The sequence below is a fragment of the Nicotiana tabacum genome, chromosome 13 (assembly GCF_000715075.1).
Source record: "Nicotiana tabacum cultivar K326 chromosome 13, ASM71507v2, whole genome shotgun sequence".
In the NCBI taxonomy this organism is placed as follows: Eukaryota; Viridiplantae; Streptophyta; class Magnoliopsida; order Solanales; family Solanaceae; genus Nicotiana; species Nicotiana tabacum.
In genome coordinates, this window is record NC_134092.1 from 27,229,489 (window position 1) to 27,301,577 (window position 72,089).

The 72,089-nt window shown below is 37.1% G+C and overlaps 3 protein-coding genes, 1 long non-coding RNA gene and 1 pseudogene across 8 annotated transcripts; 1 reads left to right on the plus strand and 4 right to left on the minus strand.

Moving 5' to 3' along the window:
- Positions 1-25,452: 25,452 nt before the first annotated feature.
- Positions 25,453-28,603, minus strand: LOC107762069 (uncharacterized). 2 transcript variants are annotated; one of them, XR_012697968.1, is made up of 4 exons: positions 28,462-28,603; positions 26,331-26,902; positions 26,062-26,250; positions 25,453-25,963 (listed from the first exon to the last, which is right to left on the minus strand). It is a non-coding gene; the product is annotated as an uncharacterized LOC107762069 (long non-coding RNA). The 2 variants fall into 2 exon arrangements; XR_012697967.1 differs by having other exon boundaries at positions 25,453-26,250.
- Positions 28,578-32,991, plus strand: LOC107762077 (uncharacterized). Of its 4 annotated transcripts, none has more exons than XM_016580414.2 (4): positions 28,578-28,711; positions 29,929-30,072; positions 30,182-30,272; positions 32,581-32,991. In XM_016580414.2, the coding sequence occupies exons 2-4, from the start codon at positions 29,959-29,961 to the stop codon at positions 32,709-32,711; spliced, it is 336 nt and encodes a 111-aa protein (XP_016435900.1). In that variant the 5' UTR covers positions 28,578-28,711; positions 29,929-29,958; the 3' UTR covers positions 32,712-32,991. The 4 variants fall into 4 exon arrangements, with proteins under 4 accessions (XP_016435900.1, XP_016435886.1, XP_016435892.1 ...); XM_016580400.2 differs by having other exon boundaries at positions 28,670-28,812; XM_016580406.2 differs by lacking the exon at positions 28,578-28,711 and adding an exon at positions 28,840-28,958.
- LOC142168615 (U6 spliceosomal RNA) lies at positions 32,742-32,850 on the minus strand (annotated as a pseudogene).
- Positions 32,992-53,687: 20,696 nt separating the features above from the next.
- LOC107762103 (bifunctional TH2 protein, mitochondrial-like) lies at positions 53,688-58,622 on the minus strand. The gene is made up of 6 exons (XM_075227844.1): positions 58,303-58,622; positions 57,375-57,483; positions 55,550-55,834; positions 55,053-55,467; positions 54,696-54,962; positions 53,688-54,460 (listed from the first exon to the last, which is right to left on the minus strand). The coding sequence occupies exons 1-6, from the start codon at positions 58,488-58,490 to the stop codon at positions 54,048-54,050; spliced, it is 1,677 nt and encodes a 558-aa protein (XP_075083945.1). The 5' UTR covers positions 58,491-58,622; the 3' UTR covers positions 53,688-54,047.
- A 4,901-nt stretch (positions 58,623-63,523) lies between these two features.
- On the minus strand, positions 63,524-67,041 carry LOC107762114 (hypothetical protein At1g04090-like). Its single transcript, XM_016580442.2, has 2 exons — positions 66,632-67,041; positions 63,524-65,722 (listed from the first exon to the last, which is right to left on the minus strand). The coding sequence occupies exons 1-2, from the start codon at positions 66,732-66,734 to the stop codon at positions 64,119-64,121; spliced, it is 1,707 nt and encodes a 568-aa protein (XP_016435928.2). The 5' UTR covers positions 66,735-67,041; the 3' UTR covers positions 63,524-64,118.
- Between the last annotated feature and the right edge of the window lie 5,048 nt (positions 67,042-72,089).

Sequence of the window (72,089 nt, forward strand, 5' to 3'; positions counted from 1 at the left end):
TTGGGTGGATCTATCTTTTGACATTATTTTATTTCGAAAATTCGATAAAAGTTTTTCCAGCAAGCCACCGACGACACGCCAGAAAATACATTTAGTATAAATATAATGTATTATTGTATGCATTCTCTATTTTTAAGTGTAAACCACAAATTTGCTAGGTAACGTGTGGAATAACCAAGAGAGAGCCTTTTTGGATATATAATCCAAGTCGAGAATAGAGTTACAGGAAAAACCGGTTGCTTCCATTCCTTTACCTTTAAACAGTTAGAGCCTCTTCTCTTATCAGTACATTCAGTCTGTCATTGGCCTTCTATCATGACTCCAAATCTGCATGTCGTGATGGCGCCTATCTCAATACTAGGCAAGCCGACAACCTAAATAAAACCACAATTTCTTTTCAGTTTAAAAACATAATATTTTAATTCAATAGAAAATCTCACAATTTTTGATACAATACACTCCCAAAATCCGGTATCACTGAGTACATGAGCATCTAAATGATAACAAATTCTGACTGATAAAAACACTCTCTAAAAATATAAAACAATACAATAATTGAAAGGAAAGAGAGTCAAGGTCTGCGGACGCCAAACAGCTACGTTGATAGTCTCCAACAGGTAAAACTCTAAAATCTAGCAGCCGCCGTATCCGGTAGTACCTGGATCTATACACGAGGTGCAGAGTGTAGTATGAGTACAACTAACTCAATAAGTAACATGACTAACCTTTGGGCTGAAAGTAGTGAGGAGCTGGACAAGTACAGTCCAGTATAGAAATAACGGTACAAAAATATAGTCATGCTTTCAAGTTCAACAGTCAAACTCAGTACAAGTAAAATAAATCAATTCTGAATGATATGAGGAATATGACATCTCTATATCTACATGCCAATGTACATGCTGTATGTGATGCACCTTAGTGGGAACCTCGTGTACTCACAATCTCAAAATACTCAATCACCCAGTACTGTATATGGCCAATCCAGCCTAGGGAAGATCCATCCCATATATATATATACACATCAACTGACAGTCAGTCACTCAATATTGTATAAGGCCAATCCAGCCCAGGGGAAGATCTATGTATGTATGTGTGTCATGGGCTGCTTTCCATCATCGACCCATGACCCCTTGGACGCGCCCCGTGGCGTCCTGACAAGCCTCCCAACGCCTAGCGCCACGGTCGGCCCCGTGGTCTCGGCAGCGCCAAGTGACAAGCGAGCATGCGCCTCTGTCGCCTCACCAATAATCAATGCCAGCGCCCAGCGGCTGGCCAATGCCATCAGTGTCGCGTGCACTGACAATGCCGCGAGCACAAATCATCACGTTGCCAATAGCGCCGCACACCCAGACAGTGCCCCGCACGCAGACCCAATGCCAAGCACTAGCGCCCAGCCGCTGGCAGATCCAAATAGTGTCGCGCGCGCCCACAGCAATGCGCGCGCAGACCCTGCTGCTCAAGACAAAGTTGATGCCATCGGACTTGCTTCCATAGAAGACTAAGTCCTTTTCATTGTAATTATAGAGTAGTTTTACTTCATTCATTTTCAGTGTGCTTCTACAGCTTTCTTAGGTCAACTCATGTAACTTTGGTTTATTTTTTTTAAGCATTATTAAGGGGGACCAAAGCATTCAAACATTCAAGCATTCAAACAATTCTCTGTACTGGTGTCTCTCCCCCCCGACACCACATTGCATCTTGTAATAGCTTTCATCATCATCAATACAATCATCAGCTTTCATCATCAATTGCTCAATTTTCGCTGCTCAATTGCTCACGACATTGGTTTTCCCATACGGCACTGACAATCTAGTCTAGCGTATGGCGAGGACCTCAGTTGGTGCATAGCAACCGCACTGAAATCGGTTGCTTAGCCTTACGTCGCCCTTCCAAGGAACTTTAGGAAGGCACCGCGTAATAGTTGGTATCAGAGCCTAGGCTCGACATCGGACGAGGGAACTCATTGGCATCATCACCACCATTTCTGACCATGGTGAATTACGGGGATCGCATCACGACCCTAGAAGAGACGGTTGACGCATTACGGCCCATCGTTGATACGTTTCCTGATCTAAAAACCAGCCTAGTGCAAAGGTTGGATGACCTGGACCACAGAATGCGGCAGGCAGAAATTGACATTGCAAACATCAGTCAAGACTCTGAGGAAGACTAGGAAACGGCTGTCGTCAAGGCAACCAAAATTCATGGCCAATTCGAGGACCTCCAACAAGAGCGTGCCGAGGATTTAGCCCATCCGGAACTAGAGGCAGACAGACTGACCGTCATGCAGCAAACCATAGACAACTTGACAGGCCAGCTCAATGTTGTCAATGCTGCCCTTCAAAGCATGCTCAAAGGAGGCGAAAACCACATCAGGGGTGCCATGAACATTGCCCCCATGCCACAAAAGCTGAAAATTCCGGAGCCCAAGCCATACAACGGAGCCCGGGATGCTAAAGAAGTGGAAAATTTCATCTTCGACATCGAACAATACTTCGATGCCATTGGACAGTTGGAGGAATCCAAGAAGGTAGCAACTGCTGCCATGTATCTTCAAGGCGATGCAAAACTCTGGTGGCGAATCAAATACGAAGCCATCAGGGCCGGTGAAGATACTCTCCAGACATGGGCAGAACTGAAGGCCGCCATACGCCTACAGTTCTTCCCCGAAAATGTGGAATACAATGCACGAAGAAAGTTGCATGAACTCCGCCACACCAGGTCGGTGCGGGACTACGTGCATAAATTTTCCGCACTCATGCTAAACATACGGGATATGGGGGACAAAGACAAATTGTTCGCATTCATAGAAGGTTTGAAACCTCATGCTCGTATGGAACTGCAAAGATAACGGGTAGATACCCTACCCAAGGCCATTCAAGCTGCTGAGTGCCTTGGGGATTATCAGTTGGAAACTCAGAAGGATAGGCCTCAGCCGCCTGTCCGAGGGGGATACAACGGGAGCCAACCTAGCAACGGTGGCCCCAACAGAAATGGAGGAGATCGAGGTGCATCCAAATCTAAGACTCCTTCCTCAAGCAGCAACACTGCTTCATCAGTCAACTACAATCAGGGGAGAAAGCCCCCACCAGAATGTCGTCATTGCGGTGGGGAACATTGGAACAATCAATGCCCCAATACACAAATCAATGCTCAACAAACTATTGATGATGACAATTCAGATACCGACGACTCAGACTGCACCGATCCAGTAGGTGCCTTCAACGCATTTGTCGGCTCCATTCATGATACCTTGGCGGGAACCAGTGCTGGCAACCCCAAGAAGAAGGCATTCCCAATTGACAAGAAAGGGAAAGGAAAGGCGGACGAGAGGCCTCCCACATCACAAAAGAGGACCTTAATGTTCGTTGACATGAAAGTAAACGGCAGACCTATTCGGGCATTGATAGACACGGGTGCTAGCCACAACTACCTGGCCTCAACTCAGGTGCAACGCCTCGGTCTAGCAGTGCAAAAATGCAAGGGTCGTGTCAAGGCTATCAACTCTCCATCTCAGCAAGTGAGTGGAATAGCCAAAGAAGCGCCAATCCAACTTGGCCCATACAAGGGAATATTCGACCTATGCATAGCTATCATCGATGACTTCGAACTGATAGTGGGATTGGAATTCCTCAGGCAGACCAACACCATCCCGGTACCATATGCCAACATGCTCCTAATGATGGGATACAACGGGGCCAAACCCCACACCATACCGTGCATATCCAAGAAGATGGCCGCTAGAAATATCACGGCCATGCAGTTTAAGGAGGGAACCAATAGACTTGAACCCTCGGTTCCGGCTACCCTCAACATCATCAAACAGACATCACATCATCGGGGTCCAACAGCTCATGGCGCCCCTCATTGTGTGAAGACTTGTCAAGCATTCCCAAAGGACAAGTCGGATCACTCAGCATAAGCAGGACTCTTGGAGCCGCTACCTGTCCCACAGAGACCTTGGGAAAGCATTTCCCTGAATTTCATCACAGGATTACCCAAGGTCGGAAATCATGCAACCATCATGGTGGTAGTAGACCAGTTTTCCAAGTATGCTACCTTCATCGCAGCCCCACAGAACATGTCGGCAGAAGATACAGCTCGACTCTTCTTCTCTCATGTTGTCAAACATTGGGGTATGCCCAGCAACATCATTAGTGACTGCGACCCACGCTTCACTAGCAAGTTTTGGACCCAACTCTTCAGTTGCCTCGGATCCAAATTGAGTTACAACTCAAGCCATCATCATCAGCAAACATATGATCAAACAGACCGGTTCAATGACATGCTGGAGGAATATCTCCGCCAATTTGCAACCGGGTCACAAACACATTGGGTGAAGCTTCTGGATGCTGCTCAGTTGTGTTTCAATTCACAAAAGTGCGCCCATACAAACAAAAGCGCTTTTGAAATTGTTACCGGACAGCAACCGCTACTCCCACAAAATGTGAATGCACCAAACATGCCATCATCTCATCGAGCTGCCAGTTTCTCTACAGAATGGGAACAAACTTTGAAGATAGTGCGGAGCTATCTTGTCAATGCCCAAGACAGGGCAACGAGGCATGCCGAACAGAACCGTCGCTTTGCCCAACATCAAGCAGGGGACAAAGTGATGGTAAGAACCCCGAGGCGGAACTTGTTTGCAAAGAGGACCTAAGATCCTCGCCTATTGCCAAGCTACATCAGGACTTTTTCCATTGAAAGGCGCATCGGGAAATCCACATACCAGCTGAACACACCAGCCTGGTGGAAAATCCATCTAGTCTTCCATGTCAGCCACCTCAGGCCATTTCAGAAATGCATGGAAGATCATTCAGAAAGACATCTCACAGCACCGAGGGGAACAGACCTCCCAGCCATCAAGAGCCTGACCAATCATCATCATCCGGCAGGTAAGGCTCCAAGGACGTCGCCAACTCAGGTGGGGGTGAAAGTCATGGGCTGTTTTCCATCATCGACCCATGACCCCTTGGACGCACCCCGTGGCATCCCGGCAAGCCTCCCAACGCCTAGCGCCACGGTCGGCCCCGTGGTCTCGGCAGCGCCAAGTGACAAGCGAGCATGCACCTCTGTCGCCCCACCAATAATCAATGCCAGCGCCCAGCGGCTGGCCAATGCCATCAGTGCCGCATGCACCGACAATGCCGCGAGCACAAATCATCATGTTGCCAATAGCGTCGCACACCCAGACAGTGCCCCGCGCGCAGACCCAATGCCAAGCACCAGCGCCCAGCCACTGGCAGATCCAAATAGTGTTACGCGCGCCCACAGCAATGCGCGCGCAGACCCTGCTGCTCAAGACAAAGTTGCTGCTATCGGACTTGCTTCCATAGAAGACTAAGTCCTTTTCATTGTAATTATAGAGTAGTTTTACTTCATTCATTTTCAGTGTGCTTCTACAGCTTTCTTAGGTCAACTCATGTAACTTTGGTTTATTTTTTTTAAGCATTATTAAGGGGGACCAAAGCATTCAAACATTCAAGCATTCAAACAATTCTCTGTACTGGTGTCTCTCCCCCCCGACACCGCATTGCATCTTGTAATAGCTTTCATCATCATCAATACAATCATCAGCTTCCATCCTCAGTTGCTCATTTTCCGCTACTCAATTGCTCACGACATTGGTTTTCCCGTACGGCACTGAAAATCTAGTCTAGCGTACGGCGAGGACCTCAGTTGGCGCATAGCAACCGCACTGACATCGGTTGCTTAGCCTTACGTCGCCCTTCCAAGGAACTTCAGGTGTGTGTGTGTGTGTGTGTGTGTGTGTGTATATATATATATATATATATATATATATATATACACACACACACACTCGGGAACCTCGTGTACTCACAATCTCAAAATACTCAATCACTCAGTATTATATATGGCCAATCCAGCCCAGGAAAGATCCATCCCATATATATATATATATATATATATATATATATATATATATATATATATATATATATATATATATATATATATATATACACACACACACATCGGAAAAGAAATACAGAAATAACTAGTCAATGTGGGAGGCCAGCCAAAAAAAATATAAATGCTTCGGGCAAGATTCATGCCCAGGGAAGATCCATTGTAAGATAAGTAAATAAATAAGGCAAATCCATGCCCCGGGAAGTCCATCCCAAATATAAACACCAATTGCGCTTACTGTGGCGGGTGCAGACTCCGGAGGGGCTCCCTCAGCCCAAGCGTTATATATAGTCGATATGGCCTACTGCGGCGTGCAATTCGATCTCATAATAATAAAGACTATAAGGCCTGCTGTGGCATGCAATACTGATCCATATAATAATAATATATATAAAGCCAACATGGCCTGCTGAGGCGTGCAGCTCGATCCCATAAATATCCTCACAATGGGTGAACATGAATGAGTATAAAATGTACATTTTAAAAATAATTAATTCAACAGCAACACGACTCTAAGGGTCCCAAAATATCGACACGTAGCCTAAACATGATTTTTAACCCGAGCCTCAGCTCAATTTCTCTAACACGTATAGGATATGTGAATAATGACATGATTCTTGATTATGCAAATCTACGAAATTTATTTAAGTCACAATTTCTATGGTGCACGCCCACATGCCTATCACCTAGCATATGCGTCACCTCCAAACAATTCATATAGCACGAAATTCAGGGATTCATTTCCTCAGAACCAAGTTTAGAAGTGTTACTTACCTCAAACCGTGTAATTCTTTATTCCAATATGCCTTTGCCTCGCGAATCGGTCTCCGAAAGCCTCGAATCTAGTCACAATTAATTCGATACAGTCACACAAATTATAGAAATCAATTCCATATGAAAATACTAATTTTCCAACAAAAATCCAAAATTCAATTCAAAAATCGTCAGTGGGGCCCATGTCTCGGAACCCGGTAAAAGTTACAAAATATGAACACCAATTCACCCACGAGTCCAACCATACTAAATTTACCAAATTCTGATATCAACTCGACCTTGAAATCCTCAAATTTTATTTTCAAATCCCTAGGCCCAAATCCTCGAATTACACCTCAAAAGCACATAATCTAGTCGGAATAATTGATGATAATTCAATATTATTGACTAACAATAATCACAAGTGACTTACCTCAAGTTTTCCCATGAATTCTCTCTGAAAAATCGCTCCAAACCGTGTGTTTGAACTCCAAAATGACAAAAATGTCGGACCCTTCTGTTTTTGTAGCCTGTCCGGAGGTTTTGCTTCTACGGTTATTTTAACTGCATCTGTGGTTCCGCTTTTGCGGTGAAGCTACTGCTTCTGTGACTGCCTTCGCTTTTGCGGACAAGAGTCCGCTTCTGCGGTACAACCCCTCCTTAGCCCAGGCCGTATCTGCAACCATTATGTCGCTTCTGTGATCGCGCTTCTACAAGGCTTCGTTCTCTTATGTGGACCTCACACTTCTGCGATGCTAGGCTCGCTTCTGCGAGCTCGCACCTGCGAGCAAACTTCTGCAGGTGTGATTGCATCAGTAGGCAACAAGTTTCAACTTGTTCTAAGTCCAAATTTGTTTCGTTAACCATCCGAGACTCACCCGAGGCTCCCGAGACCTCAACCAAACATACCAACAAGTTCTAAAACATCATACGAACTTAGTCGAGGCCTCAAATCACATCAAACAACGCTAAAACCACAAATCGCACCCCAATTCAAGCTTAATGAAACTAAGAAATTCCAACTTCTATATTCGATGCCGAAACCTATCAAATCAAGTCTGATTGACCTCAAATTTTGCACACAAGTTATAAATAATATAATAGACCTATTCTATTTTTCAGAATTGGATTCTGACCCCTATATCAAAAAGTCAACTCCCCGGTCAAACTTCCAACTCAAATTTCCTATTTTCACCATTTCAAGACTAATTTAACCACGGACTTCCAAATAATTTTCAGGACACGCTCCTAAGTCCAAAATCACCATACGGAGCTATTGGAATCATCAAATTTTTATTCTGGAGTCGTTTACACATAAGTCAATATCCGGTAAACTATTTCAACTTAAGCTTTATATCTTGAAACTAAGTGTTCCAATTCATTCTAAAACTTCCCCGACAAGTCACATAATAACTGTAAAGTACAAAATGAGCAGTAAATGGGGGAACGGGGTTGTAATACTCAAAATAACCGGCCGGGTCGTTATATTCTCCCCTTCTTAAACAAACATTCGTCCTCGAACGAGTTTAGAAATATACTTGGAGTCTCAAACAGGTGTGGATATTTGCTCAACATCTCCCGCTCAGTCTCCCATGTAGCTTCTCGGACTGGTTAGCCTCTCCACTGTATTTTCACTGAAGCTATGTTCTTTGATCTCAACTTTCGAACTTGCTGGTCCAAAATAGCCACCGGCTCCACGTCATAAGTCAAATTACCATCCAACTGAACCGTACTGAAATCCAAAATATGAGACGGATCTCTGACATACTTCCGGAGCATAGATATATGAAACACTGGATGAACACTCACTAGACTAGGCGGCAATGCAAGTTCATAAGCCACATCTCCAATCTTCTTAAGTATTTCAAAAGGCCCAATATACTTAGGACTCAACTTGCCCTTCTTCCCAAACCTCATAACACCCTTCATAGGAGAAACTTGGAGTAGTACCTTCTCTCCTACCATATAAGCAACATCGCGAACCTTTCGATCGGCATAACTCTTCTGTCTAGACTGCGCCGTGCGAAGTCAATCCTGAATCAATTTAACCTTTCCCAAAGCATCCTAAACTAAATCAGTACCCAATAGCCTAGCCTCAACCCAGCTCAAGCCAACCTACCGGAGACCGACACCGTCTCCCATATAAAGCTTCATACGAAGCCATCTTAATGCTCGATTGGTAGCTGTTATTGTAAGCAAACTCTGCCAATGGCAGAAACTGATCCCAAGAACCCCCAAAATCTATAACACAAGCACGTAGCATATCTTCCAATATCCTAATAGTGTGCTCGTATTGTCCGTCTGTCTGAGGGTGAAATATTGTACGCAACTGAACCTGTGTGCCCAATCCTCACTGCACTGCTCTCCAAAACTGTGATGCAAACTGCGTGCCACGATCTGAAATGATGGACACTGGCACACCGTGTAGGCGAACAATCTCGCAGATATAAATCTCAGCTAACCGCTCTGAAGAATAAGTAGTACCAACTGGAATAAAATGCGCGGACTTGGTCAACCGATCCACGATCACCCAAATAGCATCGAACTTTCTCAAAGTCCGTAAAAGTCCAACTACGAAGTCCATGGTAATATGTTCCCACTTCCACTCCGGAATTTCAAGTCTCTGAAGCAATCCGCCCGGTCTGTGATGCTCGTACTTCACTTTCTGACAATGTAAATACTAAGTTACAAACCCCACTATATCTTTCTTCATTCTTCTCCACCAGTAGTGTTGTCTCAAGTCCTGATACATCTTTGCGGCACCCGGATGAATGGAGCACCGCAAACTGGGAGCTTCTTCAAGAATCAACTAACGCAGCCCATCTACATTTGGAACACAAATCCGACCTTGCATCCTCAACACCCCATCATCTCCAATAGTAACATCTTTGGTACCACTGTGCTGAACTGTGTCCTTTAGGACAAGCAAATGTGGATCATCATACTAGCGCTCTCTGATGCGGTCATATAAGGAAAACCGAGAAACCACACAAGCTAGAACCCGACTGGGCTTCGAAATATCTAATCTCACAAACTGGTTAGCCAAGGCTTGAACATCATCTGCAAGAGGCCTCTCACCAACATGAATGAATGCAAGGCTACTTATACTCACTGCCTTTCTACTCAAGGCATCGTCCACCACATTGGCCTTTTCGGGATGATACAGAATAGTAATATCATAGTCCTTTAGCAGCTCCAACCATCTTCGCTGCCTCAAATTTAGATCTTTCTATTTGAATAAGTGTTGAAGACTCCGATGATCCGTAAATACTTCACAAGACATACCGTAGAGATAGTGCCTCCAAATCTTTAATGCATGAACAATGGCTGCCAATTCTAAATCATGAACATGGTAGTTCTTTTTATATGGCTTCAACTGGCATGAAGCATAAGTAATCACTCTACCCTCTTCCATTAATACATACCCAATACGATTCGAGAAGCATCACAATACACTGTATAAGAGCCTGAAGCTAAAGGCAAAACTAGAACTCAAAGCAGTCTTGAGCTTCTGAAAGCTCTCTTCACACTCATCCGACCACCTGAATGGAGCACCTTTCTTGGTCAATTTAGTCAAGGGCGATGCAATAGACGAGAATCCTTCCACAAAGCGACGATAATAACCGGCCAAGCCGAGAAAACTCCAAATCTCAGTAGTTGAAGATGGCATGGGCCAACTCTAAACTGCCTCTATCTTCCCTCTCCCGAGTCCGCATACCTTCCAATATTCTAGCAATTGACACCACCTGTTGGTATGTGATGTCCATCTCTAGCTCTCAGGCCATATTGTATCTGATACTAGGATGAAGACCCTCAATAAATCTGTGAACCCGCTCTCGAACATTAGCAACTAAGTTGTGCATGCCTAGCCAAATCACTGAATCAGACCGCATACTCTGACACAGTCATAGAACCCTATCGCAACTGCTCAAACTCTGCGTGCCATGCATCCCTAAGACTCTGAGGAACATACTCCCTTAAGAACATATCCGAAAATTGAGTCCAAATGAGTGAAGATGCCTCAGCAGGACTATCCAACTCATATGCCCGCCACCACTGGTAGGCTGCTCCTCTAAACTAGAATGCAGTGAAAGAAACCCCACTGGAATCCAAAATACCCATAGTACGAAGGATACGGTGACATTCCTCCAGAAAACCCTGAGAATCCTCTGAAGCTAAACCGCTAAAAGTGGGAGGGTGGTACTTCTTATACCTCTCGAGCCTGAGCTGCTCCCCCTCTGAAACTGTTGTCCTAATATCAGGCCGAACTTGGACAACTGGTTGCACTGGTATAACCTCTAGGGCATGGTCAACTTGGGCACATGGCTCTGGAGTATAGGCGGCGGGAGTCTGCGCTCCTCCCCCAGCCTGAGACGTGGCAGGAGCAAGTGGAATTAATCCTGCCTGAGCTAAAGTGCCAAACATGCTCAAAAACTGGGCAAGAGTTTCCAGAAGTACAGGAGTAGTAACAGGCATCTCAGGTGCCTGCTCTCCAACTGGAGCTACTGGTGGCTCTGGTGTAGCAGTTCGTGCAGGTGCTCTGGCTGCAACACGTGGTCTTCCTCGGCCTCTGGCTCGGCCTCTGCCCCGACCTCGGCCTCTTGCGGCTCCAACAGGAGGCGCGGGTGTTTGATCATCAGATCCAGTCGTGCGTGTCCTCACCATCTGTGAGAGAATAGAAAGACAATTGTTTAAAATTTTGAAATCAACAAATACGCACGATAAGGAATCAAAGAAGTGAATATTTTCTAACAGTTCCATAGCCTCTCGAAGATAAGTACAGACGTCTCCGTACCGATCCGCAAGACTCTACTAAACCTGCTTGTGACTCATAACACCTATGAACCTAGTGCTCTGATACCAACTTGTCACGACCCCAAATTCCCTCCGTAGGAGGTCGTGATGGCACCTAGTCTCTAAGACTGGGTAAGCCTATCAATGCGGAATAATCATAAATATCTGAAAATAAATAAACTACAATTCAAATGATTACAACTCCCAAAACCCGGTAGAAATAAGTCACGAACTTCTAAGAATTTATTCTCAATGTCTCTATATGTCAAGGTCTAAATAAAATATAAGGAAGCAACATAAAATGATAGAAGGGGACTTTGGAGTTTGCGGACGCTGGCAGATATACCTCGAAGTCTCCGTGCGCAGGTAACTTACTGACGTCTAGGCTGGTAAAATGTACCTGGATCTGCACAAAAAGATGTACAGAAGTGTAGTATGAGTACACCACAGCGGTACCCAGTAAGTGCCAAGCCTAACCTCGGTAGAGTAGTGACGAGGTCAGGTGAGGCCCTACTGGAATATAATAATGGCATGGTAAAATATTTATCAATGTAGTAAAATAAAATGACATTGAAAATGAATCAAATAGTATGTCACATTTAATGACACCAAATAATTGCAAATAATATCTCGTGGAATCAAAACAGAATTTCCTTCAACTTTATGAAAATCACAACAATTAATCGAAAGCAACTATGGCCATAAATCAATATCAACAAGGGCACTACCGAGGTACCGCCTCGTAGTCCCAAATTATAAATAATTTCACAATATCTCATTTTCTTATACCACCGCGGGAGCCTTCACAATTTATTTAAAGAAAGTATTTTTTTTCGAAATAGCATCCCGTGTTTTAGCCACCCTTATCATACCGCATGACTTCTAGTAGTCACCCCTACTAGCTACACATATCAAGCCACCCTTATCTCACCGCATGCGTTTCAACACCTAGACCTTATACCACCGCATGCATATCAATATTACAATATATCACAATTTGTACCTTAAGTGCCCAATATTTCAATTTTCCACAAAACAATCAACAACAATATTTTTCAACAATAAAGAGCTCACGGCTCATGCTAGAATAATCCAAAAAAACAATCTTACAAAAATATTTAGGAATAAATAATTTAGGAAAATAATATATCAAATTTTTAATACGTTGCTTCAATATCAAATTTAAAAATATCAAATATTTCATATTAATAATATTTAATTTAAAGAAAATCAACCTTCAAATAATGTACAGTATAAAAGAAATCAAGTTTCAAATAAACAGGTAAAATAATTAGCAGGAAAAAGGTAAACAAATCTAAAATATATATCACAGATCAATGATGAAGAATATAACAAGATAAAATAATTTAATAACTGCGCAACAATAATCTACACAATTTAAAAATATAATCTTTCACATTTAGCCCGTGTACACACTCGTCACCTCGTGTACACGACTTTTAACACATTTCAATAATCACATTAATATCAATTCTAGGAAAAATTTCCCCCACACAAGGTTAGACAAGTCAATTTCCTCGACTTGCTCCAATTTAACCAAGTATTATGCTTTTTCCTCGATTTTCCTACTCCGATCGACTCGTATCTAGTCATAATCAATTCGATACAGTCAACAAAAATTATAATAATCAATTTCATAAGAAAATATTACAGTTTTCAATAAAATCCGAAATTAGCTCAAAATTTTCCCGTAGGGCCCACATCACGGAATCCGGCGAAAGTTACGAAATATGAACGCTCATTCAACCACGAGTCTAACCATACCAAAATGACTAAATTCCAATAACTATTCGACCCTCAAATCCACAAATCTATCCAAGAGGATTTTTAAATTTTTCCAACTTAAATCACCAATTAAATGTTAAAAACAGTGATGGATTCGGGTAATGTAACCAAGATTGAGTTAAGAACACTTACCCCAATGTTTTTCCTTGACGATATATTAAAAATCGCCTCTGCTCAAGCTCCAAGTTGTTAAAAATGGCGAATGGGACGAAACCCCCATGTTTTTATAACTTACGGATTTGTCCAGGCTGACCTCGATCGTGGAGTCTGATCCTGAACCTCGATCATGGGGAGTCCGATCATGGCCCTCGACCCTGGGGCTCGATCACAGCCGTCGATCCAGGCTATCGATCATAGCTTCGATCCTTATGACTTTCGATCACTGGCCTTGGTCATAACCCTCGATACTGGGACTTCGATCAGTAGCCTTCGATCATGGATCTCGAGCCTGCCTTAGATCCTCGGCTCAATTTCTGGGGGCTCGATTGCACAACAGAAGAGAATTTGCAGCAGCTTTTGCAGCAGCTGTTTAAGTCCCATTTTTGATCCATTAACCATCCGAAACTCACCCGAGGCCCTCGGAACCTCAACCCAATACACCAACAAGTCCTAAAACATCATACGAACTTATTTGAAACCTCAAATCACATCAAACAATGCTAAAATCACGAATCGCACATAGATTCAAGCCTAATGAACTTTGAAACTTTCAATTTCTACAGACAACACCGGAACTTATCAAATCAAGTCCGATTGACATCAAATTTTGCACGCAAGTCATAAATGATATAACGGAGCTATAAAAATTTTCAGAATCGGATTTTGACACCGATATCAAAAAGTCAACCCCTCGGTCAAACTTCCCAAAAATTCAACTTTCGGCATTTCAAGCCTAATTCCACTACGGACTTCCAAATAAAATTTTGATCATGCTCCTAAGTCCAAAATCACCCTACGGAGCTGTTGGAATCATCAAAATTCATTTCCGGGGTCATTTGCATGTAATTCGACATCCGGTCACTATTTGAACTTAAACTTTAAGTTTTTTGTCAAAATTCCATATCTCGAGCTAGGGACCGCGGAATTTGATTCTGGGCATACGCCCAAGTTCCAAATCACGATACGGACCTATCGGAACTGTCAAAACACTGATCCGATTCCGTTTGCTCAAAATATTTACCAAAGTCAACTCAGTTGAGTTTTAAAGCTCTAATTCATATTTTAATCCATTTTTCACATAAAAACTTTCCGAAAAATTATACGGATTGCGCACACAAGTCGAGGAATGATAAATAGTGCTTTTTGAGGTCTTAGAACACAGAATTAATTATTAAATTTAAAAATGACATTTTGGGTCATCACAGTAATGATTTCTTACTCGAATTTGGTTTTATTGCGTTAATCTATAGTTGTTTTCTCCATTTAGTTTCGGATTTTTGGGGTTGAAATTGGGAAAAATTGGAAGAACTTCTTCAATAAAGATTTCGAGTTTTGAAAGGGGATTGGTGGTCGGATTTGAGTATTTCTTATATGGTTGGACTCGTGAGTGAATGGGTGTTCATATTTTGTGATTTTTACCCGATTCCGAGATGTGGGGCCGGGTTGACTTTTTAGGGCAAATTTCAGAATTTTTGTTAAAATATTGATTTCATTAATTGGATGAGTCTATTATCATTATATTCATGATATGCAATTGTGTTTGGTTAGATTTGGACCATTTAGAGTCGGATAATTGAGGAAAGGGCATTCTTACGGACTGTTTGAGCTTGGTTCGAGGTAAGTATCTTGCCTAACCTTGTGTGGGGGATTTACCCCTTAGGATTTGAGTCTTCTATATTGATTGTAGCCCGTGTGCTGCACAAACTTATTTGTGGAAATTTGGCCTTTTAGGGTTCTTAGGTCCTTGTATTCATTGAATATGCAGTTGTTCTTGTTATGATTATATATCTTAATTACTAAATTCACATCTACCTGCTTAATTAGAATAAATTGCTTCATGATCCATTATTATCGTTACTTGATTCATATGTGCCTTAATTGAAATTGTTATCTCTTTTATAGCCATGCTATCTTTTCATAACTGCTTATCTTTATTTGGAATTTATATTATTTCATCCTATAATTATTCAGTCTTAATTAAGGTTATGATTATTTTTCCACTGTCATCCTTAATTGAATTGTTGAATATCCTTCGTAATTTCTTCAACCTTAAAATAAGTAGATATCCTATATCTTAGCCGGCTTGTTTTGTTTAGCATTATTGGATTCATGTTAGCTTCCATGTTGTTGAAGTGTATATTGTGGGATTCACTGCTACACCTTAGTTTTCCCTTTGTTGAGATGTTCGCTTTACGCCTAGCATTTCAGACTGTGGTTATTCCTTGTGATTTGGTCCCACATTTTCCTGTGATTTAAAAGTTCTTGAGTTGATTTACTTGTCGTATTTTGTACTATTGTCATTGTTGTTGTTGTATTTGTTGTGGTGATGCACGAGGTTTCTGTCGTGCGGTTGTTATTATTATGATGCACGAGGTTTCTGCCGTGCAGTTGTTGTTATGGGGTTGCACGAGGTTTCTGCTATGCTATTGTTACTATTGATAGTTGCACATGCGGCGTGACAAGGTGGGATATATATATATATATATATATATATATATATATATATATATATATATGTGTGTGTGTGTGTGTGTAGGTTGCGCATGTGGCGAGATAAGGTGGGAACATTATTATGCACGTATGGCGAGACAAGGCGGGCATTTACTTTAGTATTGCACACGTGGCGAGACAAGGTGGGCTGTGTCAGGGATTGATTTGTGATGATTTATGGCCTGGGGGTATTCTTGTTGTTGATATTTGTGTAGTGGTATACGTACCTGTGTGAGCTTTATCTTGTGAAAGCTGTGAGAAAATATTCTACGTGTTGTCCGTTCTTCTTCTTCCTTATGCTTATTTGCTGGTATGGACTATGTTAGGACACTTGCACAAGCATACACGTAGTTAAGCACTCTTATCGGATAAGAGGTGTTCTTGATATTGTTGAGCATAGATGCTCACCCTTGTTTACTTGTCTTCTATGTGAGAATGGCTCTATTGGCACGTGAGTCATCAGTGTGGTTATGAGGTGTTATGAGGGCACAGGATGCCAAGTGTCAGGGTTCAGGTATTGAGACCCGTGAGTTGTAAATTATCCGACGTTCGGTACCTTGTGTAGTTGTTGACTAAACCCTGATGTAAAAGCGGTTGTAATTACTGAGTTATTACTTGTCCTTATTGTATTAGTGATTCCGGATTTAGGTTGTGTTCCATTCACTTTGTCTGCGTCATTTTCATGATATTCCGATGATACTTGTTGTTTTCTTGCTTTAATGCCATTACTGTATTGTGAGTCATATTGCATAGTTTTTATGTAGACATCATACTTCTGTTATTCATGTACTTATATCTGTTTGGTTTATTAGACCAGTGGGTGTCTTGACTGTTCCTCGTCATTACTCCACCGAGGTTAGTCTTGATACTTACTGGGCACCGCTGTGGTGTGCTCATGCTACTTTTCTGCACATTTTTGTGCAGATCCAGGTACTTGTTCGTTAGCTAGCTGTGTGGACTGTTGCTGTAGAGACTCAAGATAAATCTGCTGCTGCGTTCGCAGGCTTCGGAGTCACCTTCCAGTTTTCGTTTTGCACTGTTTATTTTTATTTCTGGACAGTTGTATTTAAAAGTTTTCTAGCAAACACTCTGTAGAGCTTATGACGTGTACTACCGATTTTGAGAATTTTAAGAGATTATATTTAAATAATATTGTTGTTTTAATTATTGTTAGGCTTACCTAGTCCCCAAGATTAGGTGCCATCACGATACCCAACGGAGGAAAAATTGGGTCGTGACAGATATGAGTTCAACCATACAAAAATTATCGAATTCCGACATCAGATTGCCTTTCAAATCTTCATTTTTACATTTTTGGAAGATTTTACAAAAATTCCAATTTCTTCCATCTAAATACGAAATAAATGATGAATATAAACATGAATTTATGAAATATAATTACTTTCGGATATAGAATACTTACCCAAGTCGAAGTCGTGAAAATACCCCTTTGGAATCACCCAAATCCGAGACTCAAAACTCAAAAATGAGTAAAAGTGGCTAACACCCGATTTTATGTATTCTGTCCAACATTTTCGCATCTACGGACTAAATTTCTGCATCTGCAAACTCGCATTTACGAGACAAAGCTTGCATTTGCAGAACAGGGCAGCCAAGCAGAGGACCGCATCTATGGACCTTCACGTCGCAGAAGCGCGAAAGAAGCCGCAGAAGCGAGAAAGATCGCATCTGCGATCATGGCACCGCGGAAGCGGGCATCGCACCTTCATCCCAAAGCGAAGCTTCTCCTCTGGCCTCAAAGTCGCAGAAGCGATTACGCACCTGCGGGCAAAATTATGCAGGTGCGACGCACCAGAACCAGACCTGTGTTCTTGAACAAAAATGGTCTGAAACTCACCCGAGCCTCTCGGGACCTCGTCCGAATATTCCAACAAGTCTCGTAACATAATATGGACTTACTCGGGGTCTCAAATCACGTAAAATAATGTTGAAATTACAATTCACACCTCGATTCGGACTTATGAGTTTCAAACTTTTGACTTTACAAAACCCGTGCCGAAACGTATTAAATAAATCCGGAATAATTTTAAATTTGGTGCACAAATTATAAATGACATAACAGAGCTATTCCAATTCTCGGAATCTCAATCTGTGTCCGATATCGATAAATTCAAATTCACGGTCAATCTTTGGAATCTTTAAGCTTTCAAACATCTAATTTTTCAATAAATGGCAATAACTCAAACTAGGCACCTCCGAATTCGATTACGGGTATATGCCCAAGTCCCAAATCACGATACGGACCTACCGGAACTGTCAAAATACTCGGGGTCTCAAATCACGTAAAATAATGTTGAAATTACAATTCACACCTCGATTCGGACTTATGAGTTTCAAACTTTTGACTTTACAAAACCCGTGCCGAAACGTATTAAATAAATCCGGAATAATTTTAAATTTGGTGCAAAATTATAAATGACATAACAGAGCTATTCCAATTCTCGGAATCTCAATCTGTGTCCGATATCGATAAATTCAAATTCACGGTCAATCTTTGGAATCTTTAAGCTTTCAAACTTCTAATTTTTTAATAAATGGCAATAACTCAAACTAGGCACCTCCGAATTCGATTACGGGTATATGCCCAAGTCCCAAATCACGATACGGACCTACCGGAACTGTCAAAATACTGATCCGGGTCTATTTGCTTAAAACGTTGGCCGAAGTTAACTCAAATGAGTTTTGAAGCTCCATTTCACATTTTAATCAATTTTTCACATAAAAGTTTTCTAGAAAAATTTACGGACTGCACGCAAATCGAGGAATGCTGAAAGGTGCTATCCGAGGTCTCAGAACACATAAATGAATGTTTAAAATTAAAGATGACATATTGGGTCATCACAGGATCTCTATAATTTTTTTATATTAAGTTATTTATTATAAAATATTCATTCGATATTAGTCATTTTCAGATTTTACATATCCACTTAAATCTGTCATTTTTTAGGAACTATATGACCAACCTTTTCATTTCAAATCTCCAAAAGAAAGATTCCGAAAATTTTCAAAAATATTGTGTTAATTTGAAAACTCTTAAAAGAATCATGAAAAAAAACATGCAACAAATATCCACTCACTTTAGATGATATTATGACACAAAAATGAGTATAATTGTCGTATGATATTCCAAAGGCTGTGCTCTTTAAATTTAAGAGGAAATATATGTGTTCGAACAAGAAATGTTGATCCATTTTTTTACCATTTAAAATAGATTTCTCATTGAAAAAAGTTAATTATTTTTCAAATATTTAAAATTATAGAGTTGGCCAATATTAGAATAATTTAAATATTAATTTCACTTGAATAATAACACTTCAATACCATATATACTTTCAACTCTAATTCTAAGTCATTCTTTGAAGTAAATATGTCATGGATGGCCCATCTTTCAATCGTAAATTCTCTCAGTCACTTTCTTTAATATCACTTTTGAATTTATTTTTGGATTTTCGTTGCATTTTGGTTTTTAAGATGATTTGAAATTCAATAATTAATAGTAGTGTGCTTATATGTTTTAAGTTCCATCCTTCAACAATATTTATATTTTTGTTTTAAGTTCCATCCTTCAACAATATTTATATTTTCAAGTTTTTATATGTTCTAGCTGAAATGAAAAGGAAGCAAGAGAACTTGTGAAATTATAAAGCTGATGTTTTTAGTTAAACTGTTGACTTATAATTGAGAACTTCTACGAAGCGATTTCTTTCTTTATTGAATTAGTTATACACGATCAACATTTATAATCATTTTTAGTAACTTAAAATTTTATTTTATAATTAGATATAATTTTTAAATAAATCATAATCATTGAGATAAGATACAGACACAACGCGCGTAACTTGAGGCTAGTTGTAAAAAAAAAGCCTAAAGATATAATTGGTAGAAAGCCATTTATAACTATGTTTTATGCAATTCAAAAATAAATACAACACAATAAAATATCATAAATAATATTTTTAGAACAATAAACATGCAAAACTTTTATGTAAAATTTTCTTCAGACAATTTTTTTTTTGACACTATGGAGAGTTAACTTATTTTTTTTGTGAAGAAAATCGAAGTTACTTTTAAAAAATCTCAATTTAAATGAGAACTAACTAAAAATACACAAGAATTAAAATGCGACAGTCGTGAGAATTGGTTGAAAAATAAATTCTAAATCTAATCTAAAAGTGCATGAATTCTATATTTTCACCATATTCTAGAATAGTGGTAACTAATTCATTCAGAATTCATCAATTACAAGTAATTCCATTACAAACATAAATTCTTATTTTATAAATAGAAAAAATCTGGATGCAGAATTCCGATGCGCTTAGTTATATTCTTGGACAAAAAATGAAAGACCCCTCAAAAAGAAGAAAACTTATATTAGTAAAAATGTAGCGGCAAGATTCTAATTTCGTATCTTGCTTGTATTTTCTATAATGAACTTAAGAACATGAGTTTTCCAAAAAAAAAAAAAAAAAACAATAGAGCTCTTAATTCTTCAAGAAATTACGTGTTCATGCTAAAAGTAAAAAAAAAAAGATAATTTACGAAATTTAATTAGTGAAATTATAAAACTAAAATAAATTTTAAGTCGAATATATTGATTGAGATGATTGAACAGTTCTACGGATAACATTTCTTCTTCTATTGAGTTAGTTAAATAAGATCAGCAATAATTATTTTCAAGAGCTTATGCTTTTTCTTTAATTTTTATTTTACAACTCGAATATAATTTTTAATATAATATATACGTTTTAGTATAGTATATGTATACCTTTTAAAATATATACTCATTGAATTGAGGTATAGGCGTAATGTGTAATGTTTAACATATATATACTCATCGAGTTGGAGTCCGAAAACAAAGTAATAACTAATTGAACCCAAGCCACCAAAATATGTGGTAAAAAAAGAGGCGAACCAATTTATGTATAGTGCATGAAATAAATGCGCTATACACGGACAGGGAAACGACCAAATTTAACATCTGTATGTTAGCATAGGAAATAGCGCATAAAATAAATGCGCTACATTTACATGAATGCAAGCATATCCGCTGCCTCACCCTGGTCACCCGGAAAACCCTTCGCAACACCCTCCACGGGTGCCTCACCGCCCCCTCCACTTTGGCCACCTTGTCCTCTCTGGCCACACCTAGCACATCTACACGGGCTGAGGGCACGTCTGGGCCATGATGGTAATCCTCTGGCGGAATGTACGCAAGATCAAAACCTAATCGTGCATCGGCTCGTTGAGCAACCAATGTCGCAACAGCAACTGCAGAAACCTGACGACCGCAATGGTGCAATAGTAGTGCTTCTCCGTCGCCTACATGCTGCTGCATCTCTAGGTGTAATGATCCAACTTGTCATTTTAAGAATTTACGTTCCGTTCGGTGGCTTAAGGTCTCGAGCAGCTTTGAAATGTGTATTATGACTTGCGAGGGTGGTCAAGTTTGATTTTCGGATGATTCAGGATTTAATTGAAAGAACAATTCTTGTTTTGGAAGCTTAAGTTGAAATAATTGATCAGATGGTGAATTATGTGTAAACGACCCCGAAATAGAGTTTTGATGATTCCAATAGCTCTGTATGATAATTTTGGACTTTGGAGCGTGTCCGAAATTTTTTTTGAAAGTCCGTAGTGAAACTTTGCTGGAAATGGGGAAAGTTAAATTTTTGGAAAGTTAGACCGAGGAGTTGACTTTTTTATATCAGAGTCGGAATCCAGTTCTGAAAATTTTTACAGATCCGTTATGTCATTTATGACTTGTGTGCAAAATTTGAGGTCAATCGAAATTGATTTGATAGGTTTCGGCATCGAATGTAGAAGTTGGAAATTCTTAAGTTCCTTAAGATTGAATTGGGATATGATTCATGGTTTTAGCGTTGTTTTATGTGATTTAAGGTTTTAACTAAGTTCTTATGATGTTTTAGGACTTGTTGGTGTATTGGGTTGAAGTCCCTAGGGCCTCGGGTGAGTTTCAAAGTGGTTTCGGATCATTTTTAACTGCTAGTTGTTTTGACAGCAATGTGCGAAGTTTCTGATGCACAGAGCTGACTTTGGAAGCTCATATCTCCAAATCTATAAGGAATCTTAAATTATCAAAATATGAAAGTTGTAGCCCTTTGATTCTAGTTTCCAGAATGATAAACTATTCATTATTCAAAAATTTGTACAAAAAGTTATGATTGATTGACTCAAGCTGGTACTACAGATTTTGGCTACAGCAGTGTGCATCGCCAGAAATTTTTGTTGCACAGGGCTGACTTTGGGAGCTTATATCTCGCAATCTATAAGGAGTTGGGCAATAAAAAAAAACATAAAAGTTGTAGCCCTTTGCATCTAGTTTGCATAAATATAAACCGTTTGACAGTTGGGGTTGAGTACAAGAAGTTATGGTTGATAAACTACAGGCTATCGAGGAAGAGTTTTGGAGGAGTTTGATGTTTTCAACATAAGCATGTAATGATCCAAAGGTCTATTTTTACTTCTAGAGATCGAAATATAATTTCGAGACTTCCTGAATTTTGATAATGAATTATAGGAGTGATCTGGAAAGTTTGGTCTAATTTCATCAAGTCACGATTGGATTTTTAGCGTGAAATATGAGTTAATTGTTTAACGAGCGAAATTGGTATCGCATTGAGCAAATGAGCTCTGAATTGAGTTTCGATTGAACAACTAGGTTCGTATTATTATTTGTGACTCATAGGAACAAGAATCGTCAAATTCCGAATTCGTATGATGGAGTTAGAGCCTTTTTAGTGAAAATAATAACTGTTAGTGCAAGCAAATTCTGATGTGGACTTTTAGTAACGAAAAATGGACTTTTAGTGACGGAAAATGGACTTTTAGTGATGGATGGGCAGAAACTTAAGGACCAAAAATGGTCATTTTCTTTATTTCATTTTGAATTTTTGGAGCACGGTTCTTGGGCGATTTTGAGGATTTCTTTACGACTTCGACTTGGGTAAGTGTCATATATCCAAAAGTGATTATATTTCATAAATCCATGGTTATATTCATCATTTATTTCGAATTTAAATGGAAGAAATAAAGATTTTTGCAAAACTTTTCAAGAACAAAAATTTTAGATTTGGAGGTCGAGTTGTTATCGGAATTTGATAAAATTGGTATCGGTGGACTCGTAATTGAATGGGTTATCGGATTTTGTGAGTTTCGTCGTATTCCGAGACATGGGCCCCACGGGCAATTTTTGAGTTAAATTTCGAATTTTTTTGAAAAATTAGTATTTTCATATGAAATTAATTCTTATAATTAGTATTGATTGAATTGAATTAATTTGGACATATTTGAGCTGTCCGGAGGTCAATTCAGGCAAGAAGGCAATTTTAGAATATTGGCCTAACTTCAAAAAGGTAAATATCTTGCCTAACCTTATGGGGGGAACTTCCCCTAGGCATTGAGTCTTATGTGGAAATTGTGTGATGGAAAACCATGTACGCGAGGTGACGAGTGCGTACTTGGTTTATATGTACAAACTATATCGGTTAAAAATTTGTACACACACTTGTGTATTAAAATTGAAAAATTATGAAAATTTAGTAAATCCTTGATTTATCATACCTCATTCTTTGTTTGTTGAGTTTGTATTTATATAATAATTTAGTGTGATAGCGACTTGGAATTTTATGAGAATTTTGTGTGTTTGTTGATTTGATATTTCTTGAAAATAATTATATTATAGATTTTTTCGTATGCAAATAATTTATTAAATAAGTTTAAATTGAGGTACTAATATATTTTTCAAAAATTTGGACTAAAGAAGGTGTTGTGTCATGATGAGTTAATTTTCCTTCCCTCTTGTTGTTTTAAGTTTTTATATACATTATGTGGAGCCTTGGGCTATTTTTGAGAAATTTATTGATTTTACTATATCATTGGAATTGGCTGTGATTGTTGGGTAAATTGTGATAGGAATTGATTGTGTTTTATTGTCGTGATAATATTCCGTGTAAATTATTGTGTGATTTGAGTTATTATTATGAGTATATAAGGGTGGCATTTCACTGTTGATATTATGTGGGTATAAGGGCGGCATTTCACCGTGGTTATGTGTGTTGGGATATTGTCTGGATGGAGTGATAAGGGTAGCTATTATACTGAGCGATAAGGGTGGTTATAAGAGCGATAAGGGTGGCTATTGATATTTTCAGGGCGGAGGGATAAGGGAGGCTATTATAGGAGTGATAAGGGTAGCTATAGGAGAGATAAGGGTGGCTATTATCAGGGATGATATGTGATGATGTGGAGTTATTGTGTTGGTAATTTTTATGTGATGATTTGGGGTTATTGCGTTGGAAATTTTCATGTGATATTGTGATTTTTCTTGTGTTTATTTTTATATCTTGTGCAACTTGTCTTGTTGTTTCGGTAAACTTGATAATAGTCTGATCTATGTTGAAATTGAGAGCCTGTGGCTATTGCTAGGCGGATTATGTTATATGGGATCGGGTTGCACGCTGCAACAGGTATGATTAATGTTATATGGGATCGGGTTGCACGCCGCAACAGATATGAAATGTGGGCACGAGGTGTCGGGAAAAATATGATGATAATATTGGCACGTGAGTTGTCCGTGCGATTGTGATAGAGATATTGGCACGAGATGCCGTGGAAATATGAAAGTGGGTTGAGACCCGTATTTTATGATTATGAAATGAGGTGTCACATGGTGACTTTTATTTGATAGAATTATATTCGAAAGATATTTATTTGAAAGAATTATATTCGAAAGATATTTATTTGAAAGAATTATATTCGAAAGATATTTATTTGAAAGAATTATATTCGAAAGTTATTTATTTGAAAGAATTATATTTGAAAGATATTTATTTGAAGAAAGTATATTCGAAATATATTTATTGGAAAGAATTATATTCTAAAGATTTTTATTTGAAAAACTTATAGGTGAAAGATGTATATTTTGAAGAACTTGATTATTGGTTGTACTTGTGTTCATTACCTGTTTGAGTAATATTTATGGAGTCTTTGTTGCCTTGCTATTTATATCACTAGTTGATTATTGTTGCTATCACTGCTATTTATTTTTTTATTATTTTGTATACTATATTTCACAGGTTATTAGACTAGTGAGTGTTTTGACTGTACCTCGTCACTACTCCACCGAGGTTAGTCTTGATACTTACTGGGTACCGACTGTGGTGTACTCATACTACACTTCTGCACCTTGGAGTCTTTCTATTTTATTGTACTGTTTATTATTAATCAAACAGTATTGAGTATTCGATCCTTGAGATCATTTCATATATTCAGTTAGAGTTCATGACTCAGTACTACCAGTTTCGGGAGATTGTTTGTAATTATTTCAGCTGTTGGTTTCGATTATCTTTTTTTTTTTTAATATCGTTTAAAAATTTTTTTTAGCTTGAATTGTAATTATAATCGGCTTACTTAGTCTTAGAGACAAAGTGCCATCACGACGCCTGTGGTGGGATTTTGGATCATGACACTAGGCACATCTGGTGAATACGGTGTAAGCCCACAACCTACATACAATGTAACATATTAATTAAAGAAATTAAGTAAATCACATATAATATGTAAGTAGATCAAATAACGTCCTAGTGCCTCGTGCCTCCCGACATATGGAACATATCAGTGACTCTGCCGATGATCAGGATTATCAATCTGAGTGCGAGTAACACGATGATACCAAGCCATGTGCTTGTCATCGTCAACATCGTCATGTGGATGGTCTGGCGGAAACATGAAAAGCCTCAGACCCCATCCCTCTATCCGAGCCTCGAGCCAAGCCAAGTACTCCTGTTCAACTTGACTACGATCATCCCGCCCGTAATGAGTGGCTTGCCAACTGGGATGAGCAGGTATATGTTGTGGTCGGCCAAACTATCGTAAGACTTGCCCCGTCGGATGATGCTCTACTATATCGAGGCAGATTAGTGGGACCTCAGAAAATCACACAGCTCGACCTCGTGAGCAGTACTCTGGCAAGCTGGCAATGATCTCGTTGCTATATGGCCTCCATACGAAATTTTGAGTAAACGCAAGATAAGTAAGTAAACACAAGACAAATAAAATATTAACAAATGTACTAAGTCGGATATTTACGTGATCACCATCCAGGAGATCCAATATATCCCTATAGAGCGGGAGGTGATGTCGAGCCTCAACGTCGCGGGCACAACCTCTCCTATCGACCCACCTCCTCGCATGGGGTAGTAGCGGTGGTGGTAGTGCATCCAGATCTACTGGTCGAGGAGGGGGTTGCATCTGCAAGTATCTCTCTCAAGCCCAAACCTAATATTCATTGTGGACGTAAAACTTAGTATTTTTAATACATATATGATATTCATAAAACGAATTGACAATGTTATTACCTGTTGAAGCGGAAGGAATCCAGCAACGTCCCTCACGCTGCCCATCGACACCCTGCATAGCTGCCTATACAGGTACGCTAGAACGGCACCGCCCCAACTGTACAACGGTAAGTCGTCTAGCTGCTCCAGATGTGCCAGGAAATGTAAGTTCACGAGGTTTCCCGATGTGTTCGGGAAAAGAATCCCACCAAATATCATCAATAACAATAGCCTAGACTGCTGCTCAATACCCTTATCCGGGGTCTGATTCGTGATGTGCTCATGTAGCGCCTCCAGATGTTGCCTAACAGGCAATAACTGTAACCGACTAATCCCACTAATAGCAGTCTCCTCAGCCGGACGAAATTCGGTAAGCCTCTCCAGCAGCTGTAGATACTCGGGCCTCCTAAACTCCCTAATCACAGGCGGGGAATGGACTGCAAGACCGTCAACTAGCAATCCAAACATAACCTCCACATCTTGTAGCGTGATGGTGGCCTCGCCAATAGGCAAATGAAATGTGTGTGTCTCTGGCCTCCAGCGATCGATCAAAGCGGTGATTTACGGCTAGTTGAACTGTAACCGACCGATCTCTACAACTCGATAAAAACCAGTCCGAGTCAGGAACTCGATAATACGATGATGTAGTGGGTGCTTCTTGATAAGCTCCCAAAAATTGTCAATGCATCATGGGTGGAAATTCTGACTAAGTAAATCTCCATCCCATATACGCGAAGACCTATGGCCCGCCTGTAGCGTAAGTAGCTCACGTGAAATGGGTCCAGGATGAACAGTCGGTCAATCCATGACGATGTTTGTACATTGAATAATATTAATTAAACGTATTAAGTTATCTTATTCTTTTCATAATGAAAAGATTTATTTATTACTGTTGTTTGAGATTATAAGGAGTGTTAATTTAAGCGTATGGAGTATTATTTATCCTTTATTTAATTTATAATGATTTATACGTTAGTTTTTTAAATTTGACGTCAAAAATTCGAGAGAGTAACTTTTGTACTCACAACTATCCAAATATTTATTCGTCAGTCAAACAAATATAAAATATTTTATTTGTTTAACTTATTGTGATATCTTGAAATATTTTATTAATTAATTTGATATAAAATATTATTTATCCTTTATTTAATTCATAATGGTATATAAGTTAGTTTATAGATTTTACAAAAAAAAAAAAGTCGGCAGAGTCTCCTTTATACTGACAACTATTCAAATTTGTATTTATCATTTAAAGAATCCTAAAATATTTTATTTGTTTAACTTATCGGGATATCTTAAAATATTTTTATTAACTAATTTTATATGAAGTATTATATATCGTTTATTTAATTCATAATAGTTTATCCATTAGTGTTTCTGGATTTAACAGTAAAAATTCGGCAAAGTCTCCTTTATATTGACAACTACTCAAATTTTTATTCGTCAGTCAAAGAATCCTAAAATATTTTACTTGTTTAACTTATCAGAATATCTTGAAATTTTTTATTAATTAATTTGATACGAAGTATTATTTATTATTTATTTAATTCATAACGATTTATATGTTAGTTTTCTGGATTTCACGACAAAAAATAGGTATAGTCTCCTTTATACTGACAGCTATTCAATTTTTTATTCAACAGTCATAGAATCCTAAAATATGTTATTTGTTTAACTTATCGTATTTTGATTGATTAGCACATGATCATACTTTTAGTTCAACAATCGAAATACAACAAAGGGCTAAGTTTATGACGGCCAAACAATTATTGTTCAATATTTAACATACAATTGTTTAAATTCAATTACATAAATAAGTTCAATATTATTAATTAAACAATAAAATTCAGAAATTTCTCCAATTATAAAATATTCAACAAAATCAATAAATACCATAAATTCTAGCAAAATTTCAAAAATAGAAAAAATGAAAAATATCCCAAATTGCACAGAATTACAAATCACCTTCTATTTTTTTTTTTAACTAAAAAAAAACAGAAAAATAATCCTAAATTTTTAATTTCTGGAATTTAAAAAAATAGTGAAAAAAATCGAGTTCCACTAGAGATCCAAAATTACGTGGGCATTAATTAATATAAATGTAATACACATAATGCATACAATTTATACAAAAAAAGGTTCTGCCAAATACCTATATTTTGAAGTTTTTTTGAAAACTTTAAATGTGAATGTAGACCTCCTTTTCTTGCAATTCCACCTCGAGTCTTATTTTATGCCACAAATATACTTTGAAGTTTGTGTTTTTTGGGGAACGAAAATAGCCTTGTGGGTTCTATTGTCGAAAATTATTTAGAAAAGGTAGAAGGGACCGTTAGGCTGAGGAAGAAGAAGAGGGTATTTATAGAGGTATATGGCATAGCGCATGCGCTATAATAATTGAGGTATATGGCATAACGCATTAATTTAATTCGCTATATCTATCTTTTCCCCCTTTACCTGCAACCACTGTTCATTCTGACGCCATTGCATACCTACTTTTGAGGTAAGCTATCCCCTTTCTTTGCTTCTCTCTTCACGGTGCATAGTTTCAACTTTCAATCAGTTCACCAAATTGAGGAAACTTTTTGTTAGTTCTCTAAATCAAGAATTGATTTTTCTCCATATTTGTGGTCGTACTGCTAATATCACGTATATGATTAACTAACCCTGAATCTTTTTCTGTTTTCTCTTATTGTTTAACGCAAATTCCGAACCCCATATGCTGATTTTTTTGAAACTAAGGGATTTTTAGTTGTTAGGTACCAAATTGTTGGTAAAGAATTGATTTTTGTTCATATTAATGGCCACAGTGCTAAAATCACGTATGTGATGAGAAAAGCTGAGTCGTTTCTGTTTTCTTTTCTTGTTTAACCCGAATTTCAAAAGCCCATATGCTGAAATACAATGAACTTTGTGTACCATGTCTCTAAAAATTTAAACTTTTATATATTTCACTACTTCCTTTTTTGACAGATTTTAAAATTTAGAAGATTTTGTTGGCCTTGTGAATCAAGAACTGATTTTTTCCTTTTAGATAAGGTAGTCATAGGGCTGTATTCAGGGCGGGTGATGAACGAAGCTCAAAACTTATCTCTTTTCTTTAATCCTTACCTTTTCATCTCACTTTCCAAACTCCATGTGCTGATTTTTGAAAAAGAAACCAATGGATATAGAAGTAAACATGATCCGTGTAGAAATGTGTGACTGTCTCATGTTAAAAGCTTAAACAGTTAGAGATGTGACGCTTGTATTTGCTCAATCTTGTCATTTTATGTGATGGGATTTTACTGGAGGCAAAGTTTGGGATGTTAAGTTGACTTATGTATTATGTTAGTGATTGTAAAACTAACTGGTAATGATTGAAAATTTAGTTTGATGAAGAGAAGACACATCAAAGTTTAAAATGTTGAAAACACTGACTTCTTGAAAGTTGTGAAAGTTATATATAAAATGATTGGTTCAAATATTGTGGAACATCTCAATAAAAAGAGTATCACATAAATTAGAAAGAACGGAGTATTTATTTTAGTCTATCTTTGAACCCCTGCCTACTTTGATACCATGTCAATATGTGTACCGTCATCTAAACGGCAAGACACCTTTTGTTTATTTAAATTAGGTCTTTGCAACAAAAGAAAGCTAGCTGCAAATGGAATTTTGCCCAGACTGTTCAATGTTACTGCAATATGAGTTGCCTCATATGGAACGTCCAGCCAGATTCTTTTGCCCTTCGTGCCCTTTCGTTTGTAACATAGAGAGCCGGGTAAGATAACCAGAAAAATTTGTCATAATTGATACTACTTGATAGCTTTTAGTTCCTTTGATTATCCGTTCAGTTAGTTTACTTTTTTTTAATTACACCTTTTTTATAGCTTAAGCTGAAGAAAAAGCAACCTTTAGTAAAGAAACAAATGGATCCAGTGATTTCGACAGATGACATGGAGAATGCATCAACAGCCGAAGGTCTTAGTACTTTCTATACCTATAGCTTCTTGATATTTTCATGATTTGCTGCCACTGCTTTCGCTTTTATGTTTCTAAGACTTAGTTGTTCGATGAGTTAGTATTGTCCTCTGACTAATAGAATATGTCTTGACCAGCTTTTCCTCATCTAAAATTAATAACCAAATTATTGTTGATTATTTCTGAAAAACCTTCGGAGTACTAATAGTTAGAGAAGAAAGATGTGCATATATAATATGCATGGTTGATGATGTAAGTGACTTTTGATTTCTTATAGCTATTTTCTAAAACATGCCAAAAAGTGAATTTATGTTCTTATAAATTGTTGTCCAATGAGTTTAATGGGCTTTAGAACTATAACTGGCTCTTGACTGCTTATATTACAAGGATAAAGCAAAGCTTAAAGTATCAGTAAATATTGGCCCCCCTTCTAAGCACTTGTAATGGCTTGAATGTTCTGATAAGATTATATATTACTGGAGTAATAACTAATAACTATATTATCATTTGACAGCTGATATTTGTTGGTTGTGTGGTTAAATATCTGTGAAGCACACTTTTGATTCTTGCAATCCCATTCTTTTTCTATCAATTTGTGGTTTAGCTGATTGGTCAAAAAAATTTCTTCATCTTCTATTAACTCTGTCATGTTGTCAATTTGCTGTCCATAATTCTAGAAGACTTTGAATATAAATGATGTTGTTTTGGATTTTTGGTTCCAGGTTGTTGAGTCAAATAAATTGATTAGATTCAATTGCTTGCCTCATTGGCCATATATTTGATGCTTTCTTTTACAGAGATTTATTCTCTCAATTAGTTTGTAGTTGATTCTTACGTATGTGTGTACATATACATCGATTGAGGTAAGTTTGATAAAATCACTTTGACAGTTTAAAATTAAAGAATGTCAGTATGAAATTGTGATAGTAATACTTGGTTCTATGTAATATCATAAGGTTTTCTGGTTAAAGGAATCCACCTTAATGCTTGGGTTGACTCCTTTGTGTCCCTTTTTTGCCTTCCTCTATATACAGATGCAACTTTGGCAACACTATGGCGTTGCCTTTATTCTTTCAATATTTGTCATGCTGCATATTGTATAAGAATACAGATGGTGCGCCAAAGTTTATTTTCCAACATAAAGTTCACCCTTGAATGGAATAGCTGTCTACTTAGTGGTTATTTTATGTCATATTGGCAGACTACACACAACTTTTACAAGTTGCTAGGGGGCAGGGCTTATATCAGTCTTCTCATTTTAGCTCGATTTGCTAAGTCTTTAAGATAAAGTCATTGTGCTTGCAATACTAATTTTTGGACAATCTAATTCACACTTTTCTTGATAGGTTATAGCTTCAATTTCTTTTCTCCTTGGTTCATTTTTGTTGTTCTTCCCTATTTTGTCCCTTTCTGTATTTGTCGATGAAGATGTTGTATGAACAAGAGGGTTCACCTAATTAATGCTTTGATGAGTTGGTCTGAAGAAAAATGAAATATGTAATTTTATGAAAGGCCAGGTACTTGCGAGCCAATAGTATCAGATTTTTTATCTTGTCTTTAGTTCACATGAGGGGTACTAATTAACAGCTATGAGTTAGAAAATTTAAGATCCGAAAGTAGTGCTCTTTCTTTCCCATGTTGTTTGACTTAATTTCTGTTGAGTATTCTCCAGAGATCTCTTTGCTAAAATGGCAAATATTACCATCTTGACAAAGTCAAACTAATATTTAATAACACCCTCTATCCAAATTAACTATGATCCTTTGTCTAGGTTGTCTCAAAGTTGTGTTCACTTCCTGACTCTAATTGTTTCTTTATGGTTTTTGACACTTCTGTTATTCTACTATCAAAAGAGCAACATGCACCTATAAGAAAGTATAGAGTCTTCAAATTACAGAACATTCAAATTTTTTTCTTTTAATCTTTGAAGATCAACGCAAACCAAATAAAATGAGATATAAAGAGAACATTCTGAATTGGTAGTTTTGTATTTGTAATGTTCACGATCTTGTGCATGTAAAAGAAGATTCTTAGTGTTTTTTGTTTCTCAGAAAGAGAAGCTTCTTTTTTGTATATATGCGCGTGCGTGTGTGTGTGTGTTCAGTCTTTGTGTGATTCACTTTCTAATTGAACAAGTCCAAGAGATCTTTTGAATGGTAGTAGCAAGTGTTGTGATGCTTGAACTTTAGCACTACAGTTGTCTGAAAAACATGTGCTTTGCTATTTTTGTTTTAGACACCGCACAACAATGTAGGGCTGATATGAATTGTTTTCTCTTGTCTTTTGCTGTATTATTCGTTCTTGGCAGTGCCGTGTCCAGCGTGTGGTTACAGGGAAGCAGCATATTATCAAGTGCAAATAAGGTCAGCAGATGAGCCCATGACTACTTTCTACAAATGCAAGAATAAGATGTGTGGCAACAATTGGCGAGAAGACTAAAATAGTTTGGGAAAACTGTATCCTTCTATAGTTTGCTGGGATAATTTCTCGATTTGTGCGTATCATCCTTCGTGCAAGGGCCATGCTAATCTTCTCTGCACCATTCCAATTTTGTCGGATGTACTAAATTAGCTTGTATTGTAGATTACAGGAATTTTTGTTCTAACTTTAGTAATCTGGCTCTGATTCTCATTGTACTAAATTCAGTTTGAGACAGTCCAATGTGCTTGAGAAGAGGCTTTTAAAGTATCTACTATTCAATGCAGTTTAAATTGCAGTATGCACCAAGTTTCCACTCTGTAATGGATAGTAAAGTTGGCAGTGTCTTCAAAAATGCAAAAAACTACAAGGTCTATAGGGCTTCAAGCATAAGAGGACAGTGCATGCTTCTTCAAAGTGAAGTGCACAGTTCACTGGAATTACATAAATTGCCCCCGACTTGGAATTGTTCTACTTCTGCCTTGTGGTCATATTAATTGGTTCTTAAAGCATCTCAACTGAACGGGGGAGAGTTAGTTTGGGGATAAACTGCCTATTATTTGGGAAATTCTTGATACAAGAATTAATCAAAATAGCCGTAGCAATAGCTGATAGATGTATAATATATGCATACTACATACAAATCTGTATCTTTCTGTGACAGCATTTTTATATAATAGTCATTCATTATAAAAGTCAAGTTTTTCTCGGATTGATTTTGTAAGTTATATTTTACTTCTCTATAACAGTTTTTTTTATCTATAACACCAACAATCATATTTATAGCAAAATATTTTTTGTAAAATTACACCTCTATAACAGCCATGTAGAAGTTTCAAGATTTTACTAACAATAATTTTAAAAATCTGCATACAATCTTTTCCATCAAACAAAGTTTACATCTTGCAAAATACATAAGATTTTGAAGATCTGCACATGATATTCTTTAAGTGAAAACTTTCAGATACCCTTTTGCTAAAAGTTTGGATACAGATCTTCGTCAATTCACACGTTATATTGCTTGTAAGAGAATGAAATCTATGAAACAAGCGACAATTATAATGTTCTTCCATCAATCTTAAAAGAATTTATTAAACTGTGTGTCTTTGAATTTAAAGCTTTGTACGTTTAGTTATGAATTTATTAATAATATATTAGATTTCTTTAATATTTACTTAGAGAAATTTGAGATTTTTGAATAATTTTCTTATCTTTTACTTGTAACACTAAACAAGAAAAAAATTGATTTTTGGATTGTCTATTTAACAGCTAAAAATATTTAAATGTCAAGCGTTGTTATATGTGTATAATGTATAATCATTCACTATAAAAGCTAAAAAATATCGGAACAAATGATGATATTATGAAAAAGTTTGACTGTATATGTATATATATGTATAAATAGTGTATAGTCTATTTTTACCGACTAGAAAAAGTAAACCATATATCCGAGTGACTATTCGTATAAAGATCCCATATTTAATAATGGGTATTGGAGAATTAAGACCATTATAGAGATATCAAGCAAATTAGGCAATTAATTATGTCAATTTAAGCGCTAATACTTGTGGGTAAATTAGCCGGCGTGACTCTGGGCATTTTCCCTATCTTGAAGTGACATTTTTGTTAGTTAGGTTATTTGCATTCTTATCGCCATGTAGAGTTTTAGTTGTTACATATAAAAATTAAATATAATTTGATCGGCATTGGAATTGATATTTGGATTCAATAGTGAAGGTAGCAATCATGGTTGAACAACTTAAAAATCCTAACCAAATTCATGTTTCAAGGTGGTGACAATGACAATAAACAAGTCAGTCAATGGGGGCAGCCACTGTTTATGTGAAAATGTTTGTTATATCACCTATGTCACGACCCAAAGTTAGGGAGTTTGATCGGCATTTGACAGTATTATTAGAGCTGAACGAATTCTTATTCAAGTCTACATACCATATAAGAGACCAATATTTCGACACGCATACTATCATAATACTAGGAGATCCAAATTCAAACTACTTATGAGAAGTTATAATTAATTAAATCTTCCATTATTAGGGGAAAAGTGAACACTAACAAATTTTTTATTTTTTTTTATAGAAAACTCAATGTCATGTATAATGGAAATACTAGTCACAACCGTACATGGACAATGGAACAACTAAGAAGACATTTAATAAACTCGTGAATTCTCATTTCAGCTAATTAGGCACTCTGATGATTAATCTAAGCTTATTCTAATGTTGATGAGTCATTAACCAATAGAAAACTATCATTTGATTTCCTATAGATTACTTCTTTCCTTGTTTTCTTGTTTCTTTCTTTAAATTAATCCATCTTAGTTACTAGTCGTTTTCCGCTAATTGTGACACGTACATCAACAAAAGCACGATTAATTATTTGATTTCCCACTAAACTTCTTGGTAATGAGACAACAAATAAAAACGGAGAGGTAAAAAAATAATCATCATTCTTATCCTAAAGTTTGGCCATAACAATTATGGTTTTACCTTAGATACTTGATAAAAAACAACAAAAATTAGTACTCTTTTTTTTCATGACCTCAACTACATTGAAAAATAATCACCTGACCCATAAAGCTGTCATCTCAATCTATCTATCCATTGTATTCCGGTTTACAAAAATAACCTTATAATATTAAACATAATAATTCATAATAAAATGATATAACCGGATTCTAAATATTAGTCTTATTATCATATTAGTTTTAGGACATAATACTACACGTTAGGAATCCTACATGATTACCTTTAGGAATCCTTTTAGTATAATTACTTTCGGGTTGTCTAATTCATATAAAATTGAACAAGTAAATATTTTTAGTCATGTAATTCTATTACTTTCAGGATATACTTCTTAAAAATTCCTACTACTAATTTATTTCGAAAACGTATTATAATATCCTATTACTAATTTAATTTGAGAATGTATTATATTGTTCAAATTTATTTAGAAAAAGGAGAGCATGTATTATTATAAAAGCATAAATACAATATTAATATACCAAAATAGCCCTAAATTATTAAATAGAAGAACTCATGGGAAGATGACATAACTGCAATAACCTATTTTTTGAACTACAATACCTTATATGCTAAATTTTAATATTTAAGATTTTAAAATAAATAAAATTTAATCTATTAAATTCTTATCAAAAATATGTAGGAAGGTTTAATAAAATCAATTTCATAAGAATCCTCCATATTGGCAATACATTATCACTTCATAATGTCCAATACCAAGAAAATAAAAGTAATATTAAATGCACTGCATAAAGAGTTAAAATTGAGAAGAAAAAAATATCCCCACGATAATATATTTTTATGTTTTATTTCAACTATTTTTCTACTAAAATAATATTTTTTTAATTAATTTTTTTGTAATATTGAAAAATACTCAATTATTAAACAATAACTAAGAAAATATTTAAGAATATAAATGTGTGAGAAAGAGAAAATAATGGTTGGTAAGAGCCAATACCACTAATGATTCTACAAACATAAAGATCTAAAAGTGAAATGTCATATCAATCTTTTACTTTTTAAAAATAAAATTTATGGTGGATAAAATTATAATTAAGATTAAATATTCAAAACAAGAGATGAACTAATATTAAGATCTGAATCAATATAGAATAAATTATTTTTTTTGTTAAAACTAAATAATTAAATCTTTTAATTAATTATTTAGCAAGAGAATCCAATTCAATTATCTTTTAAATTAATCATATGAGTAAAATTCTTATTCAAGTTAAAAAAAATCTTAGGTTACATAAATGTATTCCATAAAAAGAGCGTTAGAACACAAAGTAAAAGGGTTAGTATATTATTAAGAATCAAAATGTCATACAAATGTCTGAGGAAGCACAATCAAACCCAAATCCTAAACAAGAATAAGCTTTCAAAACTATATTATAACGAGTCGACTCTGCTATAACGGGATTAATCTTTGTAGATGCCTTCGGCGAATCAAAATAATATTTTTATGTCATGCATTACTTGTAAATATCATATCAAGAGGCATGACACTGTTAGCAATAATAGCAAGTGGTATACCAACAACGATTTTATTGTGAGGCCACCTACTTTAGATTTGATATACCTCTTCAAACAACTTAAATAATCATCAGTCCATCACAAATATATCAAAACAGAGTAATAGTGCTAAATTTATAAGGAAAACAAAATTGATAATATGGGATGAAGCACTTATGTAACGACCCGGCCAGTCATTTTAAAAGATGTAGTCTCGTTTCCTATTTACTGCTCATTCCGTGCTTTAAAACTGTTATGTAACTTGTCGGGGTAGTCGGTTCGGGTCCGAAAAGATTTTAGAATGAATTGGAACGCTTAGTTCCAAAGTTTAAAACTTAAGTTGAAAAGGTTGGCTAGATGTCGACCTATGTGCAATCGATGCCGGAATAGAATTTTGATAATTCCAACAGCTCCGTATGGTGATTTTGGACTTAGGAGCATCATCGAAATTTTATTTGGAAGTCCGTAGTTAAATTTGGCTTGAAATGGCTAAAATAGGAATTTAAATTTGAAAGTTTGAGCGAAAAGTTGACTTTTTGATATCGGGGTCAGAATCCAGTTCCGAAAATTTTCATAGCTCTGTTATATCATTTATGACTTATGTTCAAAATTTGAGGTCAATCGGACTTGATTTGATAGGTTTCGGGATCGAATGTAAAAGTTGGAAATTCTTAAGTTTCATTAAGCTTGAATTGAGGTATGATTTGTGATTTTAACGTTATTTGATGTGATTTGAGGATTCGACTAAGTCCGTATGATATTTTAGGACTTGTTGGTGTATTTGGTTGAGGACCCGAGGGCCTCGGGTGAGTTTCGGAAGGTTAACGGATCATTTTTCGGACTTGGGAACAACTGAAGGATTTCTGGTGTCCAGCTCTGGTTTCCTTCTTCGCGTTCGCGAGAGAGGTCTCGCGTTCGCGAAGGGAACTGGGGCAGGCGAGAAATTTCTCTTCGCGTTCGCGAAGAAGGGACCGCATTCGCGAAGGGGTGATGGCAGTGTTCATCGCGAACGCGTGACGGAGTTCGCGTTCGCGTAGAAGGGCGAGACCAGGCCGGGGTATTGGGCATTAAAGCTTCGCGTTCACGAAGGAGGAATCGCGTTTGCGAAAGCCAAGTTTGGTAAGTCATCACGTCCGCGAGAGTACCCTCGCGTTCGCGAAGAGGAAAGTTGGGCAGCACATTTTTGTGCTTCGCGAACGCGACGCAAGGGCCGCGTTCGCGAAGAAGAAACCACTGGATAGAATGTTTAAGTTCTGAAAATGGGACTCTATTTTTGACGGATTGGAGCTCGGAAAGAGGCAATTTTTGAGAGATTTTTAGAAAAAACATCGGTGTAAGTGTTCTTAACTCAATTTTGGTTAGATTACCCGAATCCATCACTGTTTTTAACATTTAATTGGTGATTTAAGTTGGAAAAATTTGAAAACCCTCTTGGATAGAATTAAGGATTTGAGGGTCGAATTGTTATCGGAATTTAGTCATTTTGGTATGGTTAGACTCGTGGTTGAATGGACGTTCATATTTCGTAACTTTCGCCGGATTCCGAGACGTGGTCCCCACGGACAATTTTTGAGTTAATTTCAGATTTTTATTGAAAAATGTAGTATTTTCTTATGGAATTGATTCTATAATTTTTGTTGACTGTATCGAATTAACTATGACTAGATTCGAGTCGATCGGAGTTGGAAAATCGAGGAAAAATCATACTACTTAATTAAATTAGAGCAAGCCGAGGTAAGTGACTTGTCTAACCTTGTGTGGGGGAAATTTCCCCTAGGATTGGTATTGATGTGATAATTATAATATGATGAAGTCATGTACACGAGGTGACAACTGTGTACACGGGCTAAATGTGAAAGATTAATTTTTTTTAAATTGTGTAGATCACTGTTGCATATTAATTAAATTATTTTATCTTGTTATATTTTTCATCATTGATTTGATTTATATACCTTAAATTTGCTTAACCTTCTCCTGCTAATTGTTTTTACCCGTTTAGCTGAAACTTATTTATTCTGTGCATTATTTGAAGGTGAAATTTTTTTAATTTAAATATTATTAATATGAAGTATTTGATATTTTAAAATTGGAACTGAGGCAAAGTTTTAAAAAAAAATTTAATATTATTTTTGCTGAGTTATTTATTCCCGAATATTTAGTGAGATTTTGTACTCATTGTGATTGAGCCGTGAGCTCCCTGTTATGAAAAATATTGTTGATGTTGTTTATTTTGGCAAATTAAATTATTTGGGCACTTGAGGTGCAAATTGTGATATTGATACGCAAGCGGTGGTATAAGGTCTGGGTGTTAAAACGCATGTGGTAAGATAAGGGTGGCTTGATACGCGTGGCTAGTAGGGGAACTACTAGAAGTCATGCAGTGTGATAAGGGTGACTAAAACGCGGGATGCTATTTCGAAAAAAAAAATATTTTTCTTTAAAAGTTAAATGTGAAGGCTCCTGCGGTGATATAAGGAAATGAGATATTGTGAATTTATTTATGATTTGGGACTACGAGGCGGTATCTCGGGAGTGCCCTTGTTGATATTTATTTATGGCTGCAGTTGCTTTTGATTATTGTCGTGATTTTCCTAAAATTGTAAATTGTTGTTTTCTTTTCACGAGGTATTATTTGCCCTTATTCTGTGAAATTTAATGGTGACATATTACTTACTTAATTCATTTTCATTGTCATTTTATCGTTATTATATTGGTAAACATTTCACCTTGTCTTTTATTATTCCAGTAGGGCCTAACCTGACCTCGTCACTACTCTACCGAGGTTAGGCTTGGCACTTACTGGGTACCATTTTGGTATACTCATATTACGCTTCTGCACATCTTTTTTTACAGATCCAGGTATATCTTACTAGCCCAGACATCAGTGAGCTACCTGTGTACGGATACTTCGAGGTATATCTGCCAGTCCCCTTCTATCATTATTATGTTGCTTCCTTATTTTTCTTTGGACCCTGATATATAGATACATTGAGGATAAATTATTAGAAGCCTGTGACTTATTTCTACTGGATTTTGGGAGTTATAATTATGTGAGTTTGCAAATTTATTTATTTCATATTTTTATTGTTATTCCGCATTCATAGGCTTACCTAGTTTTAGAGACTAGGTGCCATCACGACATCCACGGAGGGAAATTTGGGGTCGTGACAAGTTGGTATCAGAGCTCTAGGTTCATAGGTGTTATGAGTCACAAGCAGGTTTAGTAGAGACTTGTGGATCGGTACGGAGACGTCTGTATTTATCTTCGGGAGGCTATGGAACTATTAGGAAAATATTCACTTCTTTGATTCCTTATCGTGCGCAATTATTGACTTCAAAGTTCTAAACCATTATTTTATACTCTCTCATAGATGGTGAGAACACGCACAACTGGATCCGATGATCAGACACCCGTGCCCCCTGTTGGAGCCGCAAGAGGCCGGGGTCGGGGCAGAGGCCGTGCCAGAGGCCGAGAAAGACCAGTGGTGCATCCAGAGCACCAGCACGAGCTGCTGCAGCATAGCCATCAGTAGCTCCAGTTGGAGAGCAGGCACTTCAGGAGACTCTTGCCCAGTTTTTTAGCATGTTTGACACTCTATATCAGGAATGATTAATTTCACTTGCTCCTGCCACATCTTAGGCCGGAGGAGGAGCACAGACTCCCGCCGCCCGTACTACAGAGCCACGAGCCCAAGTTGACCATGCCCCAGAGGTTATACCAGTGCAGCCAGTTGTCCCAGTTCGGCCTGAGGTTAGGACAACAATTTTAGAGGGGGAGCAGCTCAGGCTCGAGAGGTACAAGAAGTACCACCCTCCCACTTTCAACGGTTTAGCTTCAGAGGATGCTCAGGGTTTTCTGGAGGAATGTCACCGTATCCTTCGTACTATGGGTATTATGGATTCCAGTGGGGTTTCTTTCACGGCATTCTTGTTTAGAGGAGCAGCCTACCAGTGGTGGCGGGCATATGAGTTGGACAGTCCGACTGAGGCAGCTTCACTCACTTGGACTCAATTTTCAGTTATGTTCTTAAAGGAGTATGCTCCTCAGAGTCTTAGAGATGCAAGGTGCGTAGAGTTTGAGAAGTTGCGCCAGGGTTCTATGACCGTGTCAGAATATGCGATCTGATTCAGTGATTTGGCTAGGCATGCACCAGCCTTAGTTGCTACTGTTCGAGAGCGGGTTCGCAGATTTATTGAGGGTCTCCACCCTAGTATCAGATTCAGTATGGCCCGAGAGCTAGATATGGACATCACATACCAACAAGTGGTGTCAATTACTAGGAGATTAGAAGGTATACGGACTCGGGAGAGGGAAGAGAGGGAAGCTAAGAGACCCCGAGATTCTGGCACATATAATAATTCTCGTGCCCCAGCTGCAGCCCGTCATGGTAGAGGTTATGTGAGCCGTCCTATTCACTCAGCACTTCCAACTTCCAGTGGTATTTCGGCTACTCCCAAACCTCAGGTTCCATATTATGCACCGCCAGTGTCTGTTGTACCTCCTGTATAGGGTGCCTTCAACGGGCAGTCTAGTCAATCAGGCCCGAACCAGTCCCGGCAGCCACGTCCTCCGAGGGCATGTTTTGAGTGTGGTGACACTTGTCATATAATGAGGGATTACCCCAGATTTAGGAGGGGTGCACCTCCACAGATTTCTCAGGCCCCACCCATTCCACAGGGCCCTCAGACTTCCCAAGCTATGATTACTGCACCAGTTGCCGCTCCACCTGTACAGCCAGCCAGAGGTAGAGGTCGGACAGGTAGAGGACGCCCTAGAGGGGGAGGCCTGGCCAGATATTATGCCCTTCCTGCTAGGACAGAGGCCGTTGCATTCGATTATGTTATCACAAGTATTATTCCAGTCTGTCATAGAGATGCATTAGTCTTATTTGATCTAGGTTCCACTTATTCTTATGTGTCATCTTATTTTGCCCCGTATTTGGGCATATCCTGTGATTCCTTGAGTTCTTTTGTTTATGTATCTACACCCGTGGGTGAAACTATTATTGTGGACCGTGTGTATCGGTCGTGTTTAATTGTTATCAGTGATTTTGAGACCAGAGCTGATTTATTATTGCTCAGTATGGTGGATTTCGATATTATTTTGGGCATGGACTGGTTGTCACCCTATCATGCTATTCTTGATTGTTACGCCAAGATGGTGACGTTGGCTATGCCAGGTTTACTACGGCTAGAGTGGAGAGGTACCTCGGATCATGTTCCTAGCAGGGTTGTTTCATTTCTTAAAGCTCAACGAATGGTTGAGAAGGGGTGTGATGCGTATCTGGCCTATATGAGAGATGTTAGTATTGATACTCCTACTGTGGAGTCAGTTCCTGTAGTAAGGGATTTTCCTGATGTATTTCCAGTGGATCTTCCGTGTATGCCACCCGACATGGATATTGACTTTGGCATTGATTTGTTATCGGGCACTCAGCCCATTTCTATTCTACCATATCGTATGGCCCCAACAGAGTTGAAAGAATTAAAAGAACAGTTACAGGAGTTACTTGATAAGGGCTTCATTCGGCCCAGTGTATCGCCTTGGGGTGCTCCTGTCTTATTTGTGAAGAAGAAGGATGGTTTAATGCGGATGTGTATTGATTACCGCCATCTGAACAAGGTTACAGTGAAGAACAGGTATCCATTGCCATGTATTGATGACCTATTTGATTAGCTTCAGGGTGCCAGAGTGTTCTCCAAGATCGACTTACGTTCAGGCTATCATCAGTTGAAGATTCGGGAGCCAGATATCCCGAAGACTGCTTTCAGGACTCGATACGGTCATTACGAGTTCCTTGTAATGTCATTTGGGCTAACCAATGCCCCATCAGCATTTATGCACTTAATGAATAGTGTATTTCATCCCTATCTTGACTCCTTCATCATTGTATTTATTAACGACATTCTGGTGCATTCCTGGAGTCAGGAGGATCATGAGCAGCACTTGAAAACTGTGCTTCACACTTTGAGAGAAAAGAAGTTATATGCAAAATTTTCAAAGTGTGAATTCTGGCTTGATTTAGTGGGATTTTTGGGTCATATAGTTTCGTGCGAGGGGATCACGGTAGATTCGAAGAAGATTGAGGCAGTGCAGAGTTGGTCCATACCGTCCTCAGCTATGGAGATCCGGAGTTTCCTTGGTTTGGCATGGTATTATTACCGATTTGTAGAGGGTTTCTCTTCTATTGCTACACCTATGACCAAATTGACCCAGAAGGGTGCTCCGTTAAGGTGGACCGAGGAATGTGAGGAGAGCTTCCAAAAGCTCAAGACAACTTTGACTACAGCCCCAGTGTTGGTATTACCTACAGGTTCAGGGTCTTATACTGTATATTGTGATGTGTTTAGTCTCGGCGCAGTGTTAATGCAAGACGGTAGGGTGATTGCCTATGCGTCCAGACTGTTAAAGGTACATGAGAAGAATTATCCGGTCCATGACCTTGAGTTAGCAGTTATTTTTCATGCCATGAAGATTTGGCGGCATTATTTGTATGGTGTCTATTGTGAGGTCTACACCGATCACCGGAATCTACAACATCTGTTTAAATAGAAGAATCTTAATTTACGACAGCAGAGATGTTTGGAGTTGCTTAAGGATTATGATATCACCATTCTCTATCATCCCGGAAAGGCCAATGTAATGGTCGATGCCTTGAGTCATAAGGCGGAAAGTTTTGGCAGCTTAGCATATTTACCGGTAGCAGAGAGGCCTTTAGCCTTGGATGTTCAGGCTTTGGCCAACCAATTTATTAGATTGGATGTTTCTGAGCCAAGCCGAGTTTTGGCTTGTGTGGTTTCTCAGTCTTCTCTTTATGATCGTATCAGGGAGCGTCAGTATGATGACCCCTATCTGCTTGTCCTTAAGGATACAGTTTAGCACGGTGATGCCAAGGAAGTCATTATTGGAGATGACGGTGTATTACAGATGCAGGGCAGGCTATGTGTACCCAATGTAGATGGCTTGCGCGAGTTGATTCTCCAAGAGGCTCATAGTTCGCGGTACTCCATTCATCCGGGTGCTGCAAAGATGTATCAGGACTTGAGACAGCACTACTGGTGGAGGAGGATGAAGAAAGACATAGTGGAATATGTAGCTCGGTGTCTAAATTGCCAGCAGGTAAAGTATGATTATCAACGATCGGGTGGATTGCTTTAGAAGTTAGAGATTCCAGAATGGAAATGGGAGCGGATCACTATGGACTTCGTTGTTGGGCTCCCACGGACTCAGAGAAAGTTCGATGCAGTTTGGGTGATTGTGGATAGATTGACCAAGTCAGCTCATTTCATTCCTGTGGTTACTACTTACTCTTCGGAGCAGCTGGCTGTCTATATTTGCGAGATTGTCAGATTTCATGGCGTATTGGTATCCATCATCTCTGACTGGGGTACGCAATTTACATCACGGTTTTGGAGGGCTGTACAGCAGGAGTTAGGTACTCGGGTTGAGTTGAGCACAGCATTTCACCCTCAGACGGATGGACAGTCCGAGCGCACTATTCAGATACTGGAGGATATGCTTCGCGCATGTGTGATAGATTTTGGGGGTGCTTGGGATCAGTTCTTGCCACTTGAAGAGTTTTCTTACAACAACAGCTACTAGTCGAGTATTCAGATGGCTCCGTATGAGGCCTTGTATGGTAGGCGGTGCCGGTCTCCAGTGGGTTGGTTCGAACCGGGCGAGGCTAGGCTATTGGGTACAGACTTGGTTCAGGATACCTTGGAAAAAGTTAAATTGATTCAGGATCAACTTCGTACATCCCAATCTAGACAGAAGAGTTATGCGGATCGGAAGGTTCGTGATGTTGCATTCATGATTGGTGAGCGGATCTTGCTCCGAGTTTCGCCTATAAAGGGTGTTATATGAGGTTTGGGAAGAAAGGCATGTTGAGCCCTAGGTATATTGAGCCTTTTGAGATTCTTGAAAAAGTTGGAGAGATGGCTTATAGACTTGCACTACCACCTAATCTCTCTGCAGTTCATCCGGTATTCCATGTTTCTATGCTTCGAAAATATCACGGCAATCCGTCTCATGTGTTAGACTTCAGTTCAGTTCAGTTTGACAAGGATCTATCTTATGCTGAGGAACCAGTGGCTATTTTGGACATGCAGGTTCGAAAGCTGAGGAAAAAGAACATTTCTTCCATGAAGGTTCAGTGGAGGGGTCATCCGATCTAGGAGGCGACTTGGGAGACCGAGCATGATATGCGCAGCTGTTATCCTTATCTTTTCACCACTCCAGGTATAATTCTAAACTCGTTCGAGGACGAACGTTTGTTTAAGAGGGGGAGAATGTAACGACCCGGCCAGTCGTTTTAAAAGCTGTAGCCCCATTTCCCTATTTACTGCTCATTATGTGCTTTAAAACTGTTTTGTAACTTGCCGGGGTAGTCGGTTCAGGTCCGAAAAGATTTTAGAATGAATTGGAACACTTAGTTCCAAAGTTTAAAACTTAAGTTAAAAAGGTTGGTTGTATGTTGACTTATGTGCAAACGACCTCGGAATAGAATTTTGATGATTCCAACAGCTCCGTATGGTGATTTTGGACTTAGGAGCGTGATCAAAATTTTATTTGGAAGTTCGTAGTTAAATTAGGCTTGAAATGGCTAAAATAAGAATTTAAATTTGAAAGTTTGACCGGAAAGTTGATTTTTTGATATCGGGGTCGGAATCCAGTTCCAAAAATTTTTATAGCTTCGTTATATCATTTATGACTTGTCTGCAAAATTTGAGGTCAATCGGACTTGATTTGATAGGTTTTGGCATCGAATATAGAAGTTAAAAATTCTTAAGTTTCATTAAGCTTGAATTGAGGTGTGATTTGTGATTTGTGATTTTAGTGTTATTTGATGTGATTTGAGTATTCGACTAAGTCCGTATGATATTTTAGGACTTGTTGGTGTATTTGGTTGAGATCCCGAGGGTCTCGGGTGAGTTTCGGAAGGTTAATAGATCATTTTTCGGACTTGGGAACAGTTGAAGGATTTCTGGTGTCCAGCTCTGGTTTCCTTCTTCGTGTTCACGAGAGAGGTCTCGCGTTTGCGAAGGGGAATTGAGGCAGGAGAGAAATTTCTCTTCCCGTTCGCGAAGAAGGGACCGCGTTCGCTAAGGGGTGATGGCAGTATTCATCGCGAACGCGTGACGGAGTTCGCGTTCGCGTAGAAGGGCGAGGCCAGGCTGGGGTATTGGGCATTAAAGCTTCGTGTTCGCGAAGGAGGAATCGCGTTCGTGAAATCCAAGTTTGGTAAGTCATCGCGTCCGCGAGAGGACCCTCGCGTTTGCGAAGAGGAAAGTTGGGCAGCACATTTTTGTGCTTCGCGAACGCGAGGCAAGGGCCGCGTTCGCGAAGAAGAAACCACTGGACAAAATGTTTAAGTTCTGAAAATGGGACTCCATTTTTTACGGATTGGAGCTCGGAAAGAGGCGATTTTTGGGAGACTTTTAGAGAAAATATCGGGGTACATGTTCTTAACTCAATTTTGGTTAGATTACCCGAATCCATCACTATTTTTAATATTTAATTAGTGATTTAAATTGGAAAAATTTAAAAACCCTCTTGGATAGAATTGAGGATTTGAGAGTCGAATTGTTATCGGAATTTAGTCATTTTGGTATGGTTAGACTCGTGGCTGAATGTGCATTCATATTTCATAACTTTTACCGGATTTCGATATGTGGTCCCCACGGGCAATTTTTGAGTTAATTTCAGATTTTATTGAAAAATATAGTATTTTCTTATGAAATTGATTCTATAATTTTTGTTGACTGTATCGAATTATTTATGACTAGATTCGAGTCGATCGGAGTCAGAAAATCGAGGAAAAGGCATTCTACTTGATTAAATTGGAGCAAGCCGAGGTAAGTGACTTGTCTAACCTTGTGTGGGGGAAATTTTCCCTAGGATTGATATTGATGTGATAATTGTAATTGATGAAAGTCGTGTACACGAGGTGACGAGTGTGTACACAGGCTAAAGGTGAAAGATTATTTATTTTTTTTAAATTGTATAGATCAATGTTGTATATTAATTAAATTATTTTATCTTGTTATATTCTTCATCATTGATTTGATTTATATACCTTAAATTTGCTTGACCTTCTCCTGCTAATTATTTTTACTTGTTTAACTGAAACTTGGTTTCTTTTATTCTGTGCATTATTTGAAGGTGAAATTTCTTTAATTTAAATATTATTAATATGAAGTATTTGATATTTTAAAATTGGAACTGAGTCAAAGTATTAAAAAAAAATTAATATTATTTTTGCTGAGTTATTTATTCCCGAATATTTTGTGAGATTTTGTACTCATTGTGATTGAGACGTGAGCTTCTTGATGTGGAAAATATTATTGATGTTGTTTATTTTGGTAAATTGAATTATTTGGGCACTTGAGGTGCAAATTGTGATGTATTGTGATATTGATACGCATGCAGTAGTATAAGGTATGAGTGTTGAAACGCATGCGGTGAGATAAGGGTGGCTAGATACGCGTGGCTAGTATGAGAACTACTAGAAGTCATGCGGTGTGATAAGGGTGGCTAAAACGCGGGATGCTATTTCGAAAAAAAATATTTTTCTTTAAAAATTAAATGTGAAGGCTCCCGCAGTGATATAAGGAAATGAGATATTGTGAATTTATTTATGATTTGGGACTACGAGGCGATACATCGGGAGTGCCCTTGTTGATATTTATTTATGGCTGCAGTTGCCTTTGATTATTGTCGTGATTTTCTTAAAGTTGTAAATTGTTATTTTCTTTCCATGAGGTATTATTTGCCCTTATTCTGTGAAATTTAATGGTGACATACTGCTTACTTAATTTATTTCTATTGTCATTTTATTGTTATTATATTGGTAAATATTTCACCTTGTCTTTTATTATTCTAGTAGGACCTGACCTAACCTCGTCACTACTCTACCGAGGTTAGGCTTGGCACTTACTGGGTACCGCTGTGGTATACTCATACTACGCTTCTGCACATCTTTTTGTGCAGATCTAGGTACATCTTACCAGCCCAGACATTAGTGAGCTACCTTTGTACGAAGACTTCGAGGTATATCTTCCAGCGTCCGCAGACTCCGCAGTCCCCTTCTCTCATTATTTTATTGCTTCCTTATTTTTCTTTAGACCCTGATATATAGATACATTGAGGATAAATTCTTAGAAGTTTGTGACTTATTTCTACCGGGTTTTGGGAGTTATAATTATTTTCATATTTTTATTGTTATTCCGCATTGATAGGCTTACCTAGTCTTAGAGACTAGGTGCCATCACGACATCCTACGGAGAGAAATTTGGGGTCGTGACAACTTATGGCTAAGTGTCAAACGATCGAAATAATTGCCCGGAGTTCTAAAGATATATTGGATATTAATGAACCGTTTGGTGAAAAATTAATGGTTTGGGATGTGATTTATGTCAAGTACTACCAGTAGTTCCAAAATCGACAAAAGCAGAGACTGTAAAAGCTAGCTTGTCAAAGTTATACTTTTGGCCTCAAATGAAAAAGATTCAACTAGCAAAAAATATAAAGTAAGAATAGATTCAGTATTTAGTGTCTTCTTGCTTTGTGTCACAAACGAAGAAGAGCATCCAATAAAAGATGATTTGGTTCTTTCTAAACATTTGATTATCAATCACAATGGTAATAGTAGTGCATTTAATAAGAGAAATGAATTAAAAAAATATCTTAGCTAGCAGAAATGAATATGTTGATTAATTAAATAAAAGGTTGATTGCATTATAGTAAAAACAAATATTTCTCTGTTTTTGACTCAGCAGAAAATGATATCAATAATTACTATCAAGAAGAATATTTAAATATTTTAATACCAAATGGTCTTCTACCATGCATGTTTGTTGTCAACTTTATTATTTATCGCCGTTTATATAATAGACTAAGTTAAAATTGATCTTCCATCGTATATAAGTGGATTTTGAAGAAAAATATGCTCGTCATGCTATTGATAAACTTAGATACGCCGAATAGCTTATGTAATAGCACACAAATGGTATATAGAAGTTTTGACAATAACGTCATACATGCAAAAATTATGATACTGGTCAATGTGCTTCTAAGTATATTCTTATCCCTAAATTTAACTTTCGTCTTCCGAAACTAAGGAGTATCCTTTTAAATTTGTGTGAAAATAATTTTTAGTATGTTTATGTTTTGCAAATATAATAAATAAAGCACAAGGACAAACATCCTAAATATTGGGCTATATTTACCATAATATATTTTCTTACACGAACAGTTGTATGTTACACTTTCAAGAGAGATATCAAGATTAATAACAAGAGTTTTGGTTAAGGCAGAGCTACCAAAGCATTAGAAGGAAACATACACAAAAAATATTGTCCACAAAGAAGTGTTCGTTAAGATACCATCACATTAAATACTTTTAAACTATAATACATAGTTATCCAACTAACATGACAAAATTGATTATTTGTGTAAGTTTTGATAATGTCCTTTTGTTTTAAATTTATGTATTATGCTAATGTAATAATAATTTTCGGTATTTAGATGATTGTTGTATTAATATACATAAAATTTCTCTCATTAATTAAATTTTATTGTTTCTTCATATAAATAAATGTTTAAATCATCACGTATCATTATTAACATGCAACGCACGTTCATAGATACTAGTAGATTCAAACATAGATCGATGAAAAATTCACATGGTCAAATAAAAAATCAAGTGGCCAAATTAATCTCAGCATATAGTAATCGTTTTAAACTTACTAATAATATCAAGGCACTAATTAGAAAAATGAGAGTTTTTTTTTTCGCACGATGTCCGGTACCCGCATTAAAGTCCAATTATATTTGGATGCGCCGGAACAATTAGGAAATTAGTTCTTTTTATATATGGTACATACTAACATATTTTATCCTCAAATCTGTATTTCAGTAGGTACAATGTTGATGTTCTTAACCTACTCGTTTGTACCTTTTGTTTATTAATATACACCTTGAGGGTCTATTTCAAACCCTATTTCCGCATTAGGCCCCGAATAAATCCAAATTTGCGCCAAATTTTTTTAATTTTTCACCCGGTGTTTGATTTCCGCATTAGGGCCCGAATAAATTTGAATTTGCATCGAAAAGCCCCACATTGGAGGGAGGGTGTAAAGCGCTCCCTAACAAAGGCGATTTCATACCTAAGGCTCGAACTCGAGATATCTGTGCTCAACGAGGTCTATGTCAAACCTTTCACCACTATGTTGATTTTAATTTATTGCATCTTCACTAAGTTAGTGATACTTTCTAGTTTTTTTTATTTTTTATTTTTAGGCCTTAAGGAGACGCAAACACATTTGCATTGATACTTTTTATTTGATCCGCACGACATGAAGTATTTTGTTGAAACATATAGCATTGCTTAAGGAATATGAAATAATAAGTCATATATAGACTTTCTTAGCCAGTTCCTACATAATTGTCAAGAGTATACTCCTATATTTTATAGGGAAAAAATTACTAGAAATCTTAAGAACATTAGGTTGCAGTTATTCATATTCCTTATTAGTAAGATGCATCATCAACCTTAAAAAGTAATTAAGCCAGAATAATCAAGAGCTACTTTATTATTGTTGTGGAGCCACATAATTTACTTTACTTAGATATTAAGGGACACAACTCTGAATTAATTAGGCCAGTAAAATTACAATTAAATTGCCCTAGGAAAGAGTTGAAAAAAAAGGGAATAGAGTCATGGGGATTAACCCACATAAATTATCTTCAAAATTACTACTAAAAATTGAAGATAGAACACAAAAATTAATAAGGGTTGTGTGGAAGGGTAAGTACTCATTTCTTGTCCTTAAGAAGAAGTTTCGATTTTGAATCCTAAATATATTAAATTTTTTGATGCAAATTCAGATTTTAATCGGATCCCAACGCGGGTACCGGAGTTCGGATGGAAAACCAAAAAGGAAGATAGGACACGAAACTTCTCTCTTTTTTTTTAATCAGCCAGAACACATTGTTCAATATGTAAACTTTTGAACAGCTCTGCGAGTTTTACAAGGTTTTTCTATCACTTACAAAATACAAAACAAAAGAAAAAAAACAAAGAAGAAGAATAAGAAGAGAAAGAAATTAACTTGAACTCCCAAAGATTTCTTAATCTCTGGATTCTATTTCCTTTGTCTTGCTTTTCTTTTTCCTCGAAAATAAAAATAAAGCTTAGAAATTGAAGAGAGAAAAAAACAAGAAGTAATTCAAACGAAGTTTTGAATATAAAAAATGAAGCCAAGCATCAGACTTGCCTAAGATTTGCATTTGTTCAACTCATCATCTTTCTCTTGTTCTTGTTTTTGTTTTTGTTTTTGCTTCTTTCATTTCCACTCCTATGAAAACAAGTATAATTATCACCTCGTAACATTGCCTTATTTCTTGAAATCTCCTAAATAAAGAAGGGAGGAAAAAGAAAGAATATATAAAAAATAAAAAGAAGAAGAAGAAGAAGAAGAACAACAACAAAAGGAAGATAAGAAGAAGAAAAAGAAGAGGAGGAGAAGGTAAGAGTTTGGGGAAAAATGGTGGAATATTTATAAGGGAAATGGATAAAAACTTAGTTCAAAGGTGAGAAACTTCGAGGTAACAAGGTGTTTACTTTTGCTTTATTTAACTTTTTTTTTTTTGGATATAATGTATAATGAAAGTGCATCAATCAATACATGTTAGGCAACTGGATACCTAACAAATTAAGTGATAGGATTAAAATATTTAATTTATAAGGGCATGTGTCACATGTTTATATTATTGTTTTCCTATGTCATGGAATATTGTATTATAATAATTGTTACTAAAGAACATACTTAAGGTAAAGTGGGATCCAAGGGAAGCAAATGTAAAAGAAAAGATAAAGAAAAAGAGAAGGGGTAGTGCAAAAGAGGAAAAAAAGAAGTTAAGAAATTAGGCGTACTCAGAACTTTTAAATTAGTTTTTCTTTTATTTTTTTATTTTTGGTTTTGGATCTTCATGAATTGTTATTTGTTAATAAAAGCTGCACTGATTCTATAATTTTATACTGTTAATGTTTTTCAGTTTGTTACATGAGTTGTCATACTTTTCAGATTACTAATCATAAAAAATTTTATAATTCAAGTAATACCGATACTTATATTAGGATAGATTATTTACGTCACACCATCGATCGCGTGATCAATGCTATGTCTTTTTCTAAAAGAAAAAAATTGGTGGGTCCTACGGTAATGGATAATCCCACCCACCCTACACTCTATGTAGGGACAATAAAAATGAATCTTTATCCACTAGACAAGAAAAAAAGATTGGACAATTCAGTATATATAATATTCTAGGCTAGGCCAACTTAAATTTCATCAACCTTTTTGTTTACCTTGTGACAACTGACTAAGTAAATTTCTTTCATACTTAATTCCCACATAACAAAAAAGCTTTGAACTATAACATAAATTAGGGATTACCTAATTGTGAAAAAGTTCTAAGACTCATTATTTCTGAAAAGTTGTTTATTTAAATTAAAACCATATATATGAAATACTTATTATGTTCTCGATCACAATCTGATAACAATTTAAAATTCCTTCTATATAACTATTTTATAATATCTTTCTTCATCTTGTCTTAGAAACAATTAATTAATATTTCAAGTTTAATCCCCAAGGTTTCTACCTACAAGGATTATCTGTGTAATTGAAAATTTGGGTAGGTGGGAGAGGGAATAGTAGAAAGAAATTTCTTGATTTAGGCCTTTATAGAATTAGACATACAGTCCCCACCATATTAGAGTTCAAATTCATATGAAAATAAGTATGTTTGACCCTACATCTTTTTTCTAGGAGAGAGATGAGTATAGCTTTTCAATTGGTTCACTAAGTGGGCATGGCGGCTGAAGATTTTTCTCGTTTAAAATAATTTTATGCAATGATAGTAAAAATAATACACATAATTATGTTAATTATAATGTATTTATAAATAAATTTTTCTGATAAATATTACTCCTTTCATGTCATTTTATATAACAATGTTTTGATTTAACACTGAGTTTGAAAACGAATTTTTTTTACCAAATGTACCGTTCGAATTTGTGGTCTTAACATGCTATAATATTTCTATGACTATAAGACTATATTAATTATTAAGGGTAAAATGAGTAGTTTAACGTTAGAATTCTCAAATATAAGAATGTATCATTCTTTTTGTAACAAAGTAAAAAGGAAAGACTGTCATATAAAATGAAACATAGGAAGTATGTATTGTTAAGATTATGAGTTCAAATCTAATATTTGTTAAAATTTTAGTAGGTTTTTACATACAAACCTATATTTCGCGTCAAAAATTATGAATTCAGTTGAACCCGTAGCCGAAAGTCTACATAGGGTGACCTAGAAAAGGTTAAACTATATTGACATGTAAAATATCTTTACACTGTTAATTATCTAACTTAAGTCCTTTGACGATGCCGTTTATCATTCCGTGACTAGTTGACACATCATTACCCTATTTTGTTATATTCTCTATGATATTATAGTAATAATACTAGAAATGAATTTCATGCAGTTTTCCAAAATGCATCATAATATTCATATGGTTTGCTGGTTTCTCTTAACTATACCACTCGATTGACAGCAAAATATATATGTAACTGATTTAATGTATTGAAATTTACATGATCAGTGTACTTTAACCTATCACAACAAATAACATGTCTTACTTTCGAGGTTTCTAATCTCACTTTTTATGGACAATCAAATATAGTTATTTTTTAGGTGACCTAATAGCGTAATTTTTTTTTTATACTTTTAGTTTATAGAAGTTAAGCTCACATGTAAACAATACGAAAAGGAGACAATAACCATATGACTGAATATAGAATGTCTTATGCATTATACTGTAGTACTTGTTTTCAATAGCTAAAAGTTGCTGCATTATTGCAAGGTAAAAGTTAAACAGCAAGAATCTGTAACAATTATGTATAATATTGTTGAACACACAACAATTTCATTCATGTTACTCGTTTCTGAAAAGAACCATTCACCAAGAAATATAAAATTCTTGGGAAAAAAGGAAAATTTCCATTTAACATCCTACAGTTGACCATATTGAGCAGTGCAGTAGTTGCATAGAATCTCCAGCCAAAAGAATCAGATTTACATTTCTGAAGAGATGACCCTGTAAACAAAAAAAACAGACCTTTATCTGTGGACTGCAATAAAACTTGCCACCAAGCTGTATGTATGATTTTACTATATATGAATTTCTCTACGTCCTAATTAACACGGTGAATCTGCATGTTGAAAGAAGGTTCTACGACCCCAATATAAATGCATGAATCTCTGCCCAGCTAGAAACGGTATAGAGAACGCTAGAGGCCTCCGTCCAACAAGATGAGTTTCCTGCAGCACAAATCTTCTGTTTCTCAACGACGCCAGGAAATAGCGGAATAAAAGAAACACCAAAATGATTCCCCACTTTCATCAGATTTGAGCTTGGACTAAGCACAATCCCAATATCTGCTTGCAGCAAGCAAAGCAAATCGCCCACTGAATCCCCTACGTAAACTGTCAGATTCTTTTTGTCATTGCTGCAGCTATTTAAGATTTTACTGAAGGCTTGAACTTTGTCGATGGGGGACTCAACTTTCTTAACTATTTCACCAGTGGATAGATTTTCTTCAAATATAAGCTCATTTGCATGCACATTCAGAACATCCAAACCCCCTGTTCAACACACGGCAAGAAAAGTATTACTACCATTAATTTGAAAACTAAAAGAGGGACCCACCGCATTAGCAGCTATGAAAAGAACAAGTTTTCAGAAAGACAAAAGAGGAGTACGCATCATATAAATGGTGATATCTCAACAGAAGACTCAGTTTGTAAAACCAAAACATAACCAACGGCCATATTTTCCGACTAAATCCATTTTTCAAAGTTCTTAACAGCAAGGAAATACCTGATGAGAAGGCAGACCTCATAAGGTCACCACACCAACAATAGGAGAGGACATGAATGTCTGCGTTCAACTGTTCATTTTGTATTATGCTCTGGAAAAAGTTGTTACAACCATCTTGGAGAATCAACCGCTCCCCGGCTCGCTTTATGTCTTCAAAGTTCAGACCTTTCAGTACTCCAGATTCTATCACCCTCAAATTAGCTCTTTTCTCAAAATCTGAAAGTTGCTCAAGCGCTTTATGCAGCCTTTCATAATCAAAATTTTCAACTGTGAAGTAGAAATAAATTTCTCAGAAGTTTAAATTCATTTCAGTTACACTGACAAACAACAACAAAAGATTATGAATAAAGAGTATACCTTTCTCAGTAAGCAACATCGTCTCTATGCATTGCTCATATTCTTCGGTATACTGCTTAGAGAGATGTTCCCATGTACTTCTCAGATCTGCTGACAACATTCGAACAAGTTGATTCTCTGGTTGATTTTCACCAGATTTTGGTGCCGACATAATTGCAATTTCTGCCAAGATCGCTGACGAGTCAACAACCGCGCAGGTCAAATCAAAATTGAAAAATATCACAAGCCGGTGTTCAGCAGGACTGTGCTCTCTTGACAGAGGGATGACGGATTTCTGATCAATTGGCTGCGCTAAGAAGAAGCCTAATTCAAGTTTCATTGCTTGTTGATAAAGCTTCTCAATTATGTCAAGCTCCTCGCCTGTCAAAGAGACACTTAGTTTGTCCAACAATTCCTCATTTTGCAGAGTCAGTCCCTAAACAAAGTACGTGAGTTATCACATTGTGTTTATCTTACAAAAGCTGAATTCATGAGCAAGGAACAAACAAGCCACGAACCTGGAAACCTTCAGAAGCATAACTGTCGATCCACTTCTTGTAAGGATGAGTTGTTTCGCTCTCAAGAAACACGTGCAGCTCTTTACCAAGGTAGGCACAAAGCCTCATGCAAGGAATCATAGCGCCAAGGATATAAGCTGCCAACTTAGTTCTCTCAAATGGAGTAGCAAGTTTAGCAGCTTTTACTCCTTCAATCTTTCCCGAGGCTGTAGCCAATAAGAAATCTGTGTACTTGACTGTTGCAGGGTTGGGCGTAGACTGCTTGGCCGGATCAAAGCCCCACTCCTAATAGTGATTTACAACATGATTTATTTGCTCATGAGAGATTACGGGAAATATAAAGATAACTTGGAAATACTTTGATATATACATATAGCACTTGAGTTGTAATATCATAAGATAACAATCATCACAGTAGTTGCAGATGACAACTATCTCCTTAAATGGGAAATCAAAGTATAACTAGATGAGTAGCCCTTCAGATGTGCTATAGACGCAATGAGTAAACAGCACGTATATAAACAAAATTGCAGCACAAGATGTTAGCTATTGAGAGTCCACTGAGATAAATCAACTGAAGATTCAGCACGGACTTGATCCTATTGTCTAAATCGTAGTAGGAAATGTGTTGGAGTAGAATAATGAATTATCCAGAGGCTTTACAGAATAGAACACAGTGAAGATATTTGCATAACGATAGCATGTTCTTTGAGAAGTTGGTCCATTCATTTAACATCTTCCTCACTTGCCTTCACTAGCTTGCCGTCCCAAAAAGGAGGGGGCAGATCTTCTACCAATTCAATCTATGAAATATCCACACAGGAAAACCACACTGGTTTGTCTACTCATTATTATTCCGTCCTCTACCCATTCTTAACCTCGTTTAACCTTGTCTTTTGGAGCTCATAGACTTAAGAGTGAACATAGCGATACAAGACAAGAAGCATCCCCCACAACCAATGTGAAACTCTAAGAACTCCTCGCATGCCTAGACCTAGACATTTGAGCTGGACTACATAAAATGGGGCCTCATATTGGGTGACTCAACATCATGACTTTGAGTTAGGTCCAAAGTTTATTTTTCTTAACATGGTATCAAAGCTAGAGCCAGAAGAGACGGGAAGCATCGACAGAAATTTGTAACAGACAATATCAAAAGTTCAAAACTACTGATAATAACTTATGTTAGGAACATTAAAGACTGAAATCTAAAAATATTTTACATCAAACTTCTCACTGGCACTAGATTCCTGATAGTCTCTTGATATATAGCCCATTTGACAGTTAAGAATGCACTCATTCTTTTCTGTATTTAAAAAAAAGGGCAAGGTCCGCTTTGTCTACAGCTAACTATTTCAGCAAAAGCCCATGTTTTAAATAACTTCTTTCCTTTTTGTTCCATCATCAAATTGGATAGACTTGATTAAACTCTAAAAAGGCTTCCACATTCCTTTGTGAGTGTAATTCAGACAGAGGTTTTAGTTAAACGACTCAGTACGAAGTCTTATAAAGATCACAAGTTTGCTACGCCAGTATACTCCCACAATGAAAACAGTATTACAATTATTTCGATCAAAGATGAGAACCATCGGAAAACCACCTGTTATATAGAGTCAACTATTTTATCAAAAAACCACCAGAGAGTTATATAAATTCAATAATTATAACTCTAACGAAAATACCTATAGAAACTAAAAGTCGCTTAATATGTTAAAATAAGCAGCAGGCAACCAATGCACAGTAGTCCCAATTACAAACAAGTGTGATGAGAAACTAGAATGAAAGGTGAACAAGAGAAAGAAGAAAAGTTTTAATTGTATCTCACTTGAATAACCGTATCATGCATTTTGAGTTCTTCGATGACATTCTTCCGCAATTCATTAATGCCGACCTTTGCATCATCATCGTCAGTACACTCTTCTGCAGCTTCATACCTGCAAGAAACTTTCATTTTGGAGTAAATGTATAAAACAACTAATACACATGTAACTATCAAAACCCATGGTAAAAACAAACTTATTCCCTACCAAATATCTCAATCATTTGTCCTCACTCCTACATTTATCAGTACCAATACAAAGTATCAAAACCAACTAGACCCCAAAAATCCTGCATCATCTTGTGACAAGAAATATAAAGACATCTTTTCCAATCATAGATTTTCAAGATTTTCTAAGAGAGACCCCACAAACCAATAAAAAAAAAATTATAAAGTAATATAGCTTTATAATAAATGGCAAAAAAAAATCCATATACAAGTAGTATAAATAGTAGAAAACCTTCCAGTAACCAATAATCTTTCCCCATAAGTAACCATACCACACTCCGCAAAAAAAAAAAAAAAAAAAAAGGCATAACATAAATTAATTATTTTCTTGCATATTCATTAAACCACATAAATTAATTATATCTCAATCCCAAATTAAATCCTCTAAATTAATCCCCCGCTTATTAAATCCATTTCATTCTGATACTAAATCATTTCATTCCACTCTATTACTATGTCTTAAATTAGCATCAAACAAAATAAACTACAAAAATTACATAATCAAATATACCATTTCTTGAAACATTATCCCCTACACAAAGATTAAGGGTAAAAAGAAGAACAAGAAAACTACCACTCCGAGAAATGTATATATCTTTTCACCCTTTTGATTCAAGAAGAATTGCAACTTAAGCACTAAAAATGATAAAACAAATTAGGAGTAAATTTTTTTTTCTAAAAATGAAAGTAAAGTAAAGAAACTAACGCTTGAGCAAAGGCTTTGAGGAAGTAAGAATCTTGAGCTATGTAATGCTGGAAAGTTTCAAGCCTTAGAGTCCCAGAAGCTAAACAAACAATAAATGGAGTGTAAAGTGCAAGAATTGACTCTTTCTTGAATTTGATCCAACACTTTCTTGCTATATCCACACTTTCCTCTATGGGAACTGCAGCCATTGTTGTAATGGTAAAGGATGTTGGTGGTTTTAGGGGGGGGGGGGAAGAAGAAGTAGAAGGGGTTTGTGGGTGATGGGAGAAATTTGTTGGACTTGGAGAAAAGAATGGTGTTTTCTTGAATTTGATTTTTACTGGTTTTGGAATTGATGTTCTATAAATAGTAAGGGGATGATGATAATGACTCTGTCCAAATAAAGTGACAAGGTAGGCGGACAAGAGTCAACAATGACAACAAATTTATTTTTTTTATGAGAATTTTTGGACATAAATATTATAAATTGTATAATTTTAGCATTAAATTATTTGAAAATAATCTAATGTTCTAATGGTTAATAAAACAAAATAAAGACCAATGGAGACTAAGGTTCGAATTTTAGCAGAGATAAAAAATTATGTAACTTCGTCTTATTATATAGTTACTTAGTATGTAAGTATGCAGTGAAATAATTAAAATATGTGTAAGCTGACCTGTATATTATAATTACAAAATAATTTAAATTGGAACCGTTGCAAAGGAGAAAAATGTGATTGCATAAATCTCTAATATATCTGTCCATTATTGAGAATCATATCAATTCGGATTAATATTTAGACATCAATATTACTTCTTTTTTTTATTAAGGACGAATTTCTTTTTTAGGTAAGAACGACACTCTTCTAATTTCTATTGTTAATGCTAATGGAAGTTATGATCCAAAAGTATGGTTTAGTGGTGATAAAACTAATCGTAGACTATGGTTTAGTGGTGATAAAACTAATTGTAGACTATTAGAGCTCAAGATTCGAAATTCAGTAGAAATAACAATTACGTAATTATTATTTTTTTGGTAAATAAAGTTATTAAGTATATAAGTATTCAATAGCATAATCGAAATTTGTTTCTGCTGACTTGTATACTACTGTTATAAAATATTTGAATGTTAATTGTTGTAAATAAAAAAAATAAGATTGCGCAAATCTTTTGTCTATATATTTTTTATTGAGATTCATGTTACTTTTTATTGAGGACGGACTTCTTTTTTAGGTAAGAATGACACTATTTGGCTTACTATTATTAACGTTATTATCAAAAAGCACGATACCACTCTTCTTCCTCGGTATGTATTTATGTATACGTTGATAAGACGATTGATTCCGTAAAGTACGATGAGATGAATAAACGATAATTCATTGAGTTTTGTGAGAATTTTGTATCGAGACATCTTTTAACTATGCCGAACTAATATAACTATCCTTCTTCCAACACATCGAACACAATTTGAATTAATGTCGGTAGTAGGTATCAAATAATTTCCTTATTTCCCTTTACTTACAACAACAATAACCCAGTTAAATCTCACTAATAGGGTCTGGGAAAGATAGCGTATACGCAGACCTTACTCCTACCCCAAAGGGGTAGAGAGGTTATTTCCGAAAGACCCTCGGCTCAAGAAGACGAAAAGAGGCAATATATCAGTACCATCAAAAGAAAAAATGAAACAAATAACAGCATCACCAGAACCAGAAAATAGATGAACAGCAAAACAATAACCAGTAGATACAGCTCGGCACTAAAAGGAACGAAAAAGTAGTGTGACTCAACATTAACTACTAACAGTCTAAGACTAAATCCTAACAGACTAGCCTCACTCTGGTGCGCCGTAGAAATATGTACAACTACCTCCTACCCTACAACCTTAATGCTCGACCTCCACAACTTCTTGTCTAGAGCCATGTCCTCGGTAATCTGAAGCCACACCATGTCCTACCTGATCACCTCTCTCCAATACTTCTTAGGCTACCCTTTACCTCTCCTCGTACCCACCAAAGTCAGCCGCTCACACCTCCTCACCGGCTCGGGCTTCTCCTCTGAACGTGCCCGAACCATCTGCGCCTTGCTTCCCGCAACTTCTCATCCATGGGAACCACGCCCACCTTCTTCCGGATATCTTTATTCCTAATCTTATCCATCTTAGTATGCCCGCACATCCACCTCAACATCTTCATTTCAGCTACTTTCATCTTCTGGATATGTGAGTTCTTAGCTGGCCAACACTCAGCCTCATACAACATGGCCGGTCTGACCACCGCTCTATAAAATTTACCTTTGAGAATCGGTGACACTTTCTTGTCACATAGAACTCCAGATTCTAACCTCCACTTCATCCACCCCACCCCTATACGGTGTGTGACATCCTTGCCAATCTCCTCATCCCCCTGAATAACTAACCCAGGGTACTTGAAATTGTCCCTCTTGGGGATGACCTGTGATTCAAGTCTCACGTCCAATCTCGCTTCCATCGGCTCGACGCTGAACTTGCACTCTAGGTACTCCGTCTTAGTCGTGCTCAACTTGAAACCCTTAGACTCAAGGGCCTGTCTCCAAACCCCCAGCCACTCGTTGACGCCGCTTCGCGTCTCATCAATCAGCACTATGTCATCAGCAAATAACATACACCATAGCACCTCCCCTTGAATATGATGTGTCAGTGCATCCATCGCTAGGGCAAATAGGAATGGGCTGAGCGCAGACCCTTGGTGTAACTCCATAACAACCAGAAAATGCTCTGAGTCGCCTCCCATTGTCCTAACTCGAGTCTTAGCTCCATCATACATATCCTTAATCACTCTAATGTAAGCAACCGACACACATTTTGCCTCCAAGCATCTCCATAGGACCTCTCTAGGAACCTTGTCATACGTTTTCTCCAGATCAATAAACACCATGTGCAAATCCTTCTTCATATCCTTGTACTGTTCCACCAATCTCCTAATAAGGTGGATAGCTTCCGTGGTAGAACGCCCCGGCATGAACCCGAACGGGTTGTCTAAAATAGACACCGTCCTCCTCACCCTCACTTCTACAACCCTCTCCCAAACTTTCATGGAATGACTCAGTAATTTGATACCCCTATAATTGTTACTACTCTGAATATCACCTATGTTCTTGTATAACGGAACCACCGTACTTCACCTCCACTCCTCCGGCATCTTCTTTACTTGTTGATATTAAATCATCCTCCATCAAGAGTATGTCGAAAACAAAAACAAATTTATTCAACACGAGACAATTATTTATCATAATGAAGCCAATAAGAAAGTATTAGCAGACTATATAGGTTTGCTTTATACAAGTATTATGTCATTCTTTTTGGGGATATATATTGTAAAGTAATGATGAGAAGAGGGGACAAAGGTTTTTAATCATTGAGCTAATTCCCATAAATTTGTAGTCATTTTACTTAACACTATACATTAAAATTAAAATAATAGATCAAGAACTTTATGTACTTTGTACCATTCGACAATCTAACATGTATAATACTCTACGACTAGATTGTAAGGGTTTGCCCCACATGAAGAAAGTTATGAAATGCACAATCAAAGTGGGCTTTTCTCATTATGTTATTGGGACCAGTAATTAGATCGAATTGAGGCGTCATAGTTAAAACCGTGTTTTAAAAGGCGTGGGGCATAAGTCGAGGCATTTTACATATGTCTTAACGAGGCATAAGCCCCGAGGCACGGGGCGTAAGCCCCATAGGTATTTAATTTTTAATATTTTGTAAAATAATATAATGATAGTAAATATTTATAAACAGGTAAAATTGCATAAAAATTGAAGAAAACTATAAATATGTGAAATGTATATATGTGTGTGTGCGCGCGCGCGCGCACGCACGCTTCATCCTCACAAAAAACTAGTCAAACAATCTATTATATGCTACTTACAAGCAATGTTTTAAAAGGCGGAGGCTTGAAGCGGGGCATTTTACTTGATATGGGGCGAAGCGTAAGCCTGGAGGGGGGGCGTAAGTCTCATGGATCTTTAAAAATTTTAATTTATAAATTAATAAAATAACATAATAACACAAAACAATATAAAATATTAATTAAAAGTTAAAAATTAAAAAAAAAAATTAAAGGAACTCATAGAAAAAAAATATCTAGCATAATTCTTAAGTATAACTAATGCATACAAATCACATATAACGTCTTTAACTTTCAAATAATTAAAAACTTACAATTTCTTTAAAAAAAAAATGATGAAACTCCACATTTTACCTTCCTAAAAGTAAATAATTAATAAAATCTTATTAGTGCGATAATTAAAATATTACTCATTTATGAATAAATACAAATTAGTTTAAGATATCATATTAATAAAAGTGTATAACAAGGAGGGACAAATGAACTAAGACACGACTAATAACAAGTGAAGATATAAATTCGCAATACTATGTCTCATTATTAGAGTTATGCTCAATCTTCATATTTCTATCGATGAATAGAACTTTTATCATTAATTTGTTAAAGAATTTTGAAGGTCAGCGATATTAATTAGGAAATTTAACACGTGATTTGCGTTAAAACTGTTAGGCGAGCCCCGAACGTTGGGCGTTAGGCGTGTTTAGGGCGCACGGTCGGGCGCTTGGGACGTAAGCCTCACAGAACTAAGCCCCATACATGAGCCCCAGGGCGTTTTGCAAGTGCCCCGCCCAGGGTCGAGCCCCGAGCGAGTCCCAGAAATGTCTTTTAAAACACTGGTTAAAACCACTAATAGAAAACCGAAATAGTAACTAATAACAGTAAATCTGGAATGGCTATTGTGATTAGTTCTTTGGCCAATGACAGTTGGAAGCATTAGTTATGTCCTATGGATATACACTTGCTGGTTATGAAGACAAATTGCTTGCTACTTTTGGATAGCAGCCTCAAATCAACAATTTCAAGAATAATGAAACATGTATTGTTTGTCGTCGTTTCATGCATCGGCAATATGAAGAATAAACTTACAATATTACAAAGAAAAAATAAGGTACGGGGTAGAATTATTACATAAAAATAGAGTAAAGAATAAAATAGGATTATTTAATAATAAGAAAGGGGAAGACGATGTCAAATCGGTCGTTACATAAAGTGGTACTTTTTATCGTTACGTAACGACGAATTTAACAATATGATACAATAAAATTTAAGTATTAACCAAAATAAATATTATGTTTAAAATAACAATACGGTAGAATACAATAGGCAACAACCATTCAAACCAGTTGTAAAAGCTTGAAAATATCTATTGGACATAAAGGGTTTCAAGAGTTTTAATTTCACACAAAGAGCAATAACAGTCTAATTTTACATTCTCTCACAGTTTCAAGCCTTCCTGCTTTTCCCCCACTTTGCCTTCTAAATCTCTTGGTTTTTGCACATAATACAACCTACAAACTAATGCAGGAACCATATACATTTATAACTGCTGTTACAGTTGCAAAGCAGTTGGACTTGATCATCAACCAATGTCAATCATACTGGCTTGGACTTAAATATAACTGACAAAGAATGGTTCTTCACTTGAACCTTAACTTTGTACTGCTTATAATAGCTTCCTCCTCTCCATATACAAGAAATACTGGGGATTGAACATAATACAAATAGCTGCTCAACTCATGCACAACATTGAGCAATTCTAAGAATTCCAAAACCACCACTGAAAGACCTTCCACTAGAGGTGGATCCGAGAGTTCAAATGAACCTATTGTTTTTTGCTCGAAGCATGTATACATATGCAACAAAAATTAAAATGTGTTCATATGATAAGACCATACTTGTTTTGAACTTATTGATTTTAGATCCTGGATTCGCCTTTACCTACCACCTTTCATCTCCAAACCAGTTATTCTTTTCCTTTGGTCCTGTTGGCCCTGCTTCACCATAAAGTTCAGTTGGAAATAGCTCAACAAGACTCTCCATTGAAATTCTAAAAAAAGAAGGAAGGTGGTTGATTATCTTGTCAACTTCATATCCTGATTTGTATTCAATGGTTGGACCCCATTCCCTCATGTACTCTAGCCAAGGCGGTTCTGCAACAATTCCTTCTCCAAGATACTCAGCGGCGGTAATTTGATATTTACTGCTCGAGTCAATATAGTATTTGCTTCTTGCACAATCGTTCCTCACTCCGATACCAATCTTTGTAATGCCTTGAAGGTAACAGCCAGGATGTGGGAAACTCGCGTGTCCATTTCTTGATGCATATACAATTGGCTTGTTCCCATCGATGAACTCCAAGTCACGAGCATCAACCCATTCACCACCACTATGCTCACTGAAATAGACACACCAGAGCTCCCCTGAAAAGTTGCTAATACGAAGAGTGTAATGCTCCCAATCACCAACGTGCTCGCCTACTCTATTCATGGCTAGATTCAACAAACTTATTTTAAGGGTGGCCGGTCCATTAAAGGGGCAAAAAATCCACATTGCAATATCAGTAAACGTTCCTCCTTCAGCCGGTTTAACATGCACATAGAGCTCCGCGGTCTCAATATTACCACATTTGACAGTGTGCCTATTTTCAACATCTTTATTCGGCAAATCAAGCCAATATTTACCATCATTTTGTCCTCCAGCTGGCAAGTTTGAGCCTTTAGAGTCGATCGCTATACCATTGTCCTTCCCATCTTTAAATAGAAGGGCTCCATTTTTGAAGAACCATTGAACTGATGAGGGCAAATAAATTTCATCTGGATGGAAGTAAACAGTTGGTCCATAGTGCTTAATAAGTGCATGAACCTGCTCAAGATTGGGCATTGCCTTTAGAGATGAATCAAGATTTTTCAAACATGCAATGTTGAGTTCATCTCCTTTAGTGAAGCTTGTACTGCAAAAGAATGTCCCAACCGAAACCCCTTTACACAACATGCCCCTCGCGCAGGGTCTTGTTTTCCAAACTTGAAATTGGTTCTTTGGAAAAAGAGAATTTGAACTAAAAACAACTTCACAAGCCTCACAACTTTCTGTAAGATCAGCGCGGACACATTTAACTTCTTCAAGATTTGGTTCATTAGGTTCAGCAGTAGCCACAAAGCCCATTGGTTTATAACCAACTGGTGCATTAGGAAGCCAAATGTAACCAGTTTCATTATAAAGGGAGTTCGCGCTATACACTAAAGTGTAGTTCAATGGCTTTTTAAGAGCAGGAAGCTTGGAAGTCGAATCTCGAAATGAAATTTTTTGCTTCTGATCATCAGATAAATCTTTGACTGCAAGAATACAGCCTGTTATGTTCTCACCATCTGGCTGACAGTAGTGGCCAAGAATTGAAAATCCTTGTGGAATTTCATCTGGTTTATAGAATGAGACTGATTTTGATTTTCCAAACAATGGGCTACAACCCCAAATTTTCTTAAACTTTGTGATTTGAACAGCTTCAATTTCACCTAGGCATATTTTTCCTGTAGCAAATCCTTTACCTACAAGGACAATATTCCCATTAGCAAACTGAGAAACTATAGCAGAATTTTTACTGTCAAGTGTTTGTTTTTAGCTATGTTGCTCGGATCCTTCAAAAATATTGTCACGCGCATGTCGATCCAACACACACTCGGCAGCATTTTTGAAGTATCGGAGCAACGTAGTTTTTAGGCCCCTTGTGTCAGCATATATTTCCCTCCCCTCTCTCCTTCCTAAGCCGAGGGAAACAGCCTCTCTGTCTTTTTAAAGCAGGGGTAACGTCTGCGCACACTCTACCCTCCCTAGACCCATTTGTGGGACGACACCGGGTATGTTGTTGTTGTTGTGTCAGCATATATTAAAATGGGACATCATTTTAATAATAGGATCCTCATCCTCAACCCAAAAATCAAAACACAAATAGAAACAAAAGGACTTTCAACACCACCACCAGAAAAAAAATTATTATCCAGATTAAAAATGGGACCTTTACCCAAATTCCATTCACTGTTTACTTTTTCTAGCCGGTATTAATAAACTATACACTAATTATACATATAATATACATGGACTAATATTATACATTGACCGGCTATTTCTAGTATAAGCGGTTGGGTGAGCAGCTATTTAGGTAAATTCTTCGCTAAATAAAAATTCAAAGTTTTCCTTTCCACATAAATGCTGAAATATTCACTTTTCATAGATTCTTGCACATAAAAATGTGAACTTTATATATACAGAAGAAGATCAATTTCTCATTCTTAGCCCCAGTCAAAGTCAATCATAGAACTGCTAAGGGTGTGGAGAGAGAGAGAGAGTCAAAATAACTGAGAACTGACTGAAACAGAGCTTCTGTTAAAGATAATAGGACAACTGGAGAAGAAAAAAAAAATATTTTTTACCAAAAAACCAGAAACTTCAAAACATACCTTGAGGCCATTGTGGAAGGGGTGAAGGCAAATCAAAACGCTGTGGTTCAACATTGTAGTAATCACATACACTATCCCAGCTGCAACACTCCCTCCCAAACATTTTTCTTAATTTAAATCACAAAAATTAGAAAACAGAAAAAATTAAAACACTTAAACCACACTCCAAGAAAGGACTTGAACAGTTCAAAAACAGCAGTGTATGTTTTGTTCTGTGGGAGATCAAAACATAGAAGTATGCTAAGAAAAATATTTATCTTTGGGAAAGCTTTTGCTTTTCTTGAGAAAAGGTTGACTAAGAAGAGAGCAATAACTGAGAAGACAGAGAAACGAGAATGGGACAGCTTCTTTTTTTTTTTTAACAATAAAGAGAAATGGCAGTTGAATGTTACACCTGTCTCTTGTTGTTTGGAACTTGGAGTATTTTTTTCTTGATTTCAGAAATTTATTATTTTTATCAACTGATGTTGATGTTGTTTCTTTTCATTCGCATCCATTAGTTATTTTGCACCAAAAAAAGTTCATTTCAAAGGATAAAGTGTTTCGTAATAAAAATAAACTCCATTTTCAAGCTTCAACTCAAAACTTCTTATTAGGAAGGTAGAGTTTGGTTTCAGATAAATATTTATTGTGGACTAAGTAAACATGATTGAGACATGATCATTTGCTAACATGATAAGTAAAAAAGTAACATAAAGATTGTGGTGAGATGGATTAATTAGAGTTATTTGGTTCAAGTCCAATATATGAATTTTTTTAATCGGGAATACTTCTCTTTTTAATAGATCAACCCGAATCTAAATAAGTTGAAGCTCTAATTGATAGGGTACTAACACTAAGATTGTCATGGATATTTAAAAACTGATTAAACCGACCGAATCGTATCGTATCGAACCGATTTTTAAATTTTTCTAATCAAACCATAGGTTTTTATATAAATCTATAATTGTACCGATAATTAGGGTAGATTTTTTATTTTGTGAAACTAAACCGAAAAAATACTGAACCATACCGAATAAATTTACATATAGAAAATATATTTATATATTAAGTTTAAAAATAATAAAGCATTAAATATTTTTTTGAGCATTGGAATTATAAAAATGGTTAAAAGCCAAACGAGTAATTAAACTCAAAATCTTAATTCCCAAAACTATTATGCTACTCCTATTGAAACTAAATTATTTTTAGCATATTCGCTAGCAAGACACAAGGTATTCTAGCGAATATGAGTAGCAAACTACAATGTATTGAATATGTTCCCTTTCGTATGATTTAAATTTATCTTTTTGAATATTTAATCTTCCATATACTTTATTCTTGAATCCCAGCTTGGTTAATAACTTTTCATTTGTGTGATTTATATTTTCTTTGTCTTTGCTTAGTTTCTTTTATGCAGCTGTAGAATAGTTGATGGATCTAATACTCTGGCCATCTTTCATGTTTTCTTAATTCATCACCTTTTAAACACTAAAAATGTATAAAGAGTTTTGCGAAATCCTATAAAAGTACGTATGTTATTCCATTCTACTTCTACTAGTGATTTTTACCTGATATTTAAAAAAAGTACCGAAAATTAACCTAACTGTACCGATACCGAAGAGAAACCGACATGATTGGGACTGTTTCGAAAAATCTAATTTTGGCTATACATAATAAAATAACCGAAAAATTAGTATGGTACAAACTTTATAAAATAATCGGCCGAACCGAACCATTGACACCCCTAACTAACACCAAATAAGAAAATTAAAAGAGGGATGACTTATTTCACTAGGAAATAAGAAAGCATATTCTCCTATAGTTTCAATTATTGAAAGTTGATATTTGAAAAAATTGTTTGTTTATTTGAATCACTTTGCTAAGTTTTTTATTTGACCTAATACTTTTCTACAACTACTCTTCCACGTGTTTCGTGCTTTCTATTGGTCCTATCAGCTTTATTATTTTATTCCCTTTGTTTCAAAAAAAAAAAATAACCTACTATTATTTGAGAGTATTTTTTATGTAGTTTCTAATATGTATTTGAGAGTATTTCAATTTTATGTCCAAATTTACATCGAAAATAATCAATTTAACATTCATACTCCGAAAAGATTCAAAAAATTAAAATAGAGGGAATGTTTATTATAGGAAAAAGATACTTAAATAAATATTATGCATCATATCTTTTTTAAGTTTACCTAATGCATTTAGGATCAATAACTAGAAAAAAAATTCTTAAAAATATATTGATAAATTACAGTATTCCATTTAACAAAATTTATTCTTTATCTAAATTATATACAAGCAGGGGTGTCAATGGTTCGGTTCGTCCTGTTATTTATAAAATTTGTACCATACTATTTTCCGGTTATTCCATTATGTATAACCAAAATTAGACTTTTCAAAACGGTCTTAATTATCTCGATTTCTCTTCGGTATCGGTACGGTTCGGTTATGTAATGACCTGGCCGGTCATTTCGAGAGTTGTAGCCCCATTTTCTCCATTTCTGCTTCTTTTGTGCTTTACAGATGTATTATGTCTTACCGGATTGGTTGGTTCGGATCCGGAGTGGTTTTGGAGTGAATTGAGACACTTAGTCTCTTAGTTGGAAGCTTAAGCTTGAAAAGTCGACCGGATGTCGACTTGTGGAAAAACAATTTGAATTTTTACGGTTCCTTTATGCTCTGTTAGGTGATTTTGGACTTAGGAGCGCGTACGGAATGTGATTTGGAGGTCCGTAGCAGAATTAGGCTTGAATTGGCGAAAGTTAAAATTTTGGCGATTTTGGCCGTCAGTGAAAATTTTGATATCGGGGTCGGATTGGAAGCGCAGATGCGGGCAAGGCTGGGTTGGACTGGAAGCGCAGGTGTGAGGTTAGGAGCGCATCTGCGAAACCGCAGATGCAGAAGGGGAGGCGCAGATGCGGAGTAAGGCCTGAGTGAAAAGGATCGTAGAAGCGGGCAGGGCCCGCAGGTGCAAATATGTGACCGCAGATGCGGAATCTAGGCGCTTTAGTGGGATCCACACCTGTGATGGAATTTCTGCAGGTGCGGCGTCGCAGATGCGACAGGAGGTCCGCAGGTGCAGTTTTGCTGGGCAGAACCTATAAATAGAAGATTTCGAGATTTTTCACCATTTATATCATTTTTTAGCTCGAAATTTGGGAATTTTGAGAGAGATTTCGGAGTAATCACTGAGGTTAGTTCCTTGTGCTTATTTATCTTCAATAATGGTGTTTCCCCACTGATTTTACACCTAGTTGGTGAGTGTTTGAGGTGAGATTTGGAAAGTTAGGGCTTGGGAATTGAAAAGTAAATTTTGGGGTTTTGGAGGGGCAATTGAGGTTGGATTTTGATAAATTTGGTATGGTTAGACTCGTGAGTGAATGGGCTTTCGATTTTCGTGACTTTCGTCGGGTTTCGACACGTGGGCCCGGGGTAAAAGGGTTGAGCCGATTTCGGATTTTGGACTATATCTTAGTAGTTTTCTTGTGGAATTGATCCTTTTAGCCAATATTGATTATCTCGTACTGTTTGTGGCTAGATTCGGGGCATTTGGAGGCCGATTCGAGAGGCAAAGGCATTTCGGAGTAGGATTTCTGCGCAATTGAGGTAAGTAACAGTCTTAAATCTGGTTTTGAAGGTATGAAACCCCGAGAATTGGTATGATGTGAATATTTGGAGGTGACGCACATGCTAGGTGACGGGCGTGTGAGCGGGCACCATGAGGAATTGTGAATTGGTCCGTCCCGTGAGACTGTAAAGTTGAATAGCCATTGTTATTACTTGTTTATCCTTGTCTTTGAGAAATTGACTACCTTTCATATTAGAAACCATGCTTAGGCCATATGATATCACTGTTGGGACTCGCAGTGGTCAAATACTTGTTGAATTGACTACTAATTGCTATATTGTACTCAGTCATAGTCTTACTTGTGTGTTATATCTCTGTTCCCTCTCATTTCTTGTTGATACTTGTTGTATTCTCTGTTTGGGCTAATTATTATGATATTCTGTGAGCTCGAGGGGCTGGAGAGGTTAGTGACTGAAATAGGGCCTTAGTGCCGAGGTGCGAGCTGTGAGGTATATGGATCGGGTCGCACGCCGCAACAAACCTTCGGACTATATATATTATTGGATCGGGTTGCACGCTACAACAATATTGGATCGGGTTGTATGCCGCAATAATATTGGATCTGGCTGTGCGCCGCAGCAATATAGCACTTGGGCTGAAGGAGCCCCTCCAGAGTCTGCACACCCACAGTGAGCGTATGTACCTATTGAGAGTGTGTATTGAGGGCTGAGAGCCGAGAGTATGAGCTGTTGAGATGAGTTGAGTGATTGCTGCCTTAAGAGGTTGTACTTGCATTTATTTATTATTGCACGTAGTTGTTATCTGTTGTTGTCGTGAAATTCCTGGAAGATTCATATCTGTTTTACTTGAGTTCGAACTGATTTGACTTATACCGCCGGATTTGAAAGCATGTTCACTCTTTACTGAAAACTTTTGAAATGATCTGTATTTTTTTATCGTCACTACTTCTCAGTTCCTTGTTTAATTATGTTACTTGCTGAGTTGGTTGTACTCATACTACACCCTGCACTTCATGTGCAGATCCAGGTGTGTACGGTTCTGGCGGTCGCTGAGTTCGTGCGCGAGCTGATTATGAGAGACTTACGAGGTAGCTGCCGGCGACCACAATTCTTGTTTCTCCTTTCTTATTATCTTGTCTCTCTTGTATTGGCATTTGGCACAGAATGTAGTAGACTTTGTTTCTAGATTGGTTGTTAGATGCTCATGACTTAGTGACACCCCGATGTCGGGCTATCATTCCGCACTTGTGTTTTGAGTTTTTATTCCGTTATTATGTAAACCTTCAGTTAGTTTAATTGCTTTAGCTCACTTCTGTTATATATTGAAAGCATATTTAGAATGTCGGCTTGCCTAGTTCCACGATAGGTACCATCACGACTGGTTAGGTATTTGGGTCGTGACAAGTTGGTATCAGAACCTAGGTTACATAGGTCTCATAAGTCATGAGCGGGTTTAGTAGAGTCCTGCGGATTGGTACAGAGACGTCTGTACTTATCTTCGAGAGGCTGCAGAACCCTTAGGAAACTCCACATTCTTGAATTCTTGCCGTGTGAATCTGTTGATTCGAGTAACTAAACATCTGTTGTTTCATTCTCTCACAGATGGTGAGTACTCGTACTACCAGGCAGGATGGACAGTCACCAGTACCACCAGCCAGGGCCGCGAGAGTCCAAGGTCGCGGTAGAGGCCGCGGTAGGGGCAGAGGTGCAACCCGCACATCAGCTGGGACAGTACCTGCAAATCCACTAGTTGCCTCATATCAGGATCAGATTCCAGTTGTTGATGCACCAGCTCAGGCATCACCTGTGCCTATTGTGATTCCAGGCCTTCAGGAGGCCTTAGCTCAAATTCTGACCGCATGTACCAGTCTTTCTCAGG

Coding starts and splice junctions, on each gene's coding strand:
- LOC107762103 (XM_075227844.1), bottom strand. CDS start 58,490: ATGGCTGCAGTTCCCATAGAGGAAAGTGTGGATATAGCAAGAAAGTGT. Junction 57,484..58,302: donor CTCAAAGCCTTTGCTCAAGC/GTTAGTTTCTTT, acceptor AGTTTCTTGCAG/GTATGAAGCTGCAGAAGAGT. Junction 54,461..54,695: donor GAGGTCTGCCTTCTCATCAG/GTATTTCCTTGC, acceptor TGTGTTGAACAG/GGGGTTTGGATGTTCTGAAT.
- LOC107762077 (XM_016580414.2), top strand. CDS start 29,959: ATGGAATTTTGCCCAGACTGTTCAATGTTACTGCAATATGAGTTGCCT. Junction 30,073..30,181: donor TTTGTAACATAGAGAGCCGG/GTAAGATAACCA, acceptor CCTTTTTTATAG/CTTAAGCTGAAGAAAAAGCA. Junction 30,273..32,580: donor GAATGCATCAACAGCCGAAG/GTCTTAGTACTT, acceptor CGTTCTTGGCAG/TGCCGTGTCCAGCGTGTGGT.
- LOC107762114 (XM_016580442.2), bottom strand. CDS start 66,734: ATGTTTGGGAGGGAGTGTTGCAGCTGGGATAGTGTATGTGATTACTAC. Junction 65,723..66,631: donor CCTTCCACAATGGCCTCAAG/GTATGTTTTGAA, acceptor TTGTCCTTGTAG/GTAAAGGATTTGCTACAGGA.